Below are 71,315 nucleotides of genomic sequence, written 5' to 3'. Positions count from 1 at the left end.
AGTGATATGGCAGCATCGGCTTGTTGCTACGCGGCTGGTAGGCCCAGCATATGTGATGAGCGTGAAAGGTGAAGTTAATATCTAAAAATCTAATGGAGTTATTGATGGGCAATTCGCATGTTAAAACAAGCGGTTTAAAATGTTCTTTCATGAAAGTTATAATGCTATGAGCCTTTGGCTTAAGTGAGCCGTTGTCACACTTAACAAGAATAAAAAAATCATCCACAAATCTAAAGACCTTGATTACGTCCAAGCTGTCTAAGTGGCTGGAAACAGCCTTGTCAAGTTTGGATAAAAACAGATTACTCAGAATCGGCGCTATGCACGACCCGATGCATATCCCTTCTTTCTGAAGGTGGGGTTTTCCTTCCCAGTTAATGAACGTTGACTGCAAGTAAATAGCTAAAATTTCTAAAAAACTGCTCGCCGACACACCCGCCGCGTTCTGGAAAGCGACACACCCGAACTCATCTATGCACTCCTCCACACAGCACAGCACCTTGTCGTTCGGCAGCGAGTAATATAGATCCTTAACATCCACAGAAAATGCAACAATGCTGTCATCAGAGCGCGACCGAACGAAGTCTAAAATTTCGTCAGATTTCTTAACCATAAAAGGGTCGTCGAGAGGTAAAAGGTTAAGTTTGCTTTGTAAGTACATTGAAACTGTTTTTTGCCATGTGCCAGTTTCAGAAATGATCACCCTGAATGGTATTTCCGGTTTATGGGTTTTTGCACTGAAAAACACGTCTAAAAATCTTTTCGTGCACCGCCTATTTCTTTAGCCAGCTTGGTAAGGTTTAACTTGTTGCATAGCTTCTTCGCTTTAGCTTTTACTTTAGACATCATTACTTCGTTGCGGCAGTTAAATACAGAAGACACGGCTTCGTCAGCCTTGGATTTGTAAAGTTCACAGGATAGAATAGCAAAACCACCTTCTTTATCAGCAGGCAGCACGACCAGGTCCTGTTCCTTGATGAAGGACTCGACGCGCTTCAGGGGTAGCTTGGAAGATCCTGGCTTTGAGCATTGCAAAACGTCGACTCCTTCTGAAATGCAGCGGTCGTGATCTACCGAATACCACCATCTTCGTGAATACCACCGTATAACTGCTCAAGCTACCGAATGCTTGTGGGCTCAACATCTGCCACAACTACGGGCCGACCTTGCGAGCAGGACGAAGACAGCCCGGAGCACTGTCCACACCCTGGAGGCCCTGGATATACCGGATGACGTGTCAAGGGTTCTATCGTTAGGACCGAAGTTTGCTGTGGAGCCCAAGCCGTCAGCTGCACAACTACTTGCGATGGTACGCCAAGTGTCGCAGCGTGCAACGCAACTAGATCACGACCGCTGCATTTCAGAAGGAGTCGACGTTTTGCAATGCTCAAAGCCAGGATCTTCCAAGCTACACCTGAAGCGCGTCGAGTCCTTCATCAAAGAACAGGACCTGGTCGTGCTGCCTGCTGATAAAGAAGGTGGTTTTGCTATTCTATCCTGTGAACTTTACAAATCCAAGGCTGACGAAGCCGTGTCTTCTGTATTTAACTGCCGCAACGAAGTAATGATGTCTAAAGTAAAAGCTAAAGCGAAGAAGCTATGCAACAAGTTAAACCTTACCAAGCTGGCTAAAGAAATAGGCGATGCACGAAAGATTTTTAGACGTGTTTTTCAGTGCAAAAACCCATAAACCGGAAATACCATTCAGGGTGATCATTTCTGAAACTGGCACATGGCAAAAAACAGTTTCAATGTACTTACAAAGCAAACTTAACCTTTTACCTCTCGACGACCCTTTTATGGTTAAGAAATCTGACGAAATTTTAGACTTCGTTCGGTCGCGCTCTGATGACAGCATTGTTGCATTTTCTGTGGATGTTAAGGATCTATATTACTCGCTGCCGAACGACAAGGTGCTGTGCTGTGTGGAGGAGTGCATAGATGAGTTCGGGTGTGTCGCTTTCCAGAACGCGGCGGGTGTGTCGGCGAGCAGTTTTTTAGAAATTTTAGCTATTTACTTGCAGTCAACGTTCATTAACTGGGAAGGAAAACCCTACCTTCAGAAAGAAGGGATATGCATCGGGTCGTGCATAGCGCCGATTCTGAGTAATCTGTTTTTATCCAAACTTGACAAGGCTGTTTACAGCCACTTAGACAGCTTGGACGTAATCAAGGTCTTTAGATTTGTTGATGATTTTTTTATTCTTGTTAAGTGTCACAACGGCTCACTTAAGCCAAGGCTCATAGCATTTTAACTTTCATGAAAGAACATTTTAAACCGCTTGTTTTAACATGCGAATTGCCCATCAATAACTACATTAGATTTTTAGATATTAACTTCACCTTTCACGCTCATCACATATGCTGGGCCTACCAGCCGCGTAGCAACAAGCCGATGCTGCCATATCACTCCGCTCATTCAAAACTGGTAAAAAGAGGTATTGTCAATTTATGTTTTCAAAATGCTCTCCAGAAATCATGTCCGCACATGATGACCGATAGTTTTCAAGAGCAGTCCAAGAGGCTGACTAATGCCGGGTACCCCTCCCATGTTCAAGTATCTGTTGCCGAAAAACTTGTTAAGAAAATGAAACTAGAAAATCACTGTCACCCAAACGCGGTTCCTCGTGAACGAAAAAACCTTGTTGTATTGCCTTATCTTCACAAGATTTCCCACAATTTGAAAAGAATTGGTCAACGAGCGAATGCGACCGTCGTGTTCTCGGCGCCGAAAAAACTTGCAACGTTGTGCAAACTGGGAAAACCCAACACAAACAAAGCGCGCGGATGCACAACTAGGCACCAGAAGCCATACGTCACGTGCGATGAAGGTGTTGTGTATAAGATACCCTTGTCATGCGGGAAACACTATATCGGCCAGACGGGGAGATGTCTGAACGAGCGCCTAATGGAACACGCTCGCAACGTCAGAAACGGGCAAGGCGGATCGCTCGTTGACCACATTCTCGCATGCAACTCAAAAACCTGTAAGCCTTTCTTTGATAAATGTCGGGTAATAGGAAAAAGCAAAGAAAGGGTAACGCGCGAAATCATTGAAGCAGAAAAGATAAATAGGTCAGGATGCGCGTGTGTAAGCACACCTTCCATTCTCCTCTCAGATAAAGAGCTCGGGTTTCTAAGGAATTGATACTGTTCGCACATGTGATTACTGTTTTCTGGCGTATAAATGTGATGCTTCAGGAGAATAAAATTTGTTGGAAGTTAGCGCTCGTGCTGTTCGTTTCTCGTCTCTTGTGGCCTCGTCTTTTGCTGCGCTACAGTATATTGAAAGGAAGAGGGAAGGGAAATAAGGGGAAGCGTGTGGACGGCGCCAACGACGACGCACGATTTAAACATATACAGCTTTCGCTGTAAAAGATTGCCTCAAAACTTTGTAATGTTTGTGTGTTCAAGGTTAAAGCCTGCCTGCCCGCCGCGGTGGCTCAGTGGTTATGGTGCACGGCTGCTGACCCGAAAGACGTGGGTTCGATCCCGGCCACGGCAGCTGAATTTCGATGAAGACGAAATTCTAGAGGCCCGTGTACTGTGCGATGTCAGTGCACGTTAAAGAACCCCAGGTGGTCGAAATTTCCGGAGCCCTTCACTACGGCGTCCCTCATAGCCTAAGTTGCTTCGGGACGGTAAACCCCAATAAACTAATAAACCAATAAAGCCATCCGAAGACGTCTTCGCCACTTTGCTTCTGACGAGAGAGGCTTCCATACGCATCTTGAATGTCTGTAGCCGCGCTGATCTGATTTTACGTTATTTGAGGTTGCCGTTGGGCGTTCCTGCGCCTTATCTCGAAACATCTTAGGCAGCTTTAAATTTAACGCGTCCTAGGAAGGCGGCGATCCTGTTCTTCGACGGCCGCCGAGCACATTCGTCACTATCGCCTTCGCCAGTTGTTCATTTCTTTGAGGCCGAAAGGTAGCCCCCCAGTAAACAGTTTGTTTTCGATATCTTCCACTGACGTTTTTACTGCTGCACTGCCGTGACCACCACATGACAACATATACGAACAAGCCTCTCAAAAGCTTTCTTTGCTTTGAAACGCTGTTGGCTTCGTTCATATACATACTCTGAAGAGCCCCTTGTCTTCCATATTCTTCTCTGCAGATGTAAACTTGCACAAAAAAATCTCCAAAGCATGCCCGAGTCTGGTGCGTTCTATTTTAGCCTCAACCCCGTAGAAGATAACTGCTGCATTGGCACTATTCGAGTAAGTACTTCTGGCCAGTCCTGGAAAGTTGAAGTTGCGACCCGCGCGACCTGCAGTTCTGGGTAATACGATTATCCAAACTTTCATCTTAATGTAACGCAATTTTGGTTCCATCGCATGATAAAGAGGTCTTGTAAAGTAGACAGCAAGAACTATTAATACTCCTCGTGGGAACAAAGTCATCGAAAGGCACGCTTGGATCAACGTGCGACCTCCATTTATATACTGTGCCCGCTGCGGCGCACGTCTCAGCTGGAGCGACGGGCTTGGTCTTTCGACTCGCCAGCTGAATTGCTGCGACAGCCATCGTCGAATTCCTCCTCTTGAAAACGCGTTGCAGCCAGTTGCAGCAGAGAGAGATGGTGATAAAACTTTATTTTGTGTCCCAGCCCGGCTGCGGGCCACTGTTTCAAGTAGGTGAGTTGGTGTCGCAATGTTTCTGTAGCCCTTCAGCACCAGGGAGTCAATCTTTGAAGGAATATCCCTTTAAACAGGAAATCCCACCACGAGAGACGCCCTGCTACATAGGAAATGGACGTAGGCAGGCTGTGTTTCTCGAAGTGAAGATAATAAGTGGTTTCTTAGAGTAATGGAGTAGGCCTCAGCGATGGTAAACGTAGTGGCGGTTGGCAGGAAGTCAGGTGGCGGATGAGATCAGGAAGTTTTCAAGGGTACGGTGGCCGCCACTGGCACAAGACATGGTCATTGGAGGTCAACGGTAAAGACCTTTACCTGAAGACAGTCGTAGTTACACTGATTTTGATAGTGCTTTGCTTTACTTTGCTTATGGTGCTTAACTCCCCAAAGCGGCTCAAGATTATGAGGGAAGCCATATTGGCCGGCTTCGAGTAATTTCAAAAAGCCGGGGTTTTTTAACGTGCACTGACAACGCACAGTACACGGGCCTCTAGCGTTTCGGCTTCGTCAAAATGCGACCGCCATTGCCGGAATCGAACCCGCGTGTTTCGGGTCAGCAGCCGAAGAACATAACTGAGCCATCATCACGACCGATGGTAATACTCAGTATCATTACTGACAGCCTACAGCTCGCTATTAGCCTATATTACAACCTGCCCCCCCCCCCCCCCCCCCATTCTTCACAAAACCCTCTCACGGTGTCAGTCTTTTTACAGTCCTCGCTCTGTTCCTGGTGCAGTGCGAGTTAATAAGGTACCATGGCTACCCATGCGAGGTCACCTACGTCACCACAGAGGACGGCTACGGGCTGCAGGTGAACAGGGTTCCACAGGGAATCGCCAGCAACGGATCAGCAACTTGGGATCAAACAAACGTGCCATCTCGTCGCCACCCCGTACTGCTCCTGTCCGCCGCGATGACCGCCTCGGACATTCACTTTCTCAATTTCCCCTGGCAAAGCTCTGGTGAGTACAGTTCGCGTTTTGACTAGAGACGTTGCAAATTTTAAGGCGAAAGCTGCCGTCCGTTAGCCGAGGGTGTCACACCTTTGGCAGCGTTTAACTCGTGTTAACTCGGGAACTAAAAAAGGTAGGAGGAACCGAATGGTTGCTTCAGATAGAGGAGGAAAAAATGAACCTAGAAGTCAAGCTTAATGAGGGCAGATTAATTGGTTAATTAATTATAGGCAAAAATGTTGAAATTGCGTCGAAATAGCGCGAAAGTCGTTATAGCTGCGGGAACAGTGTGACGTCACCTCCTCGGGAAGTCGTCACGGCATGGTGAAAATTGTCACAAAATGGTCGAAAAAATGGGCCAAATTAGATGGAAAAATGTGTAATAAAGCGTAATTAACACTTCAGGTCCCCGACAGATGTATAATTGGGGTACCGATATAGCAACGGGAACGATCTGACGTCACTTCCACCGGAAGTCGTCAAGGCATAGTGTTCTCGGCTTTTGCCTGTCAATACTTTAGTTGCCAAAGGGTCCTCGCAATTTTGATTTTACTTTGTGTGATTCTGGTACTTGAGACTTTGCAGTTTCAATGGTTCGGAGCTGTTATAGTTGGTGTTGTATAACTGCGCGCAAAGCAAAGTGAAGACGGAAGTTGAAGACAGAGGGTGGGGAAAAATGGCGACGACCCTGAGAATCGTTTATTCTCCTCCCGTGGGGTATACGCCCCACGCACCATCTATAGAGGCTCCAATGAACACCTAGTGGTGGCTTCTGAAAGTATTCTCGGGGCGGCTGCTGCCGCAGTCCATTCGTCGCCGCTGGGATGACCGATGTCTGCGGCTGTGGCCACGCGTTTTACTTCAGCTCTCGCTAATTCGAAACGCTGCAGCATGGAGTAGAGGATGTGGGGCAAGGACAAAAGCAGATACGCTCATTATGTTGCAGCGAAGCCATCCGGGAAAACTCGGTTCATTAACGCGCCCCAGCTGCCCTGACCCGCATACGAGCACGAAATAGGCAGCTACGCTGCGGCGCCTAGCTCGACTGGGCTGTCTTTTTGACTGATTAAAGCAGACTAATTAGTTGTTCTTTTGGTCTTTTTTTTGTACATCCTTGCCTCCGCATTGCAATTACCTTTGATGTGCACATGACATCATGCCCCGACTGAAATGCGAATCGATCTCTCGCATACCGCTTAATCCGCTTAATCGGTCGAATTCACTCCGCTTTACATTTGGAATGCTTAGCTCTGTCGGAAAATCGCCATGGCATCCGCATTTTCGGCATGCGACACTATGCACTCGATCGACAACACATATAGCTCAGCGCGCAAGGTCGTAAAGGGATTAAACTTCTAGGCGTGTCCGTGGTTCATAACTGCTCAACACTGCAGAAACAGGACGGGACAAGAGTGAACACAGAGAAATGCGAGCTCTGCTTTCAACTGTTCCAAACGTTGAAACGCAGGATGATTTTAACAGTTGTAAAGCTCAATTCTGGGTTTATAAGCATACAAAAAATATGCGCTGTTTTCGCATACCCGCTGTCTATGGGACGGGTGATTAGGTAACTTAAATATAGATGAGCGATAATACGGGCTAGTTGGTAGCATTTGACGGAAAAGAAGTAACCGTGCTTTTGGTAGACGAAGCAGAGAACGAGAACGAGACGGGCAGGTGTCTATCTCGTTCTCTGTCTCGTCTTCAAAAAGCGCTGTTACTTCATTTCCTTAAATATAGACACGCATCGCCTGGGCTGTGTAGCCATTAACGAAAGTGCACGCTGAGCTGGCTCCGAGTGTCCCGATTAGCACTGTAAGCAAAATAGTATGCAAAATAAAAAGCAGTCTCATCACAAGACGCGAATAGTTTCTTCTGGCCAAGTTTACATAATTTTATCTTGAATTGCACTGGAGTTTACCTCTTTGTTGTGAATCAATAGTTTTATTGTCACTCAAAAGGAAACTTAAACGCCGACTAGACTCTAATTTCTTTTTTTTTCGAATTTCCATTTTTCCCGATTCCTAATTCACAATTGGATGGAACGCGAAGATATGAGCGCTTGGTGCCCGGTAAACTCTTCGTTTGATTTAGCCTACATACGCTTGAGGAGTGCGCAAAACATTAGGCTGAATTCAAACACTCTGAACAAACACCCCGCAGCATTATATGCATATGCTGCTCGAGCACCATATTTTATTCGTATACGTAGACAAATGTTAGGTGCAACGTTAAGAGACCGGAAGAGGGCAGAGGCGTCAGGGATCAAACGAGTGTTAATTACATCCTGGTCTAGATCAAGAGGAAGAAATGGGCTTGGGCAGTGCATCTAATGCAAAGGCAAGGCACCCGATGGTCCTTAGGGGTAACAGAGTGGATTCCAAGGGAAGGTAAGTGTAGCAGCGGGTGGCAGAAATTAGGTGGGCCGGATGAGATTAAGAAGTTTGCGGGTATACGGCGGCTGCAGTTGGCACAGGACACGGTTAATTGAAGGAATATGGGAAAGGTCTTTGCCCTGAAGTGGGCGTAGTCAGGCCCTTATTAGGACCTTATCGAGATTAAAAACTAGCCTAAATTACAATACGATATCAAGCTATACAAACAAAGCAGACCTTCCTTGACTGATTGATTAACTGTCTGACGGAGTGACTGACAGACTGACTGACAGACTGAATGACAGACTGACTGACAGACTGACTGACAGACTAACTGACAGACTAACTGACAGACTAACTGACAGACTAACTGACAGACTAATACCTAAGCGTGCTTCTAGCAACCATTTGTGTTTGCAGGCTTCCTCCTCGCCGACAGTGGTTTCGACGTGTGGGCTATGAACTCAAGGGAAGCGAAGCAATATTCAAGCCATATCACGTTACCGCAAAACGACAGCCAATACTGGCAGTGGAGGTAAGGATTACAATATTTAGTTTCGTTGCCCTAAATATAGGCTTATCCTACAGCTTCTCGGGATAATATTTTATTTGTTTCCAAACTGGAAGCTATCTCCGGTGCTGTAACATCTGCCGCCATAGAACCGTGGCTTCTTGGTATACAAGGTCATGTTAATGATATAATCTGCTGCTGGGCATGACCTTACTTTTGAAGCTGTTGTTTGGAGTCGAATTGCAAAAGCTTGTTAATAATTACGGGGTGTCTGAGAAACAACGTGTGATTTAAATTTGCTTTTAATGATAGGGAAGTGCATTTCGCCAATGTGAGTACAGCCTGAAAACTGCATGTCTGTGTCCACTGGACAATTTTCTCGCAGTTTTCTCGGACATTTAAGAGTACGATGTGCAAAATCTTAGGTTCCCAGTTTCTGGATAGTCGGATTCATTTTAGGTCCATCCGTTGAGGTTCGCATAACATTCCCGACTATGCAGACCTTCGAAAGGTAACTCTTCGCCCTGAGCTCACCAAAGCTTTTTAATACTAAAATTTCTGCCACAATTCAGTTACATGCTCCACTAGGGAATCCGATTGGTCTATAACTTAAAAAAAAACGCGGTACAGTTTATTGCATGTGCTTTTTAAGCTACTGCGTTCCCGCGAAAACAGCTTACCATGGAACCAGCTGTTTCTGAAAACGTTGATAACTTTGCATAATTAAAATCATCTTTGTGGTAACCACGTTCCGGTGTTGTTAAACATTTACGCGCAAGTAACAGGCCTGCGAATCACTATGTCGATCATTTCCCTCGTTTCATCACTTGAAACTCTTCTTTATGCTGGGCATATCGCGACCACTGTTTTCCTTGACATCAAGACCACTCTTCACTGTTTTTCACTCTGCCGGTCAAGTCCAGATTCCTTGGACATCACTTTTAATTGTGAGGCTACTATGAAATATTGTAAGAGGCTGTTACGAATATACTGATTGGAATGATCTAACATTCAAATGGCCAGCAAAACCTTGCTTTTAAACTCTGCCCTGCGCTGACATTGAGTAGTTAAGACTGCCACAGAAAACGAATGGGGCTCGTTTTTGAGTGTAAATAGCCGAAAGCTACTAGCGCACCTACAGAAGAACTGCGGATGAATTGATTGCTACTGCGCAATCTGGCGATGTGCGAAAAAATTGCGTTGATAAGCAACTGTTGCTCGATAAAACGCGCTTGTCCAGAATTTCTGAATATGCTCGCAGCCTTGAGCAGTCTTGGCCGCGGAGGGAACCAATACAATAGTATTGAAGGCTATTTAAAAGAGAGGCAGATTTCTTTGCGTACTCCAAGTGGTCCATCATCTTTTCACTCGGACGTACCTCAGGGAGCTGTGCTCAGCCGCCTCCTCTTCGATATCACCTTGATACACATAAGTAGGAGCCTACCACGAGGAGTACACATCACTATTTGTGCAGATGAGATCTGCGTCTAGAGCGCATCAAGTGCGCTCTACATCACCCAGCAGCTTCTTCAGAGGCCGTTACCGAACAACTGCATATATTCGGCTACCCGAGATCTTCGCCTCTCGCAAGAAAAGAGTGTTGCCGTAACTCTTAAAAAAAAAGCAAAGATCGCATATCAGCTCCTAGGTATACGGGCGCCCCCTTACGTATGATCCCAGCGATTTCTTGGAATTGCCATGGACGGAAACCTTTCATGGACAGGTCAGATTAATAAACTCCATAAAAGTACTGCCAAAGCATAAAAAATTTCAAATGTCTGAGGGAACACGATGGGGCTCAAGTACCACTGAACTGTTGTGCTTCAAAAAGCGTATCTTGAAAAAATAGTACAATATTGATTACCGGTACCCCACACACCATCTTCAACAAGGAAGAAGTAATAAGAAGATCAATGAATTGTGACGTCTCATTTTGTGCTTTTGGTTATGGGCCGTTGCATCATTTCGCTCAAAACTAAGGAAGAAAATCGAGGAATCAGCGCGGAACAACTGCCTTCGGATCTGTCTTCGCCTTCCAAAGGGCTCCTATGCCTCGGGAAAAGTAGCGGAAGCAGGATGTCTCCACTAGATGTCAAAGCCTATCAGGAAACTGTGCGTACTCATCCCTGGCATGCACTCTAAGGGAAGAACTTCCTACGCCATGTCCACATAGGCTACGGTAACTCTGGCTTCGGCCAAGCTGTGACTCTCCTGCACCGCCCTGTTATTTACACAGCCGCATAAATTACGGGCTCCGGCTTCTCCTGCCTGGACAGTCTCGCCTCTAAAGGTGAAGCAGTTTGCACCAGCTGCGAATATCAAGAGGCGCATGTCAGAGGTGCGCTACTACAATGTGCTCTGACTAACTCGCCCGAGAAATATTCTCAGGATAACCACATCCTCACCTTTGATTCAACTTATCAGTCGGCTTCCTCCTGTGTCCTTAATGTCCATTCAAAGAGCCAAATGCTTTCCTAACACCTGCAGCGGAAGAAATAATCCTCAACAGCAGAGCTTCACGCGATTAAGAAGCTGTCTTCCTTATCATGCCCTGAACTACCGACCGATAGGTGTTTTTCACGGATTCCAAAGCAGCACTACAAACCCTGTCAGCCTGTCGAAGAAAACCAATCACCAGGTCTCGACACTGGTTTATTCCCGCAGGCAATTGTGCAACATTTCACTGGATATGAGCTCGCGGTGGCATTTTTGCCAGCGAAAAAGCAGATGAAACGAACCGCAACGGTCTTCAGCAAGGGAGCTCAAGGAGAACTTTCTTGACGAGATGAGATGGCTCCCATATGACTAAAAGATGCGCGTATGGAGATATAAATCGCTCTGCAGCTTCCCGACACATCATCACATATTACTCTGTCGACCCACGTCTCAGATCCAGACTATCACCAGACGGCCGCGCCATCTGGAAACTTTACCATCGACTTCTTTTAAACGCGGTCTTTACAAACTGCTTATGGTGCTGTTTGGGACGAGTGAACAGTCCGCATTGCGTCAACCGAGGCTCAATCGAAACAATGCAATGTATTCTGTTCGAATGCCGCGTGTATGACGACGAGCGCGCGTACCACATGAACTTCGCGATTTATTATCTTCGATATTTACTCGTTGATGACCTCAGCCAGTATTCAATGGCCGCATTTTTCCCTTTAGTTTACCATTTGCCACACCCCTCTCCTTCCGTCTTTCTCTTCTTCCCTACGCAGTGTAGCATCTCAGCGATTTTTAAACCTGGGCTAAATCCTCTGATTTTCAATAAACAGTTTCCCTCACCTCTCTCTTAGTTAGCAGTGTTCTGATTTCATTGCAGTTTCGACGAGATCGGCCGCTACGACGTAGCAGCAACCGTCGACCACGTCCTTAACGCCACCGGCTCTCCCAAGCTCACACTCTTGGCGTTTTCACAGGGAGTGGCCGCATCACTCGTGCTGCTGTCAGTAAGGCCAGAGTACAATGACAAGGTGAGGTGTTTGACACCCCTAGGGAACGTGCTCATGGCAAATATATCAAAATATATTCTTTATTTATTCATTTAAAAACCTTTTGTCTGAAAAACGTAGTCTACTTGTAATTCAGTCTTCATCATGCATGAGTCCATGGTATATAGAGATTCGTCCGATATTTCATGATGACCGCTAAGTGCACAAAAGAGGGAAAACCTCAAGGTGCTTGCCAACGTTTCAGCAAAAGAACTTGCCTTCGTCTGGGCCCAGACGATGGCAAGTCCTCTTGTCGAAACGTTAGAAAGCACCGTGACGTTTTCCCTAACTTGTTCACTTCCTGATCAGCATGAATGAGTTTTTTAGAGTCACATGTATCATCGCTCGCTGCAGAAAAGTTGTGCAGCATCCGCAACTTCGCGTGCTTAAAAAAGATTACTACAAAAATTTGCCACACTTGGAATATGACCTCATAGCTTTGTAACTAAGACACTATGCACGTCCACCTAAGGTACCCACAGTGCAATCGTTGATTGGCAAAATCTCATCTGTCAGGGTGCTACGTTTATGCCTTTTTGCCGGGATTCTTGCTTCTTTCCGGTGTGTAGGTAGGCTTAGACACAAAAATGTGACAGTTACTATAATTCAGATGATTTTTCTTTGCACATCTTAACAATAGCGCCAACCTTCTCAACACTGTAGAACCGGTTTGCAAATTTTTAGCGGCCCACGCCGCACTGCACAGGTTTGACATTGCAACTCATTCAGGTCAACTGTACAAGGGTAGATGTTCGGGCGAGTGGGTTGTTTGTGTAAACGTTGGCCACAGCGTGAAAAACACACCAGAAAACACCAGCAGCAGACGCAAACAGCGGTGAGTATCAACTCGGGCTTCGTCAAAACCTTCATCTTCATCTGTCGCCCCAATCACTAGGGCCGCATGTCGCGCATTAACCAAGGGGTTTCGCATTCAGAAAAGTCTATTGCCGCCAAACGTCCATTTAACCTTCGGCTGGCTTCCGCTGGCCAGGGCATCAAGGTTTGCAAGATTCTTCGAGCAGAGTAGCAGCTACGTAACTGCTTATACAGGAGTTCTCTGTGGCTGATCCCTTAGGAGAAACATGGAACAACAGGCGCCCACTACACCTAAGGCGCCAGTTCTCAAGACTGGCTGACTGCCCCACCGAGTTCCTCTGGATACGCCCACTGCATCAATTCTGCATTCTTCTCCCTAAACAACCTTCTATATAGGCCTCCAGCAGGCGACAACCCCGTCCACATGGCAGAGGGCGTTCAACTCTCAGACTACACAAAGCATGTTCTCAGTTTAGGACCGAAGTTCTTCGTTCATCCGCGCATGAAGGCCGCTTAACTGCGCTACCTGGTGAGGCAGGTGGCCGAGCTAGCACCTAAAAATGAGCCTAGAATTGCATCTGAAGGCGTGAACATTCTGAAGAGGTACAAAACTGCCTCCGGCAGTTGGCTCGATGAGGCGTACTGTGTCGTATTAAAGGAGCAAGGTCTTGCCTTTTTAAACGCCTTCTTTGTTTTGTAGCCATGACAAACGCTGAACATGGTTCAAAGGCTTGTGAAAGCGATAAATAAGAGTTTTGGCACTCGAAATGGTGTGTCACACAGCAGAAAAACTGTACGCTCACATCGGGTTATTGTATCAGAAAAAGACAGTTTATGCTTTATGGTTATGTAAGTTTATGTTCTATTTTCCGCTTTTAAGAAACTAATAAAATGGTTGGGTTTGTGAACACACCCCGTGCTCCAGAGGCTCCTGGGAACGCATGTCTCATCAGTCTCCGAAACCAGCTTTTCCCATGCGCCAATCAAGTCATTTGTTACTTGTCACTCACATGTGGCGGCTATTATATCAGGTAGACAGACGGGCAGATGTGGTAACGTTCGTCTGTGAGGCCACGAAAATAAAGTGGAAAATACAGCGTATTAAACAATCTGGCTGTTCACTGAGCAAAGGAAAATGCCAGCCGATCTGAAGATTTTGTCAGATTATGGCTAAGGGCAAATCCCAGTTAAACACAAGGGAGGTAATAGAGGTCTATTACATTACAAAGTAATGAGTCAGTGACCCGTGATGAGTCAGCGACCCGTCCACGAGTCTGTGACTCGCCAGTTTCTTTAGCAAGAACAGAAACCGATTGCTTGCACATAGGTTATAAATCCGTTGCTTTCATGTCACATGGCAATAACCCTGTACGCTTCGTGGTTATGTTATGGTTTGGTCGTGCACTTACCTTTCAATATATACTGAAAATTTCCTGCATGAACTCAGGAATTGATAATCTGCGCTGTATGTGTCCGGTTCTCGTGTTCATATGCTGTCCTTTTCGAGCTGTGACTAAGCTTCAACTGCATAAGGCCTGCTCCGACACGGACTTTTGCGCAAGCGGCATGAATCGCTGGCACAGATACGTTTGCGCCTGATTTATGTGTCTTCCTTCCACACTCGTTTAGTTAATGATGGCTTAGTCGTGTGGCCCCATAATTCATTACTATTGTTTGCGCAGGTGAACCTCCTCGTGGCCTACGGCCCTGTTGCAAACATCACTTACATGGAGCCGCCATTTCCGCTCCTGATGCGAATGCTGACTCACTTCACGGCAAGTTGTTTTCATTTCAAATAACACGAAGAGATACATACGTGGTCATAGAGATCAGTCGACCTTTCAATGGTCATGAGTACACGGCAACAAATGTAGATGGGTTCTTCGGAGCTAACACGTTGTGTCCGCCAAAAATTGACTGCAAGTAACTATGTTTCTTAGTAGGTGGCTTACAGCAACAAAAGTAAGCGACCTTGATAGTCTCTTTTAAATTTTATCCCCCTTTATCCAGAAAAACATATGCAATGTCCCATCGCAAGCAACTGCATTGTTTAGTTATTAGCTAATTGAGCTGCCTAGGCTTCAGTGAGATCAAAAGAAGTGGTCTCTTACAGGAGTTCAAGAGTGTCAAATTGAAATCAGTGTAGGAATGTACAATTCTAGTGATGTACACAACGGGTGGTAAGCTATCCTAAACGACATCATCACAGGTGGGCATGTACTTACGCTTTTTTGAATTTCTCTCAGGAAGTAACCACGCCTATTACAGCTAGGTTTCAGAAAAACGTTTTACCAACGAGTGATGGCTAAAATTTCTAAAAGTCTGGCAGGTTGACATTACGACTATTCTCTTATACAGCATTGGTGCTGTAAATATGGCCCTATTAATATGCTGTGTGCAATGACTGTTAACCACGTTTCATTCTTAGATAAGGAAACATCGCTTTGAGGCAGTTGTACTGCAGCGCAGGCGCCTCAAAGCTTGTTTTTTTTGTAACATAACACGTTGCTGACACTGGCCGCGTTTAAAGCAAAAAGCAAAATCCCCTTTTATATAGCCCTTTCCAGATGCCCCTCAGTATAACTCATCTCAACTCACCTGCCAGTACTCGCCTAGAGTTAGTGCATTTATGACTTAACTTGAGCACAGAAAAGGTTCATGTCCATAAAAACTAGCCAGCTCTATAGACTTGATGCTATTGCGCAGCTAGCTCTTGACAATTTTACTTATCATCGTCATCAACATCGCCCTGACTACGCCTACTGCAGGGCAAAGGCCTCTCCCATGTCTCTCTAATTAACCCTTCCCTTCGCCAGTTGCACTCATCGTATGCCCACAAACTTCTTAATCTTATCCGCTCTCTTAACTTTCTGCCACCCCCCTACTAAGCTTGCCTTATCTTGTAATCCACTCCGTTGCCCTTAAGGACCAGCGGTTGTCTTGCCTAAGCATTACATGCCCTGCCCAAGCCCATTTCTTCCTCTTGATTTCGACTAGGATGTCATTACACCGCGTTTGTTCCCCCACCGACTCTGACACTTCCGGACAATTTAACTGATGCTACTTTTTTTTTTCTGTGCCCCCCCCCCCCCCCCCCCCCATGACATGCGACGTTTACAGTCGTCAGCCAAAGAAGTCTCAGGTGGCGAAGGTAGGTTTGCAACCCTCTTTGCGACCGCGATGACCAGCCCACATCAATATAATGAGGTAAGGGAAGCGGAACCTGAAAGGGGATTGCCGTTTAGTTAGATGGGTCTAACTTCCTATGAAATACTTTATGAACAGCGTCGCCAAGAACATTCTTCGTCGTAAATAAAAAAAAAGTGGAACATTCGCGGATCCCAGGTGGCACGATTGCCAATTGTATCAGGCACAGGCAGCGAAATTAGAAAAGATATGGGCCGAGTTCCTCGTGGTTGGCTTGAAATGAGTTTTGATCGAGACGGAACTGAATGCGATTTATGTATGGTCACCTCTCCCGAAGGTAGGATCCCCAGCAAGCCGTTAATCATGTCCTTTAAGCTTGGATTGGTGGGCGGAGTAGTGGTTCTAGAGAAAAATGTCGCTGATAAAGAAGACGCCTACAGCAAATTAACGTTCCAGCATCAGCTTAATTTATGTAAACTGTTTGGCGAGGTTTGCATTCACTAGTTAGACACGTAGTTTCTCAGCATTGCTCTAGGTCTGAAATATAACAAAGGAGTTATAATACAACCCTTTATTGCTTTCATAAATGCTCAAGTTATGTCGTGCACAACGGGGAGAAGTGTGTGAAATCAATGAGCCACTCTAGACGACTATTAGCCGCTGATTGTCGTCTGGCGCGCCTAATCTATTTTTCGCACCGTGGAATGCTCGATCCTTTACGTATACTTATTAATGCGGGATCATTATATGGCAGCCGTGTGAGCAAAAAGTGTCCGCAAATTTTGTCCGCACGATTACATCATTCTCTTAAGATAAATGTGTGAAAGTGTGATTGTGGTAGATAGTGTAATAAAATATTGCCGTGAGGAGAATTTGGCTGATGAGGTGTAATCAGTTAAATAATTAAATGCGAAAAAGCCAAAAAATACAGTTAGACGTCAAAATAGCCATGGACGTCGGTATAGTACATGCGCGTCAGTACAGCCACGGACGTCGATATAGTATGTGGACATTTTGCTTTCGCATTGCTGCAACGTGGGTCGCCGCAGTGATCTCCAAGTTTTTCGCCCTCAATGTAATCTCAGTGGTCGCAAATGTCCCCCCTTCCAGACGCGGGAGCCAGTCTACGTGGGTCACCTCCCTGTCAGCACAAGTATACAAAACTTGCACCATTACGAGCAGGTACGTGGCTTGTTGCACTTAACGGCTGAATGAGTGAGCTTGGAGTTGATTTGTATAAATGTTCAGTCTTGCAACGCTCTAACAAATTACTCAGCCGTATTTTTTCAAAGCACAAGAAGGGTGGGGAGACTGCATTTTTTGCGGCATGATTGTCTGTATGGCTGATACTACGTTCGAAAGATGCCTTTTCTTGCCGCACTTCCTCCGCGCATCCCTTATATTGAGATGGACGCAGCAAGCCCGAACATGGACCAAGTTTAACAAGAAGTCCTTCATGCTGTCCAACATTTAGGAAGTCAATTATTACATATCTGTAACTTGCTTACGCGAAAAAGAAAAGACGTACAGGGTCTGGTGATTTCTACTCGTTATAAGGAATATGCCTACCCGCCGCCAGCTAAAACAAAGCTTACAGTGACAACTGCTTGCTTTTCTATACGAAAAAATACTCCCGAACTCCGCATTCAGATACCTCCCCCCACTCAGCCCCCAATTGTCCGGGTACGACAACCGTGAGTGCCACGCTTATATGCAATGCCGTACGAAAAGCCACGAAAACCCCCGTGCTCCTGAGTCTTGCCGCGTGTTACTATACTCAGTTTCACACATAGGTGCAACACTATCAAAGCTAGCGCTCTTGTTTGACCTGCCTGCATCCGCGACCAAAAATAGTGCGTTCTTTGGGGTGAGCGAATCATACTAAATGCTTTGTCTGCAGGCTTACTACGTGACACATTTTTCAAGAGCTTGGTTAAATGCACTGGTATTGCTGACGAGACGCTGCCGTTTTATTATAGTTTTATCGGGCCTTAGGCCACTCGTTCACAGAACAAGCGCGGAGTTGCATGCCTCTTTATTTTCCCGTGCGGACTATTTCCATACCTTTCACAGAGTTGCATCTGATATGTGAAACAGAGTATACTGCTCTGGATTGTGCCGAAAACGATTAAAAGGAGGCTGAGAGCAAAAGACACCGACTTTTTCACGTGGAACAGGTCTAGTCATAAAACAGTACTCTCACTGCAAACACAGCTTCTATAAATTACGAAGAAAAAAATTCTAAGGAAGATTGCAATTCTCCTTAATGCGAAATTTGAGCGCCGCTCTATTGCTGTCCCAGGCTCTGAAAGCTCCTTGTTTTTCTTTGCTGTGACGTTGGCACGTCTGGCGGAGATGTTAGTCGGATAGTAGCATGAGTTGAAGAAGACAACCATGTGCAGTGCACAGCGCGAGTGTGTGTTGCAGATCATCATCATCATCATCACGAGGCGTGATTGGCTACGGCGATGGCCTAATGCTCTTCGTGCAGTGGCCAGCGAATCTGACCTGTTCGCGGCACGGGAGCTTAAGAGTTGCGCTCTAAAAGTAAAGTGTCCCCATCACGGGCCGATCTAGAAATAAAATGCCGGCGTTGCGACTGATTTTCTGACGCGGATCTCAGAGCCTACGCTACGCCGGCATTCACTTCATAACGGTGGCAGCCCGTCCTTCTCTGTAAAGACTTCAGGAGCTTCAGTCGCCTGGCGTGATATTTTTAAACATAATTTTCCCGCCAGTAAATACGTCTTTGCTATAATAAAACGCTAACATAGCTATCATCATCAACATCATCATCTGCTTGACTACGCCCACTGCAGGAAAAGGCGTCTCCCATGACTCTCCAATTAACCCTGTCCTTTGCCAGTTGCGGCCACCGTATCCCGCAACTGGCAAAGGATAGTTGCGGGAGAGATAGCTATAAACGACTATAAACATAGGTTGGTTTATTGGTTTATTGGGGTTTAACGTCCCAAAGGAACTAAGTGTATGAGGGACACCGCAGTGAAGGGCTCCGGAAATTTTGACCACTTGGGGTTCTTTAACGTGGACTGACATCGCACAGCACACGGGCCTCTAGAATTTCGCCTTCATCGAAATTCAGCCGCCGCGGCCGGAATCGAACTCGCGTCTTTCGGGTCAGCAGCCGAGCGCCGTAACCACTGAGCCACCGCGGCGGGTTATAAACATAGAACATAGCTATAAATAGCGATAATGAATTGTTAGCGACAACAAATATAGGAGGAAGTCGCGCTCAATGTCTCTATAAAACCGGTTTGAACAACACATGCTTTTTCGAATACGTTTATTGGCACGCCGTCGAATTTGACTGCTGTTGCGCGAGGTTTAAGCGCAATATCGATTACTGCTGACAAATGATTGTTTCTTGCAGGTCTACGAAACAAAAAACTTTGCGATGTATGACCATGGTGCATCGGAAAATGAGCGGCGATATGGCCAGGTAAACGCGCACTGAATAACTATGATTTTATAGTCTTGCTAGGACAACTTATTATACTACCGACAACTTTCTCGACTTTCAACACCAAACAATTTCATGCAGTTTGGTACTCCTATAAATGGTCTGAAGCACAAATGCCAGTATCCATAGCAATCGTATCGCTGTGTGTTGGTTGGTTCACTTTGTGCTATGACTGAAATCTTAAACTTATAAAGTACCGGACGCTCGAGTGACTTTGTAAAGTGACAATAAAGTCATTGCCTTCTTGTTAAGTTCCGGAATCAGGCCCGCATGTTGCAGGACCATTTTTTCTTGCGACTGTTTTTATGAAAGCCATTTATGGAACATACCGGTCCATGCACCATTTTTTAATGAGTACCCATTTTATTGAAAAGCCCTTCTAAATGCTGTCGCCGGGCTAAAAGGTATGCCGAACTAATATGCTTAAAGGTACACTAAGAAAAATAGAAGTTGGCCCTCAATGGGCACCGCGTTCTAATCACAAAGAGACCACCGTCACTGAAAAAGGAGCTCCTACAACCTAGAGAAAACACCAAAAAGGAATACTCGTGGTGCCAATAGCGGCCGATTTTGCAAATAAAATGTATGCGTCCGCACCGAATTTTGCGCATATCCCGGATGCCGCGCTGCACCGTGATTCACATTGAAGCTGTAGCAACCTTTGCTTTAGATCATGTCTCCCCAAGTTTCAATCGACAGACGGGAAGATGTTTAAATACAATTTTCTCTAATATAAGCACTTCTTTTGCTGCCTGATAAACGTCAAAATAGCCGGAGAGAGCCGAGAATGAAATTTTACCGGGAACAATATTTGTATGGAGCTTTCCGCAGTGCCTCTTTACATAATTTTTTTTGCATACACTGAAACATTTGCACCTCCCGACCTGCACCTGTCATGTTTTGTCTTTAAAAAAGCTTTACTTGACTAACTGTAACTTGCTTGTAATATCGGCCTTTTCTTGAACCTCCCAGCTGAAACTGATGTTAGTCGGCAGTATGTGGCAATAATTTAGCTAAAAGCACTTAAAAGAGGTGTATGCATCTTGTCCATTCTATCAAGCGCTTGGATCTGAAGAGACAATCCTCAATTTTATAACTTTTTGTCCTCATATTGTGCAGGGTACCCCTCCGCTCTACCCGCTGGAACGCATTCGATTGCCTGTGGCCCTATTTTCATCGCCGGCTGACACTATGGCTGACGAGCGCGACGTACAAGACATGGTTGCCAGACTCGGTTCCAACGTAGTCCTTCACCACGTCGTTCCTGAGCGTACTTTTCGCCACGGAGATTTTGCCATCGGATACAGGGCGAATGAAATCTTGCATAACATCGCCATCGAAACAATACGAAAGTACGCCACCAAAGGCCCATGACATAAAGGAGCTGCTGACACTGGAAATAACGTCATAGGGACGGTCTGTGTCATAGGTGGGGCCACCTTGATGACAAAGCAGTAAAGTCTGGCCCGCACGGAACGTTTCTTGTACGCGAAAACGGGACGCGTGTGAAACGCACGCGGCCGGGCCGCCTAAGTTGCAACACGGGCTCAAGAAGCGGGCCCGATAAATGTCCGTGATCGGATGAAGGTATCGCCAATGCCTTACTGTGATATCCTCTATAAACACCCGTCCCGATTAACACGTGAGATTATGGAAGCATATCACATGAGGAAAAAAACAAGGTTATGCGTCAGTAAGCCATCTATTTCATTATATGACAGTGAGGTTGCATACCTCGATGCCACGTAGAAACATGGGTTGTGTTTACTAGCTGATAAGTTGGCCACTTTTTCTAAAAAATGTACTACTTTCCTTGAATAAAATTTCAGTTGTGAGTCAGCGCTTGTCCCGTGTTTTCTTCTACTTTGTCTGCGTCGTTGCGCTGTTGGCCTTCAATCAAGCGAAAAGAATTATTGTGTGTCTGGGCTAATGAATGAATTACATCTTATTTATTAAGCGGTAAATGCTGTTACAGAGTCTTCGAGCCTTGAGAAAAAAAAAATTGTAGGGAACAACTGAAGCTGCGCCTTGAGGTTATGACGTGATAGTGTAATGAGTTAGTTCCCATTTGTGCAGAAGGTAATTCTCTACTTTACATTCGTATATCCCTGGGAGTCCTCATACCACTCCTGGAGCAGTGGTGCAGCGGTTAAGCGATGCACCACTGCCCTGCAGAGATGGCAGGTGCTCCCAGTGGTGCGCTTCGTGCGACCCACGTTGTTTCTCCCGAGCGAGCAATCATTAACTGCCACCTGCCACGGTGGGCAGTTTGCTCATTATGCAGTGGGCAGGTTTTGATGACGCCGTAAGGTCACATGACCTAGGTGCCCACCTGCGTCCTAGGTTGCTCTCTGGGCACCACCCGCCACACTCAGAGCCCGAAAACACATATATTGGAGTAAAAGAGGTGTAAGCTGACCCTATCGCACTCCTTTTTTTTTTGGATGGGGAAGTATAAACTCCTTAACGTGTAACTATGTGGCAGACTGGGAGCTTCAGCAGTGCCGCCGTTGGGGGAGAACAGTGATCGACGACACGCCACTGATCTCCACTATATAGGTGGCTGGATGCCGCATTCCCGCTTTCCGAGACGAGCGCGAGTGAAGCCACCGGAAGTTGGACCGCTTGTCCCGGAAGTCGGGTGTCTGCTGTGTATTTCAATGCAAAAAGTCGCGTCTTTTGCCCTTTCGTTTTCAGTTTTTTGCTCTGTTCTCGTATAATATCTGCTGTTATATGAAAGGAACAAGCAAGCTGAACGCGAGAAATGTGAGCATTGTGTGCAGAACCTTGTAATTTCTGTGAAACCAAAGAAAACAGGCATGCACCCTGCCGCGGGAAAGGAGTACGTGTATTAAACTCTATGTTCTTGTCTGGTTCTTGTCTTCCGAGCGTAAATGAGAAGTACTGAAATGACGATGTGGCTAGTTCATCTTAAAACCGAATTTTGGTGTAGCAAAAAAAGGCAAACGATGGCGAGGACAACCTTATACTCGAAGAGCTACTCGTTATAGAGCTGCCGCAGTTTCAGTTTCGATTTGGTGGCGGACGATGACTCTTCTCATCGATGGCAGGTAATGTTTATCGCTTCATGGTGTCATTTACCTTAAATACGTGCTTTTAACCCTGCTCCAAAGCACAGCCACGTTTCAGCTGCACAGCACGAGAGAAACGACTGACGAGAAAGACGAATGCTGCAGCGCGCGTGAGAAGCGCTGTTAGAAGTCAACTGCGCCAAGCACCACGAATAAAATCCCACTCAGGCATAACTAGCTACAGTAGGAAACAGTACATGACACACTCCGTCGAAACAGCAGTACCATACATTTTTAAAGGCGTTAATGTGAACGAACCGAACACCGCCGGCAACTCACACCAGATAGTAGCCTCGCCCTCGCTCCAGTTCAACCTAAATATAATTTGGTAAAATGGTCACTGCAAAGTCGGCTGCCTGGTTAAGGTTTCCACCTATTCTTATCACCCATCGATGGAATAACTTGAGCTTGAGCGCGGGAACAAGCATCACAGTAAAGAGCAGAGTTGGCTACGCTAGCGCAGCGGAACGATACAAAGCTGAGCAGACGAGGCTCTATACTTGGTGTGTGTAGCGACCTCCTGTCGCCTGCTAGTGTCGTACCATTGCGATGCAATGGACCCTTATTTTTTATATGTCTTTTCCGAAGGCTTTGCTGGTCTCCTCGCTCAGTGGACGGCGCAACAGGTAGGCATTGTCGTGGAAAAAGACGAGAACGGCGAAAATACAGAATGGAAAATGGAAAGCCAAAACTGAAACTAAAAAACCGTGCTGAGGACCGATTTCGTGCACTGCCAAAGGCTGACTTCCGGGACAAGGCTGCTTACTTCCGGTGGCTTCACTTTCGGGAGCCCGATGCGCCATCCAGCCCCGTAGTGGAGATCACTGGACGACGCAGATGCTAAGCTTCAAAATTGTTTTTCTCTCCTGAAAAGAAAATTGCTCCGATTAAAGTCGCTGAGTTAATGCCCAGTTGTGCTGGCTCTAAAACAGGCAGCTTTCCGTATTCTTATTTGTAACTCCTTAAGGAAAAATTTACTGCCGAATACGTGACAAGACGCACTTCTTTTGCAACTTCATACTTTTTTACATTCATGCAGCCTCTTACGTTGTAGTGTAACTATATTTGAGACGTTCCAACTGTCCCAAGCAGCCGACAAATTTTCGCTACAATCTAGAACTAATAAGTAATAAAAAAATTACGCACTGAGTTTTTCTTCTAAGCTGATATAAAAGGCCCGTGTATAAGCATTGTTGAGAAAAGGTACGAAGCGTGAACAGAAAAATGTGCTCTTTTCTTCGCGAATGCGAGTATGACCTAGTTTCCGACTCGTCGGAGAAATGCCAACTGCTGTCACATGAGCCGAAAAAAGTTTTTTTTTTCCAGAAATCTTCTGGCAGAACAGCCTTGACGGCGCAATAAAAAGTCAGAAATATTCTGATATTTTGGTGGGGGGCGAAGCTTGATTTGGTTGGTTGGTTTATGGGGTTTAACGTCCCAAAGCGACTAAGGCTATGAGAGACGCCGTAGTGGAGGGCTCCGGAAATTTCGACCACCTGGGGTTCTTTAACGTGCACTGACATCGCACAGTACACGGGCCTCGAATTTCTCCTCCAAAGAAATTCAACCGCCGCGGCCGGGATCGAACCCGCGTCTTTCGGGACAGCAGCCGAGCACCATAGCCACTGAGCCACCGCGGCGGCCTCGAAGCTTGATTTTAACGTTCCTGACGAACCGATGACGTCGTATGCATCGAAGGAAAAACTCTTAGGCTCGTCAAGCAGCCAAAGAGGCGACTGCGTGGTATACATTTCCCTTCATGAAACACATGTAACGACTGAATGCTAGTACAACAAACGCGGTTTTTCGAATCGGTATACGGTGTCCACGTGCCGATGCTGTTTTTGACGTCAGACACACAGTGCTTCAGTAGGAATTGCCTTAATTTTAGTGACGAAGATTTAAAACTAAAACCAATTTTCTAGAACACTCGCACGACAGCGTATTTTTGCGAAAATTATCCGGACAGAGAAAACTACCCGCAGGAAAATTTTCGTTTAGATGCGTGAAATTTGGAATGCAACCGTAGTTAACATGTGTGATAAAAACAAAAAAAAATGGGAAACGGTAAGAATCGACCATTTCTTTATTCAGTAACTCTAGATGTTTCTGGCTCATAGCGATTATTAATCAGAATGGTGCCTTTGGTCCTGACATGCAAAATCGCTTCACTTGTTGGAGAAATAAGCATTTATAGAACTCTTAATTTTAAGCAGCACTCTTCAAAGGATCCCTAACTATTTGCCGACTGCATCCAACTGAAATTTGTCAAACTGTCTAGAACATCTAGGTCAAATTTTTGTCCTGTTTTTGGTGCTGATGGAGTATATCTCTCAACCTGCAATAATTGGCAATTATTTAATTAAGAGGTCACTGCTACGGACGCTGCAGACCCAGTTACTTCGTTCTAACCTTTCAATGCGTCTCTTATCTTCAAACTTTAGATCAGTTCATACTGGAAGCACTGTATAAGTGGATACTTCTATTGGCCGGTTCAATGCGGTACCCCTTTGCTTAATACTTAGTTAACGTTGTTTACTTAAAACACTCAGCTCTCCGGGAAGTAAAAGTACCACGAATACTCTTTCAACACTGAGCAAACTGTTAAATCTACCTACTGTTCTAATCGCCTTTAAGCTAACATATTTTTAAGCATGAAATGCTTTTAGCTCCCGTTGTCGGCAGTGTGGTGACGTCACGCCGAGACCGAGAGCCATCATCCGGGCACTGAATTCCACTCATCCGGGCTCTGAAACGAGAACATCCGGGCACCGTACGAGACTTAACGAGGTTCAACGAGACTCTCTAAGCCCTCCTACGGGACCAGCATACAAGCGCCGGTTGCTCTCCAAACGAGTCACAAGAAATAACTGCTGCCGGTGTCTTCTCAATGTTTATCAAGATATCAGTCGAGCTGTGCATTTGATAATGCACGGAATTATAATTTCCAATTTCTAATAACGCGTGCAAAAAGCACATACATGCCACAACACACTTAGTTGTCATACGTGATCCGTTAGGTGCTTTGAGAGAAGGCCGCTTAGAGAAAGAGGGCAGCTCCAGGGCGAGAAGGGCTTTCGGCTGAAAAACTGCTTTCGCGCGCTCCCCAAGGATGGCGCTGCGGTCCTACACTCACGCATGTAAAAGACCGACCGCAGGGCCTTCATGCCCTTTCCCCCTCTGGCAGGCAGATGTATAATCGCTCGCGGAGTATTCGAACGCGCTGGATACACATTCCTGTCAGGCCTGCGTCCCGTCGTGTCCGCGCACGCTTCTGCATCGTCCTGGATTTCAATGCCGCCACCGTCACAGCTGCTTAAGCCGAGCAATGGAGCCTGTGTTAAGCCCGTAAACATTTCATGCTTACTCTACTCTCGGTTACGGGAGAGGCGCAATTTTTTTTTCATCTTGGATTTCTTTTCCACATGAACCATTGTATTTATCAGCATGATGCGTTCATTTTTAATGTCTGTAATCGCACCGTACGCTAAGGATCTACGTGAGACAGCATTTTCACCACCTCCATTCATGGGATTTGTGACAAAGGCATCGTATTAGTTAAAATATCAATAGTTTTATTATGAATGCTCACAGTAATTGTGATCGGCAGGTCTACACCGAGCACTGACCACATTATCAAACAATGCCTTTTCGTCATTATTACCGTGCGCATACGTTTTGAGCAAGATTCATCGACAATGTCAAGAAGTCACCGAGAGCCAAGCTGCACTTTAGCATTCATTTTGTTCCAAAGTATCTTCTGGACGTCATCGAGGCGAGGGAATTCCGCAACACAGGTTGTACACTGACACCAACCGATTGTAACAGCGGGCATATAATGCTGGAAAAAAAGCCGGAGGTCGTAGCTGTCGGTTGCTGCATACCGAAGTGATGGCAGGGCACCCACAAGGCAGTGAAGGTCATCTCCACTGAGTTCTAGTCCCGGCAGTTGTTTATCCGTTGCCAGCGTAAGGCGCTGGAGGCTCGGCAAGGGCTCCGTGTTGCAGCGAACCAGAAATAACGCGCACAGCACGGCGCGATCAAGACGCAAAGTTGTCAGCTGCGTCGTCGCATTCAAAAGCATGTTCACTGCGCGCCTTTCAACTTCGGAACCGTTTCCCAATAGGCACAAACGAAGACTGACCAGTTTCTTTAACGAGCCCCTTCGAATTTCTCGCTGCTTATTCGCGACGGAGCACTCGAAAAGGGACAGGCTCTCGAGGTCTGGCCAGTTCCTCGCGACGGTCCAGAGGCGGATGTCCGAGATGTACTTGAGTGACAGGTGCTTGAGCCGCAGCTCCATAAGCGCGTCTTCGTACAGGCGCCAGAAAGGGATGAAACTTCCCCCAACTTTTCTTAACGTGAGATCCGTGACGTCCGTAAATCGGCGAATCAGCGGAACTGAGTCGTAGCCCCACGTGGAGACCTGTGCAACGAAATGAGAATAGTTGGTGTGCTCTGCTCTCCTATCTGAACACTTTCTTAGTGGCGCCCTGTTATAACAGTGCTTTCAGGTCCAGTTTTATTCAATTGCTGCAGCTCGACAAGTTTGCTACTTTTTCCCTGCAACGTGTGATGTAATAGGCATTCCGAGTGCATTTGCACTAAAATGACTAAAATTCCCTGCCTTATGAATGCTATTAAACCACTGCGGACGTACGAAAATGCCTAAAATTTCCTGCCTTATGTACGTCATTAAATCACTATGGACGTATTTTCTACGCAAGAAGGTTCTTCATGTCTTGGTGTACAGTTCTCTCCGCTATGACACTGTGTTTTTATTTCTGTAGTAGCTCTTTGAAGAAAAAAAGATCATGTCGTTTTAAACAATCTCTAGACTTGCGTAAGCTGCGGTTTTTCTCCTGTCCCGTCTTTCTGACTTGTAAACGTTATTATGTTGCGCTGGTTTTTTTACACAAGAAAATAAAGCACCAACCAGCCCTGCAAAAGTTTTACTCCACTACCAATGTAATCCTGTATGCATGTCTGAAAATGCCCAACTTCGAAATTATATTCAATCGAACTGCTGTATTCAGATCCATATGGCGCAAAGAATACTGTATATTAAGACCCCTGCACACAAGTTCATTGAGGGTCAATTGTCGCAGGTCCTCGGAGGAGATATTTGTGCGATTTACATCCAGTGATGCACCGCGCAGCGATATTGTTCAAGACAGCAGATTTTCCTGCATTTTATGCTGCCAGGTGTCGATGTCTTATTTCATTAACAAACTGAGATATTTAGATGTTAGATGCTTACGTTCTACCAACTGAAAGCTTCCAAAGCCCATCCAAATAACACGCATTTCGGCCTTCACGTTGCAGAGTTGAGTGTTTTTTTTTCTGTGCGAACACTGTATATGTAGCAAGGCTCACAACCTGGAGCTTGGATTACCTCAAGACGTCTTACGTCCCGAAAGTTTTCTATCGCCCTCATAGCGAGGACTGGTGCGACGCCGTCGGCTCGAGGTGAGAACGTCCTTCCATCCAAACGTTCCATGCACATGCCAAGAATCAGGCTGGGTGACCTGAGTAAAGGAGCCTTTAGCAACAGCATTCCGTTTAGCACCGCACTCATTGGGTCCAGGACCTCATGCATGGACGTCTGCACCTCGTACAGCTGCAGAGAGAGAGAAAAATACGATGAACCAGATAAAGGGCCGTAGTTCTCGATACTCCGTCCGCAAACAGTGGCGCAGTAAAATAATGCCTTGGTCCAAGTCACTGCACAGGTTAACGTTAAGACACGAAAATAAAATTTATGTCCTGTTCTTTACCTGCTCAGAATATAAACGGAAACAATCTTTCACTTATGGCATTGCATATTGTGTAAAGGTAATTCATTTTCTTTTTTCCGAGTGAGAATTTAGCAAACCTTTTTGTATCCTGCGTCTTCGCATAGTCACTCGCCGAGCGCCGTTCCGATGGCTGACACACACGAGGCAAACATGGGAGTGAAGAGAACGCTTACCGCTGTGTTTCGATGCTGCGTTTAAAGGCAACAAAGACTACAGTGAATGGTGCAGATTAAAGATGAGTTAAAGATTAAAGATTAAAGATTAAAGATGAGTATACGTGCGGCCTGGCTGGGCCGCGAAATGTTCAACCACCCGTACGATAACGTGCCAGCAGTTGAGGCATGTGAGGAGAATTCCATAAGTTATTACCGACATTATGATTAGGCAGTCTGGCCACACGCGTTTTTGTAACTACGTGATTACAAACATGCAGCGGGAACGCTGACACTACTGCGCTTTCGCATCGCTGTCAGCAAACCTGTTACAGCTAGTCACTTGCTGGCGTATAGACGCCATTCACTACTTTGCTTTGCAAATATCTCCATTGCAAATATCTCTCATGTATTGCCCAAGGAACACGACAGCAAGAGCGGATAAGCGACGCAGACGAAGTGCTGTGCGTGTGCCCGAAACAGGACGTATGCGACTTGCATATTCTGGTGCTGGGCCGCTCGCCCCTGTGTTGTTCGGCTCATCGGCCCGCTCCCAATATATATCTTTGTTCATATTCCACACATATATTTCTACAAGTTCTGTTCTAAATATCAGAGCCAATTTTACAGCCTTTATTATTAATGTAGAAACCGGCCGAAACTTTCGTTGCAGAATTACTTCCTGAGTTACGCCTGGGGTATTTTTTTAAAAGAAACGGTATTTCCATCTGGGGTTACATGCCTAAAATGATCAAAGGTTGTCAGTTCCAGTCACTCTACTAGGCATTGCCATGATACCCCTGTGCGGTTACAATCTGCAGCTAATATATCAACATGCCACTTGAGGTAATCGAATGAATGGTCTGCACTTGATAAATGGTTTGGGTCGAATGACAAATGGTTTGTTTCGGGGGTTCTAACGTCGCAAAGCGGTTCAGGCTATGGGGACGCCGTAGTGGAGGGCTTCGGTTAATTTCGACCACTTGAGGTTGATTAATGTGCACTGACATGGCCCAGTACACGGGCCTCTAGCATTTCGCCAGCATCGAAATGCGTCCGCCGCGGCAGGGGTTGAACCCGCGTCTTAGGTCAGTAGCTCAGCACAATCGGTAAAGTGCGTTTTTACTGCTCCATCCCTCTAATTTCATTCCTCTCAGTTGAAGTCCCGGCTATATTGTCCTTATGTTATATTTCTTCAAAGAGATCCCCGAATGCTTCTATGCCTTCGGGTGCTTGCGCACAGCCGTATTTAAATATCCTAAAGCCTGACAGTTAGGGTTATTGTCCTGTTTTTCTCTCGCCTGCGTGACGGAAGATGAAGAATCAGGCATCTCAAGCAAGAAGCTTATATAGACCGCACTGGTCTCTAGCTCATAATAGTGTTCTTGCAACGTCATGGCCAACGTTCTCGCAGTCCAAGTCTCATGCTTTTCCTCTTTCGAAGGCTAGGCCTTATGGTCACCTTCGTAGTGGCGCTTAAAGCGGCCGTGACAGAGAAATATCTTCTTGCCAAAGCATTGATACAAAACTGAGGCTTCCTAGCTGAGCCCTGCGAGTTGTGCGTCAAGAAGGCTATGCCAGCTAGCAATCAAAGAAACAACTGAGAAGACTACAGCGTATGTAATGAATAATGAAAGTAAATGAAGAGTGGTGCTCACTTGGGGACAACCACAGACCAGCGCCCATACGGTCGCTGGTAACATGTACAAGCTGTCCAAACCCAAGCCAGGAGTACTTCCGATGAGTCTCTTCAACCGCGGCTGCTCTGGGCTCTGAGGAACCCTCCAACCTTCAGGCAAATCTTGCCGCTTGAGGTCGTGATGGAGGACGAGAACTTCTGTCGAACGGAACCAGTCCACGAGATGCACGACGTAGTCGCGGTTGTGGACGATCACCAGCGTCCGAGTTTCGGCGAGCACCTTTCGAGCGGCGGCGCCTAGTGGTGCGCAAGAGCGAAGTTCAGCGCAGCCGGCAAAGAGAGCCGCCGCAACGCGGCGCTGGCAAAGGATTCCGCAGTTGGCGACGAAACTCTCCGTGGTGGCCGTGATCCGCCTTCCGCCATCTTCGAGGTGCAGGCCTGTGGGCAATTCTGCAGACCCTCTCTTTCTAGAAGGTTGCCAAGGATCGTCAAACTTCAGTACAATGTGGTCTTCAAGGCCGCACAGCTTGTCCGGGTCGCCCAGTTCGCGTATGACGTCTATGGCGGTCATCTTGAAGTCTAGAGTGAATGAGACAAAGAGAAAGGGTACCATATACATGAGCATTGCACTCGAGGCCACAGGTTTCGTCGAGTACCCATGCACAAATCATAAGTATTCTAACACAGTCAAAAAGCATGGACGATAGGCGTGCACTAATGTGACGTCGAAATACGTCGCTTCAGTGGTAGTTGCACTGCTCTAGCAGTTACAACAACCGGTTATGTGATACGTAGGGCAGCGCGCACACTAAAAGATAGCACAAAACTCACGGTATCCGTAACCGAAGCCAGACTCCTATAGTAGTTTGGAGCTCAGCACGAATCCCGCTGCATCCTGACTCGTCTACAAAAGATGTGCACCCATGAGGAGGAAATAAATGCCGCGAATGCGAAGTATTTTATCTGCAGTGAGGCATATCATTCACATTCGGTAGGCGTTGAACGTAATCGCATGCGATAGCGAATGCGGCATGAAAGCTATTGTTATTCCTTCTATGATGAAGGTTATCTTTCTGCTCTGCTTATTGCGAATACGGTGAGCCGTTGCCCACAAATTAATGTTATCGGTCAAATAGAGGAGCGATATAAAGAGCCCTTGCAAATCCTTATCTCGCGCATGACTTTGCTAAAATGCCTTGATAAAATGAATGGACGGGAGAGTCGATGGCGCATAATTTCCGCTTATTGCCAGAAATAGCTGTAGCTGAGGAAAGGCTCAACATATTAAAGAAGCAAAGGTAGGAAATCAAGTCTCGATTTAGAGGTTAGAATTGCCATAGAAGCACTGTGGATGCCCTAGACGTCGCAACTCTCTAGGGTATATGCTGCTGAAAAACGTCGCAGAAAAGATTGTTGTAGAAAATAGGAGACGGCCTTGAGGGGAAGCAAAGGCAGACGGACGAGGCGGTCTAAACGGGCTTCCCAAGCTGTAGAGCCGGAAGCTAAAACATGACAGCCTGCGTAGGAGACGTTGAGAGAGCCGGGTCTAGTTTAGAGTTTTCCTGTATTCCGCAATCTCTTATAAATTCCAAACTCCTCTAGACGCACTTTCTTTCCTAATGCTAGAACATTCTTGTCCTAGCGTTAGAGTGAAACATTGACGCTTAGGAGAACAAAAATTTGCGGATATTTAAGGTTGTCATGCGGATAAATGAGCCGGATCCACTTTGAAGGCACTTTGAAGAATGGAATGTTTGTACGCCCTTCCGCCTGCAATATTTTGAATATTTGAGACCGGGAGCAGTAGTCGAGGTAAAATAGTTCCTGTGCTAAAAGCCAATAAAAGCATTTCAAATGTTTTTTTTTTTTTGAAAGAAAACAGTGACATCAAAGCTCCAAACTTCTTCACAGGTGCAACTTCGTTGCCTATTTTGGTCTTTAAATACACTGAGGGGTTGATCTGCCTGCAAGGTTCTCGAAAGGGCATGCACTTTGGCACGACGTAGACAAAATATGTTGGGTCACAACACCCAGGGAAACTGCGCTTTAGAACTTCTAGAAACTGATACGCATATTACTTATGATGGGCTGCAAGCTGCTCAGTAAACAATGAGATTAACACTAATAGCTAAAAAGTTAACTATTCAATATCAATTAACCAACCTACTGTGAAACCCTAAAGAGGACATGTTTTAGTTACGGCAGGTGATTTGAATCATTACAAGTTGGATGCTAAATGTCATCAAAACCTTTCACTCAGGGCATGAAATACTTAAAGTAACTAATGAATAGTTTTCATTAATTATCTTTACTTGTATTATTTCGCATATATATCATAATATTCCTCTTCCGCTGATAGGCTGGCGTATAACTTGCGTAGCCAACTTGTGGCAAAGCATGCTGGATACTTACCGCACAGTGTTCAGGTACAGTGACGTCATAAGACGCATTCTACTGCGACGGGTCGCTTCTGCCCACGTGATCCCGAGGACACAGATGGGGGAAGAAAATTGGTTTTCGAAGAAAGTAGGCGGCGCAGTACCTGCCTTGTATCGCGGTGCACACCCGAACCGCGCCGCAGGTGGAAGGGCGAGCGGATGAACGCAAATTTCTCGGAGTATAAAGCGGAAAAGGGGAAAAGTTACAGCATCCGTTTATTAAACTTTGTAGTGACAAAATGTACTTGCCTCGCCAACCAACAAGTTGCTGCGTTCAAAAGACACTTTAAAAATTCTAAAGTGTGCTTGGCGAAAGCCTTGTGGTCAACCCACTGCCGCTTCCCCGAACCGCCTGACGCGGAATAACTGGGCGGCTTCGGTGCCATGCGTCTCGCTCAATCGACTGCAACGAGACGTCTGGCGAAGGAGCGGCGGTGTAGCTGCCACCGCCGACGCGCGCGCGCTCGTTCTACCGCTACTCGGTGACGTCACGGTGGATGGATGGATGGATGGATAGGAGCGCCCCCTTTGAAGCGGGGTGGTGTAAAATGCGACCATGCTCAGCTTTTCTTCTTTATTTTTTTTGTTTACTGTGTTGGCAATTCTCATTAAGAATCGCCACCATCGTTACCTACGGTTTCCTACAATTCTAACCTTATGCCACATCTCTGCTTTTCAGCCACCAATCCTCCAATCGCTTTTTGCTGACTTCCACTGCAGATTTATTTACATGACCATTGTTATCTTTAAACCCTAGGGCCTCAGGAAGAGTGACTGCGCCTGCATCGACATCCGGATGGATACCGTCACATTTGATTATGAGGTGTTCAATTGTTTCCACAGATCTACCACACACTGCACATGTGTCATCTTCTTCGTTAAATTTCTTTTTGTAGCTGCGCGTTCTAAGACACCCTGACCTAGCTTCAAAAAGTAGGGCACTGCCTCTTGAGTTATCATAGAAAAATTCTTTCCTGATCTGCCTTTTCCAGCATCGATATAGTTCTACACTATGTTTCCTTTCCATTGAATTCATCCAATTTTTAACTTCCGCGTTTTTAACCTGTCGTTTAATGCTCTTTCTTTCTCCGTCCTCATGACCTGCATACTTACTGGTTAGTTTTCTAGTTCTTTTCCGCCACTGTGAGTCAACGCTCTTTCTGTATAAATATTTAAATACCTTAGCTGCCCACCTGCTATCGTCCAATTTCCTCAGGCGTTCTTCATATAGTATTTTACTCTTAGTTTCCCGTGCTTCGAACGATGCCCAGCCCATATCCCCTTGTACTGCCTCGTTTGTTGTTTTGCCGTGGGCACCTAGTGCTAATCTTCCAACAGCTCTCTGATTTACGTCTAATCTCGACTGAACTTCTGCCCTTAAGCACAGAACCGCATTGCCGAAAGTAAGTCCCGGCACCATTATTCCTTTCCAAATACCTCTTAATACTTCATATTTGTTGTACCACCATAATGCCCTATGTTTCATTATCCCGGCGTCTCTTCGTCCTTTTGCCCTAAGAGCCTGTTCGTGCTTTTCCGTGTATATCTGTCCTTCATTTAGCCATATCCCGAGGTATTTGTATGCGGCCACTTTGGGTATTTCGTGGCCTTGTATTGTAAGCACCTGGTCAGTTGTATCGTTAAAAACCATCACACCTGATTTAGTTGCGCTAAAACTGAATCCTAGAACGCCTCCTTCGTCTCCACAGCCATTAACCAAAGTTTGTAAATCTTCCTGGCTATCTGCTAACAGTACTATATCGTCCGCATACATTAAACCCGGGAGTCGCTGCTATGCACAGTTGCTATGCAGCTGCTATGCGCAGCTGCGTGCACAGTTGTGCACGGTTGCTATGCACAGCTGCGCCCCCCACCGGCGCGGCGGTCGCTAAGGAGGGGAGGAGGTTGCGCCACTGCGCGGAGGAGGGGCCACAGTTGGCACAATTCCAGCACACGGACGGACACCGCGAGCATGGAGGGACGCCGCGAGCATGAGCCATTAAAGACTTTCGCCTTAATAATTGAGTATGGTCTGATTCGGCGAGTGCTTTGCATTCTGTAGGTGACCAACAATATTACGCGGCGTAGACTCAAAATGAGGATCGACAGGAGAGGTTTGGCTGCGCTGCGGGCTTAGTCCAAAGATGAGCAGAGCTACGATTAAAGTCTCTGTCGGTAAATTTCTTGTGTTGTTTCAAAGCGTATATTGAAGTCATTGTTTCGAAGCTGTGTGCGTCTTTTTCCAATATCGCCCCTGCGCCTCGTCAAGGAGGGGAAACTCTGCCATGCAGGTTGTACACTGACACCAATGAAGGTTCACACGAGGTAGATAACACTGACAGAACAGTCTGAGGTCAAAGCTGTCTGTTGCTACATGTCGCAGGGAAGGCAGTGCAACCGGAAGGATGCGCAGTTCATCGCCCGTGAGTCGTAGCACCGGCAGAGGATTCTCCGTCCCGAGAGTCAGGTGCTCAAGCCGTCGCAACGAAATGTAGCGACACGAGCATATAAACAACGCGCAAAGCAGATCGCCGTCGATGCGCAGCGTTACCACCTGCGCTGCTGCATCAAGTAAAGACTTCATCGCGCTCATAAGAGCTGCTTCTGTGACTGCAATGAAGCACATACGCAGTGTAGTTAAAGCCCGCAAGGCGCCAGCCGGGAGTTGTTCCTCGTCTACCGCAAGCGAGCATTCGGTAATCAAGAGGGTCTCAAGATTTGGCCAATGCTTCGCAATAGCAGCCAGGCTGACGCCTTCGATCAACCTAAGCGAGAGGTATTTCAGCCGTAGTTGTTTCAGAGACGTTTCCAAGGCACCACAGAAATGGAAAGAATTGCACCCATCTCCTAACACTAACGAGAGTTCGGTGAGTTTTGTGAACCGGCCAATCTCGACGACGGTGTCCATGCGTGAAGCGTACACCTGCAAAGTAAGCAGAAATGCAGCTTACTTGACCGCTCTCCACAAACGGAACTCAGCAGAATAGACCCTTCAATATGAAACGGCGCTTATATATATTCAATATATACTGACCAGATATGCTTCCAGATATGGCCAGATATGCCAGATATGATGAGCCGCATCGGTCGCTTAGTGGGTTTGGCTTTCAGCTGCCGATCCCGAGGTTTAAGAACCAAACCATGAATTGCGATGAAAGCGCAATGCAAATACGTCTGGGTGCAAAGCAATGTTTGGCTTTGGTTAAATAACTTTGGATGGTATAGATTAACCCGGCGCCGTCCACAACGATGTCCCTCATAGTCGATATCTAGATTCAGAAGTTTACATGTGCATTTATCTCAACATCCATGTGACTTTCAATATGGCTCATAAACCTAACATATATCAATGCGAGAGGATTCACAACTATGATAGAGCCGCCGCGGTGGCTCAGTGGTTATGGGGCTCGGCTACTTATCCGAAAAAACGCGGGTTAGGTCTCGGCCGCGGCGGTCAAATTTCGATGGAGGCGAAATTCTAGAGGTCCCTGCACTGTGCGATGTCAGTGCACGTTAAAGAACCCCAGGTGGTCGAAATTTCCGGAGCCCTTCACTGCGCAGTCCCTCATAGCCTTAGTGGCTTTGGGACGTTAAACAGCCACAAAAAAAAAACTACCATGACAGCACAGCAGTAAAGTGTGCGATACCACTGAAGCACCGATGGGTCTTGCGTAGATGTTCTCAGACGGCAAGGTAAAACGAAGCACACACAACGAGACGATGTAGGGGCACCATACCCTGCTAACGATGTCGTGAGCTCGAAAACATCTGACGCCATGGTTTTCAACGCCTGCAGCTTTGCGCCTGCTCTGCTGCCTCTGTGTAAGAGCAATTCACCAGGAGCTTCAAATTTCTACCATACTCCGAAGGCGTCCAATGGGCTTTGCATTTCTGAATAGATCATAATACAGAAAAACGGCAGCATGCGCCGTTTCTGTCAAGCTGATCTTCAGGCTGATGCGTCCCAGTGTCGCTGGCCGCCGCGTGATTTGTAAATGATATTAGTTAGAAATGATTGGAGGCTTCAACTTACCCGCGATACCAAAATGAGTGCATGAGCACAAACCTAACTTTGCCTGAATCCAAGGATAACCACTTTTTAAACACTATGAGGTTACCTTGATTGAACGCGGAGCATTCATAAGCGAGCGAAGTGCGAGAGAAGGGAAATAGCTGTAGCCAACCCATGCCGTTTCCACGAGAGGAGATGTTTGATCTCACCATCGGCGAAACTGTCCGCAGAAGCCGTGCATTAAAATCTGGCCGTGTGCTTTGGACAGCATTCGGAGGACAGCAGACTGTCCCGCCTCTTGCGGCATTTACTAAAACACTGCTGCGCCGCCCAAAAGTAGAATAGAGCGGAGATATAGAAATGAACTGGCCTGGCGTCAGCGATGGCTGACTTCCCAGCTCAGTATTCTAACCCCTGAGAAGTGGCCTCATGTAATAGCTTAGTTTAGCTCCTGAATAATGAATGCACTCGTGTTCCAAGAAAAAAACTTCGGTAACGTCTCGAATGCTTTTACATAGATCAACTGGGTCGCATCAGCATGAAGGATACACTGAGGACAAGTTGAAGTTGAACTGTATCAATAGACTGCTTCATTACAACACTATCAACAACAAAACAACAACAGAGAAGGAGCTTTTATGAGCTATAAAGTTCAGAAAAGGACATGTAGGTGTTGCCATCACCGCACGAATTTCTCACGAATTGCGCGCGCTGGCACCAAATTTTTAGCTCGGAACACAGAGGCTATCTTACAGCGCCATTCCCATCAAGACGTCGGCAACCAGTCCTTGCCGGCATAGACGTCAAAAGTTTGAATCAATTGAAGGGAAAATATTTACATTCATTTCTTCAGCCATAATTACTGCCGGACTTACGTCTATGTAGTCCGCAAGAAGCAGACAATCAATTTCTACTCAGGGCATTAATTCGATCGAATGGTCCTCAGGAAGATATAAAGTAGTGGGTTAATGAGGGAGAAAGAATTTCTGTAGAGAAGTTTTCCAGATTCATTCCGGCCGTCTTCTCCGGAGTCCTTTAACGCGCACTGACTCCACAGGGGAAGGGAGGAGTGCTCTTGAATTTCACATTTATAGAAACGGGACTCAATCTGACAGCGTTGTGCACAACAGTCGAACGCCACTGCTCTTTGAGCCATCGTGGCAGGGAGAGAGACGGAATGAGAAAATTGGAAATTTCTCACAACGCGCCATTGCATCAAGGCGAAGCCTTTAATGGCTCGTACTGTCGTCCGTGAAGAAAGCAGGTCACACGAGTTTAACTCGGGAACTAAAACAGATAAAAGGAAACCACGGGTTGGTTCAGATAGAGGAGGAAAAAAATGAACCTAGAAGCCAAGTTTCATGACTGTAGAGTAATTAGTTAATAAATGTAGGCAAAAATGCCGAAATTGCGTCCAAATAGCATGGACGTCGATATAGCCACGGGAATGGTATGAAGTCGCATCCACCGGAAGTCGTCACGAGAAAGTGAAAAGTTTCACAGAATGGTCGGAAAAAGACCGGATTTGTGTTAGATTGGGTGGAGAAATGTGTAATTAAGCGTAATTAACACTCAAGATCCCCGAAATATGTATAACTTGTGTAACGGGAACGGTGTGACGTCACATCCACCGGAAGTCGTCACGGCATAGTGTCCTCGGCTTTCGCCTCTGAACACTTTAGTTGCCAAAGTGTCGTCGCAATTTTTTAAGACCTGAGGTTACCTCTAGGGTCTCTATATTTCTGCAGAGTCCGTGAGCCAAGGCCATGTGCTCCGGCGTGACGTCCATGTCCGCCGATGTGCATACCATGCCGTCGAGCCTTTCCAAGCCGCAGCCAAGAATGAGGCTTCTAGAAGTGGACAGCGAACGATGCGCTGTCAGCACGAAGCTTGGAAGCGGGTTGGACGGTATGAGGAAGGCTTGCATTGCCGCCTGAACCTCGCACAACTGCGGAAGATAATGGAAAGGAACTGTGACTTTCTTTGGAATTTCAGTAAAACACTCTATGGGGCATGTTGATTCATAGCTGGCAAGAATTAAAGCGCAACAACACTGCACAAAGTAGGAGAAAAAACGACAGGACAGGCGCTCGTGGAAGACACAGTGTCTATTCGAGACCGGTGTCTACGAGACACAGGTCTCGTGGAATATACAGTGGACCGGCAGACAACATGTTTAAAGAAGTAGGCGCGAGAACCCCTCTTCGGAATGGTGTGCAAGGCATTGATGCGCATGGATTCCGACGTAGATATTCGCTATTCCTGCTAAAAACTTTTTAAATGAAGTTTGTCTGTCGGGTTCTTTCTGCTTAGATTTCTGCAGCCGAAGTGTGACTATAACATCAGAGTTTACTTGAGGTCACGTGAAGCTGAAACACCTACTGCTTAATCGCTGTTTATTCGTTTTAAATCACCTACAGCTCTTACGGCAGCCTGCCTCAAGAGCTGGAATGATAACAAACGAAGCAACGACTTTAATAGCGCTGTTTTGTAGGACTATGCGATCTTAACTCTAACTTCAGAGCCACCGTTCAGTAGCTCAAAAAAGAAAGCGAAGCTATAAGGGATAAGAACTTCAATTCTAATTTAATCAACCAATGTAGCTGGATATCATGTGACAACTTGTTTACTATTGGCTCTAGCATTATTGGAAAGAAAGAAACCTCTACCCAATCTTGGTTTCTACCGACTTTCTTGAAAGAGTATATATGCACACTCGGAAAGAAAAACTTTTCCCTGGGAGTGTTAAGCGCCTGCACTGTAGTATAAGTGCACGAGGTGCAGAATACCTTAACGGAGGGGACCGCAGCGAGTGAAAGATGCAGAAAAACCTGTAGATAATTCAAATGCTCAACATAATTCTCATTCATTTATTTTTAATGATAACAACAACGCAGTCTAATGGTCCTAAGTGAGGGAAAAAAATTTTTCTTAGATGCCGCTTCAAAAACGCCACGAATACTGTATGCTTCGCAGCGGCCATGGCGTACGAGGAAGTGTTTGAACTGACAGTGGGTAACAAGTGATCTCGTCAACGTACCCAGGACATTTAGAAAGAATACGCCGACAAATTTGCATCAAACCGCACTTGTGGCAGAAGTTATTCGTTGTTTTGTTTGGTTTGGTTTGTGGGGTTTAGCGTCCCAATGCGACTAAGGTTATGAGAGACGCCGTAGTGGCGGGCTCCGGAAATTTCCACCACATAGGGTTCTTTAACATGCGCTGACATCGCACAGTACACGGGCCTCTAGAATTTCTCCTCCAAAGAAATTCGGCCGCCGCGGCCGGGATCGAACCCGCGTCTTTCGGGTGAGCAGCCGAGCACCATAACCACTGAGCCACCGCGGCGTGACCGGATCAAAACAACAAAAGGACGGATGGATGCAGCAACCTGGCGAAGCCTGCATTAGTTATCAAAACTGAAAGGAAGCCGATGCGATAGGCAAAAGTTCTTGTGTGTCGATGTTTTCTCCTCACGCGATATCCTCAGACGTAGTAAATACAAAAGTGAACTTCGCCGGCTCGGGCGCACTGTGACGTATTGCACACAAGCCAATTTTCTTTCCACTCTCTTGCCGGTCAGTTCCGACGCATGGTGCTGCCTGACGTCCCATTCGAGCTATTGCAGCGTCGGTGACAATCGCCTCCGAAATTGGACGTGAAAAGTTCTCCTGCCCTACCTCGAAAGCAAGCAGCTCCTAAAGTTCTGCGTTCCTTGTTGCTATAATTGCTACCGTCAATAATTTTGTTTCACTAGGCTTTCACGTCAGCCATTGTAAGTTCCCGTCAGGATAGCCTCGTCGTAGGTGCTATAAATCGTGTATTTGAAACTTTGAGATACTGTGTTTTATTCAGTGCGTTGTAATAAAACAAGGGAAAAGGCTTCCTTTTAAGACAAGAAAGAAACAGTTCTACCCTTTTGCAAGCAGCACAGGTAATGGCCCAATATTGGAAATGAATGGTATCACTCAGGCCCTTCGTAGGGCCAACATTTGCCAATACATTTTCAATATTGAGCCGATAAGCTGTGCTGCTGGGTTTGTTACCATTTCAAATTCCGGAAATGTAGCCATTTGAATAAATCGGTAGAGAAAAGTACTCGACACTTTCTGGCTGTTATCATCGCTTCACATATGCGTGAGTCCAAAAAAAAGAAAGAAAGAAAGACTGAGGAGGGTGAGGAACTAAAAAAAAGTTTAGCAGTGCCTGCCGCAGGAGTTTGCGAAAAGTGAAAGGGATAGACTGCTAGAGGAGAAACAAGAAAATACTCGCATGTTCTTTTAAGGTACATTCCTGTAAGGAGCTTCTAAAAGTGTCCACTATCCGTCTAGGTATTCCTCGTAGGCGTTCACCTTGCCCAAGATTAACACTAAATGCACAAAGCAGTGGAGACTCACAAGACCCGCTAAAAATTCCTAACTTTATGTAGCCGTTGTTCTTCTTCAAAACAAATTAGTTCGAAATTGACCTATTTACCAATTAAAAACCAATTCATTCCAATTTACCAATTTATGCAACCAGAGGAACGCCTAAAGAGTTTTGCGTGCCGGTCAGTCATTGCACTCTGAATGGCGAAGAGATCATCATTTCGTATCAACTGAAAGCTGCTCAACATCAACAAAAAATTGATTTGTGGAAGGCGGTAGGTCTTCAAACAAGTATCTCAACCGGACGAGCTCCTTTGCTTGTACCAGTGTTACGGAGTGCGAACGTATAGACGTTGGCAATATGTTTTAACGCGGTCGGGTCAATCACTTGCCTGCCACTATGCAAAAATAGCCTGCTCTTTGTGGATGTCATTCCGGGTTGTAAAACAATCTGTTCTGTGATGTCGGGTCACCAATGCACTTATTTTAGAAGACATTGTTTACATGTCTTTGAAATACGATCGAAATATTCTTGAGGCAGTCGCTGCCATATTGAAGAACACCATCTGCCAGGCTGGTTGGTTGCGATCCATATGTATCAGCAGCGCAAACACAAAAAACAGGAAGGAGGAGAAGATAGTACAAAGCGCTGAACTTCGAACTTTTATGTGAACAAAAATTGAACCCTCACTTGTATACATACACCGAGTAAAAGCCCACCAGGGGGAGTAATCAAGGCACGCGATCGAACTGGGACCCACACGCTTTCCAGGGCATCAACATAACAAGAATCATAAAATACAATCAGTTCCATGAAATGAAGCACGAATGACATGCGCAAAGAAAGGAAATGAGAAAAAAGCAAGGTTGAGTGTGCGCGAATGACAAAAAGATGGAAAAGATAGAAAAACAGGGATGAAGACGCGAATTTTGTTAAATGCATGAGGAGGCGAGAAGACGGTGGAAAGGTTAGCGATACGAAGGATGAGCGCCAACAATTAACACGGCTAGAAAGAAAATGCAACATGTGACAGAAAATGCAACATGTGAAGTGTGCCTCTAAAAACCAGGTAAAATCAGATAAAACCAGAGGGAAAGGTGACTTCTTTTTCAGATAGTGAAATAGATGGGGTGCTTACGCAACCTTCCTTAAGCCCTGAGATGTAGGCGGCTTCAACCATTTCGCCCGTTAGTTGGTTTTTATGCTTTTTCAAGACTGTTGCTTTCTTAAAATGAATACATTTCTTTTTGCTGCCACATACCCGGCAATGAGCGGGCAGGTTCCTCAATGGCGCCCCAGTTAAATCATTCTTATGTTCCATTAACCTTTCATTTTTATTCCCAGAACAAAACGCTATGCGGTTTCTAGAGTTAAAAGTGTTTTTCGGGAAGAACCACGTGTGCTGGTTATTTGAACCAAGAGCCAATAAACCTATCTTGCCCTACGATTCAGCCCACTCAAAACTTGTAAAGAGGAGCATAGTGAAATCAACTTTTAAGAATGCACTCACAAAGTCTTGTGAACACAAGCTGCAAGACAGCTTTTCGAACCAAGTGGTGAGGCTGACGCAATCGGGGTACCCGCAACCCCTCCTTTCGTCTGTAGCAAAAAAAGTCCTGGTAGGTATGAAGCATGAAAGTGAAGCCCCGGATGATACGCGACAGCGGAACAAAAGGGTCGCCGTTCTGCCACACCTGCACCAGATCTCATAATCTGAAGAAAATTGGTAGAAAAGCAGGCGTAGACGTAGTCTTTTCAGCCCCTCTGCGCCTGTCAAGCTTGTGCAACAAAGTTAACAAAAAGATAAAGAACAGTCGCTGCACAGCCAGGCACCGAGACCCTATTGTGCCTTGTGTGGATGGTGTTGTATATTCTATCCCTTTAACTTGCGGTGAGGCTTCCGTAGGCCAAACAGGAAGATGTGTAAATTAAAGGTTAATTGAACATAAGAATGATTTAACTGAAGCGTCATTGAGGAACCTGCCTGCCCATTTCCGGGTATGTGACAGCGAAAAGAAATCTATTCCTCATTTTAAGAAAGCAACCGTCTTGAAAAAGCATAAAAACCAACTAACGCTCGAAATCTTTGAAGCCGCCTACATCTCAGGGCTTAAGGAGGGTTGCGTAAGCACCCCATCTATTTCACTATCTGAAAAAGAAGTCACCTTTCCCTCTGGTTTTATCTGATTTTACCTGGTTTTTAGAGGCACACTTCACATGTTGCATTTTCTTTCACAGGTTGCATTTTCTTTCAAGCCGTGTTAATTGTTGGCGCTCATCCTTCGTATCGCTAACCTTTCCACCGTGTTCTCGCTTCCTCATGCATTTAACAAAAATTGCGCCTTCATCCCTGTATTTCTATTTTTTTCCATCTTTTTGTAATTTGCGCACACTCAACCTGTTTTTTTGTCCCATTTCCTTTTTTGCGCATGTCATTCGTGCTTCATTTTATGGAACTCCTTGTATTTTATGATTCTTATCTTTTTGATGCCCTGGAAAGCATGTGGGTCCCAGTTCGATCGCGTGCCTTGATTACTCGCCCTGGTGGGCTTTTACCCGCTGTATGTATATAAGTGAGGGTTCAGTTTTTGTTCAAATAAAAGTTGGAAGTTCAGCACTCTGTACTATATTCTCCTCCTACCTGTTTTTTGTGTTCGCGCTGCTGACACATGCATTTTGAAGGCACTGACATGAGGCCGGTCGTCGTATAAAGCGTTAGCATGAAAGGTACTATACCACAAAAAAGGGAGGAATTGTCGCGACATTGTCGGGCGGACCGAGTGTAGGCTTCAGTGCGCCCGCCCTCCGCGTTGGGCATCTAAGCGTGAACGTTCCCCCGGCTGATATCTGTTGCTGGCGGAGTAATAAATGCATTCCTGACCAAGATAGCGCCGCTAGACTTACGTGAGGACAGCAGATAAATAGCTCGTAGATTGCTCTCGGAATAAGCATTAAATTGTGCGTCCCGAGCCCTGGAGTACTGCCCAAGATTCTCCTCAGTCGTGGCCGATTGGGACCAGAGAGATTCCACTCTTCATGCATTCTGTGCATCTTGATGTCGTGATGTAGAACGAGAACCTCTACGGAACGGAACCAGTCGACCAGGTTTAGGACGTGGTCCCTGTTGTGAACGATCACAAGCGTCTCGGCCTTCGAGAGGACTGAGCGAGCAGCGGTAGCGAGATGCTCGGACGATTCGAAGGAGGCACAGCCGGCAAAGAGGGCACCGACAACGCCCAGCTCAGTCAAGCGTTCGCAGTTTTCCACGAAGGTCTGAGTGGTAGTTGTGATGCGGCGGCCGTCGTCATCGAGGAGGAGTCCCTTCGGGAGGTCAGAAGACGTCGACGTCGATGAAGAAGGCCATGACTCGTTCATCTTCAGCACAATGCGGTCTTCTTCGCCACATACGTTGTCTGGGTCAGTGAACTCGCGGACGACGTCAGCTGCCTTCATACTGAAGCCTGGAGTTAGGTATAGGAAATAAGAAAACGAACCAAAATACTGCTATAGCTCTCGATATAAAACCTATAAAACCAGGCAGTTTTAGTGAAACCTAATCCGCCATTGTCGATCGCACAGGAATTATTTTTTATTGGCATTAGATCCATGGATGTATATGAGGCCGTAAATTTAGTTTCACAACCACTGCGGCAAACAATACGTATTGTCAGCAGTCTTCCGTTGGATTTCCATTGAACTATTATGAGAGATCATGAAGTGTAAGAGTTATCAAGTTTTTCCCGTTATTTTTTTAGCATTCTGTCAGTTATTCAAAACATAATTTGGCATGTACTCTGGTTTTCTGAAGCTCCAAACGTTCCCCAAAATGTTCCACGCCCCAGATAAGTCAGCTCAACAATATTTTAGCACGAATGAAGATATTCGCATCCTTGTGTGGCATACGGTAATCATAACGAAAGGCGCTAACGTAATAGAAAGCTGGAAGAAACAATATTTATCGAAGTACGCGATCGGAACGATTCAAAGGTTACTAATGAATATATGCCGACTGTAAAGCCACACCAAAAAAAAAAAACGCATCGCAACTATTCAGAAAGCCACGCGTGAGTTAGCTCAGGTCGAATGAGACATCAGTAAAACACAAGACGGCAGCAGATATTCACTTGGAACTGATACAAGTTCAAGGTCTCCCTGTGCTGACTTGTGACCCCTCAAACTCTGCAGCTTGCAAGCGATAAATGCATGTGTTACTAACCGGAACGACATTCACGTCACTACGTAACATGGCTTCGTCAATCGTGCACATTTTCGCTCAAGTTTAGGGTTCCACTGCGCACGCGTGGCACAGAAATCACTCAATGTCTGCAGCGTTAAATGAACAAAAACAAGACATCCACTGTTAGATACAAATCGCTTACTTGCTGTCAGGTTGCTTTCTTCCGGAAACGGTACTGCCTTCTGGAGAAAGGCGCTGAATGAACACCGCTCTTGTCACCTCCCAAATGTCGTGTGAAGCCCAACACTCGCGCTAACGCCTGCCATTCATCAATCCGTACTTCTGAGCTGCAGTTGGGCTCTCTCCGTATCGGCGTTATCTTCGCAGCCTGCTTCTGTTCACAAACGGATATCTGAACAAAACAATTCATATGCGGAGCGTTCGATCAGGGTTGGTGAGAGTTATCGGATTTCAGGTTTCTGTGAGCGCATGTATTGGAAGCCTTTGTTCAGCCTATATCTCACCCTCTGAAACAAAAGCACTGCGATGTGAACACGAAACAGAACACTTGTTAAAATGAACGTTAAATTTCTCTTAAACACCAAGCCGACATCACTATTTCTTTTGAAAATGTGGCCAAGATGGTAATTTCCCACCCGTACCGCCAGCTTTAGGCAAAAAGAAACTCGGTTTGGACGAGACCTTCTCGTTTTAAACCAGGCGCAAGGTGTCAGAAAACACGATTTGCTGGATTCGTCCTGAGCCTGAAATGACAGTCTCCTTCTGATGAGCCTAGCTCAACATAATACTTGGCTCATAAAGAAGAAGCTGCAAAGTGAGTCCCTTCATATTTTTATATTATACAGCAGAAATCAGCACCCACGGTCACCTGACCATGGGCATTTCGCCGAGCTTCTGGATGTCTTTGTGACTACGTGGCCACGTGTTGTGTTCGCGTGACTGAATGTTGTACAGGGTCTGTTCTGAAAGTAGTAGGACTGGTTTTTTCCTGGGCGAACGGGCGGACGAGAGGTGGTCTGCGCGTGCAGGATTGTTGAAGGGGGATATTGGGAATGCTGGGGACAATCGGCAGTCGGCTCTCGGCCGTTGAAGAGAGGAGATCGCTTGTGCTGTGAACCCCTGTCGAAACGTCTCGTCACGAAGAATCGTCGAGCGTTTACTCGATCAGCGATACGCGATCAAATTTTGAGTAAATCTTGGTAAAACGGGCAAAGAGACTCACAACATGATCAAGGAGGCCTGCGGTGACGCTTCCATGGGTAGATCAGGTGTTTTTTGAGTGGCACAAGCTTTTTCGGGAAGGTAAGGAAAGAGTGGAGGAAGACGACCGCTCCAGACGCCCTTCGACCAGCAAGACCAACGAAAATGTGTAGCGAGTGAAACATTTACTTAACAGTGATCGTAGAATGAGTATCAGAATGATTGCTGATGACTTGAGCATTCCTCAAACCAAGTTTTTGAGATCGTGACAGAAAACTTATCCATGTGGAAAGCGTGCGCGAAGTTGGTGCCGGGAGTGTTGTCAGAGGAGGAAGAGGCCAACCGGTAGGATCTTCTTCATAATGCTAATGAGGACCCCGATTTTTTGCCCAGCGCAAGGCGGCGACGTGGCCTCAGCCCCCTACAGCCTCGACTTGGCCCCATCAGACTTTTTTCTATTCCCTAGAATAAAATCGACGCTCGAGGGGAAGCATCACGGATCGGTAGAGGTGGTTCAACAGGCCGTGACGAGGGAGCTAAACAGCATTCCGGTCCAGGGGTTCCTGGAGGCGTACGAAAATTGTAAAACTCATTGGCAGCAGAGTGTAGGTGCGGAAGGGTGCTACCTTGAAAAATTGTAATCGCTTGTACTATTTTCTTGAATAAATTTTGTTTAAAAAAATGAGTCCTACTACTTTCAGAACAGACCATGTATGTCGGTGGCCAAACCATCGGGGAGGTTCTGTATAACACCTTTCACTCTAAAAACTTTTTGACGTGAAAGACTCTAAATAGCTACAAGCTTGAGCTCAGCAGTTGGCACAGTGGTGAGATTTACAAATGTGTCAGGCTGGACATACAGTGAGTACTTTCTTGCAGCCGTGCGAACCCTTAAGGTGTCTGTCTGTATATGTCACCCGCAGATACCGAAGGCCCCCAATGCCTGGCTTCATCGGTTCCTGTCTTTGTCAGTCTTTTTCACTGAGGCCGTTATTAAAAAAATACTTTCTCATGTGGTCGCAGCATGAATACGCATCCACCCTGAAAATTTTATTTGAATGAAGCGAGCGATTCAGGTAAGTTGCGTCTTCTAAGATAAACCGCAGATCGGCACTAGTCGTAAAATTTCTGATTCCTGAGCCATTCACTATTCGGAAAATTCAATTACGGCGTGGGGTTCGCTAATGACTCAGCTGCAGAAAATGATTGAAAACCATATACGGATGCATAAAACAAACCTCGCTGTTCACGCTGCTAAGGTCACCGCCACCAAGTTTGCATCTACACATAAAAGAATGTAACAAAGGGCCAAAAGTCCCACGAGGGGAAAACGAACGTTTCGAGGTGCACTTGGCTACTTCATCGGATTGACGAAATACTGACGTCACACGGCGCCGCGCCCTTTTCTGGAACTAAGGCCGTACACCAGAAGACCGCATAAAACCGCGTCTCTTGTCCTTGAAGACGCCTTTTCGTCTTCTGCATTTTCTAATCTCTCCATTTCCTCTCTAACCTTTATATCCCTTCACCCCTTTCCTCCCGTATATGGTAGCAAACTGTTTTCATCTGCCGGTTAATCTCTCCGCCTTTCCTCCTCATCCTCCTCCTTCTCCGGCCACGGACCGTTGGGTTTCTTCATATGAGACCCTTCGCCGGAGTAATCTGTCTTGTTCGTCTCTCGACTAGACTTATTTTCACCAGAATGTTGACATACAAATTTACGTTTATACTAGGATAAATAACTCACCCACTGATTGCAAAACAACCCGGCCCTGTGCGAACTGTCGCCATTCAGTATCCGAAAATTCCCACTTTCGTCAGCCCATCTCTTTCTTCGCCGACCGCTGCTATGTTTCACATCGTAGAATGAGTTCAGTTTCATAAGTAATTTAGTGAGTCCCTAGCTTCGGTAGCAACGCTAAATATGTCAATAAAGCTCGGCGTTAGTTTTCATAGAACTCTAGACCTGCATTTAACTCTGAGATGTTGACATTGTTGGACAAAAATTTTGAACGTTGTAGAATGTTAAATTACTTTTATGCAAATATTGATGGTAATGGTCTATTCTTCTGACGTTTAGCTAACGCTTTCTTTTAAATTTTTTCCATTGCTCACATCGAGCTGTCAAGCCTGTCTTAGAAAGCCAAAGTAGAACGCTTTTGATGATAGCAAAAAGGTTAAAGCAAAAAAATGAAAGCCTGTCGACGGGAGCTCCACGGATATATTGATTGTTATAGCGAAATGTCATAATATATGGAAAAATTGCTCTCAAACTCTTTCCTACTAAAAAATACTTTCGTCCACAATTCTTGGGTGTACATCCAGGTCACGTTACGCGCCAGGTCACCGGTATATGTCACGTGACTCCGTCTCTTCCAAATGCTTTGCTAAAGCCCACGTTTGAAGTAGAGGTGGTTCAATAGTGAGTGTACACACTGGGTCACTATGGGGTTCTCGGCTTTGTCTTCCCAGCCCTCACGCAGCAATAGACGATATGCGAAATGCGCAGCGCCATCTCTCGGCGCTCCGAGAACTAAGTCCTCCATGTTGGCTCGGTACAGAAAACGAAACTGCTGCCCAGCGTTGGGTTAAAACGGCTGCGCTTCGTTTGAAAAGTAAAATGCCGATGCAGTGTTGCGCTACCCTCTCCACTGTGAAAAGACACTACGATGCGTGCCAGAACTAGGTGCGTTCAAGCTTTTCGCTTTTCTATTTTTTTACTCTGTCCCAACGTTTTAGTAACACAAAACGCCATGCGAGGTATCATGTGTCAGCACGCGGATCAGTGCGTAGCTTTCGCTTTCTGCGCTGATTTTTGACAAAGCTTTCGAGGTGATTTGCGTTTAAATTAAGATAGGGACCACAGCCTTTGTTGTCTCTGATCAAAATTAGAAGCCGATTTTGTGCATTTATCAACTCTCCGGTCGGGCGTGAATATATATAGACGCATACTTGAACAACGTAATACAGAAGGTAATTTTTTTTGAGCGGGCCAATCGCTCGTGCCGTGGCGAAATAAGTTCACTCGAAGAACCATATGCCGATTACTGCTTAGTTTGCTACGTGTTCAGTTAAGTTTTCGCCGTGTTCAATTATTTTTAGAAGGGCGAACAAACTCTCTGGACCATACGCATATGTTATACGCGTTAAGGAGTCTTTGTGAAGCAATACACCCTACGTATAAAAACTGAGGTGCGAATGCTTTATTTCTTGAGGATTCCTATACCTTCGATATCTGCGGCGACGAAAATCTTAAAAAAAAAGAAGCGAATAATATAGCTATTTTATTATAGAGGAGGGACGCATTTCGAAGCTAGAAAGTACGTGCAACAATGTTCTGAAAACGCTTCAGGCCATCAGATTTTATTATCGTTGTGGCAAGCTCCAACAGCTTGCTCCGCAACAAAGCCATTTGTCCAAGTTTGGGAGTAAGCTAATTAAGTTTCGGAAGCAACCGAACATGCTAACTTCGCACCTGCACACACAGCTTGACCAGCGTATCGAGTCCGTGCATATGCACCTACAGCTGTAGCATCTTTCTCTAATCAAGCCGCCGCGGTGGCTCAGTGCTTATCTGAAAAAAAAAAAGCTGCGTCTTTGCTAACAATATTTTCAATTATATGTGCATGCCTACTTTCCTCTTGTTAATGTCGACTGACTGACTGCGTCTTAAGCAGGACGCGGTTTCAACGAATTGTGGCGAAAATCAACCGACGCCGGGCTCTGAAACGGTGACGTTGAAAACCGCGGATGCGCATTGCACATTACAGTAGAGGAATCGAATTACGCAGCTGGTCGAGGGTCTTGTGTTATTATACTGCAATGCACGAAGCTCCTGGCGTCGGCGCGAACGAAAGTTCACACTGTCACAGAAGTTCGCCAACACACGTGCGCACTCAGCGCAAAACAACCGCTCGCTACTCTAGCAGATGAATTCGCGTCCACCTGGGAATAAAATAGCCATGATAATGCGTTATGCTTGAACTGGCGCTTTAATGCGAGCATTACAACGACAACAGCACACGGTCACGGTTCGACTTTCCAACCCACTTTCGAGTGCCGATTATTGCGATCATCAGCGCCAGACTTCAAGCGAAGCTGAGGACGCGGTAGGAGTAAGCTGGCGCCTATTGAAAGCACCTACATTTGGTCAAAGATCAGCTGTGAAAAAAACGCAGCAGCTGAAGCTTGCCTGTTGAAATTCTACTCGCATGAAGAAAGTACGCATAGCATACGATGCACCAGCTCGACGAGCTCGACCGCGCCAAGATGGAAACCGGAAGTTATGGGCGCGGTGTTGCCAGACCGCCAAGCAATTTCGCATATCGTCTATTGCAAAGGCGAAAGGAGGTTTTTGCCATAAACCAATTCCGCGGGCGTAAAACCCGTAGACTCGGGAGCGACGGTTCTCAGAGCGAAAAGCATAGCCGGCAAAGCCAAGTCCCAATTTTTTTTCTGCTCGTGGCACAAGGCCCTGAGGATACGTTTCATGACCGAATGCGTTCTCTCCACGCTATTACCTTGTTGGTGGTTTACCGAACTGTGCAAAATATTAATGCCACACCTTTGAAAAAAGCGCTTGTTAATGGACTCGTAAAAACGCTGCCAAGGTCACATTGAATCTCAGTTGGGAACCCGATCCGAGAGAAAATTGTGAGCAAACTGTCTACCACCTCGACAGAAGTCTGGTCTTTCATGGGCACGGCCTCGGGAAACTTGCTAGAAGGGCAGACCATGGTCAGTAGATACCTATAATCAGTCTTAGTGGTAGGTAGTGGACATGCGACATCTATGACAAGCCTCCTGAATGGTTCAGTAATTATCGGCACCAGGGCAAGGGGCGTTTTTCGTCGCTCATTCGGTCGTCTCGCCCTTGACGCGTGTCACACGAACGAACAAACTCCTCAACGGCCTTGAGACAACCGGCCCCATAATACCCTGGCAGTAGCTTGCACTTCGTTTCCGTAATTCCTAAGTGCACCAACCCTCCTTCCTTATGAGCAAGTTCTAAGAGGTCACGTCGGTGCTTGTATGGAACTACCAGCCGGTCTGCTGCCTTCCCGCCTTTGTCCTTAAAGTGGCGATAAAAAATGCCGTTCTTCACATAAAACGAGATATTCGGTGCTACCATTTTTTCCCAGGCTATCTCGACATTTTCCTAGGGTTGGGTCCGTGGCCTGTTCAGTGGAAAGCGTGGACTTATCAGTAATATGCGTTGTGGGGCCAGTTGGTCCATTCTCAGAATTCTTTTTTGCGCACACAAAGACGACACAATAAGACAAAGCAGACAGGACGGAGCGTTGTGCTGCGTCCCGTCTCCCTTCTCTTATTTTGTGTCATCTTTGTGTGCGCAAAAAAGAATTCTCTGGACTTACCACCAGACCACGGAAGTTGGCGCTTTCCGGCGAAACCAGCGTGGTTACGTCTGCTTCTTCGAGCATATCCTCCGGAATCGCTTCTGCCGTTTCGTTATCTTACTTATCAGCTTCTGCCCTCGTCGGGAGCGTTTGCGGCTCGGAGCCGTTCGCTGTCGTCATGGGGCAGATGACTAGTAGAACGTGATTCATGTCAAGCGAGACGCCCGAGTCACCGAGCTGCCTTGCCGTTCTGTTCGAAAGAATGTACGGACGGCTGGGCAATACCCCGTCGGACACTGCTGCTTCCGTGTCTGCTACACCAAAAGGCCCATCTAGTATTACTCTGGCTACTGGGAAGCTGATCGCACGATCTTCCAGGTCCTGACGAACCCACACGCAGTCCCCTGTGAAATCGTCTTGCTTCACTAGCAAGGAATGAACCAGGTCGTGCGTGGCTCCGGTGTTTCTCAAAGCCCTGCAAGACAAACCATTTACTTCTATATCGTACCATAATGGTCTAAGAAGGTCTTCTGCCTTATCCATGCACAAGTTAACCTGGTACACCCTAGGCACACGACAGCCTGAAGCCACATGACCCAGTTGGTGACAACTGTAGCAAAGAATGGGCTTTATTGCTTCAAACGACTTTGTTTTTAGCTTTTGCTTGCCTGAATCCAACACCTCCTTTGAAAGTGGAGCATACGTCGAACACTCTGCACTTTTAGATAACGGCCGAACCGTTATCTAAAAAAGCTAGGATTTTCGTTATCAAACTTTTTACCATGTCTGGAGCAATACAGATCTGCGTAATCAGCCGCCACGTGTACGGTTTTTACATGTGGCCTGTACTTAATCCAATCCTTCAGGGTTGAAGGAATAGAACAGAAAAACTGCTGATGCGCAACCTGTGCTAGCACCTTTTCGCGGTCCTCATAACAGTCTACACCACGGAGCCAACTCTCAAAAAAGCCCATTAACTTGTCAGCGAACTCTGCATAGCTTTCTTCTGGTTTTTTCCTTGCCTCTCAAAACTTTATTCGAAAAACCTCAGGGGACAGCGTGAACTTCTTCAGTAGGCAGGTTTTTACGGACGAGTAGTGATCCGCCTCTTTGGAATATAACATTGCCAGAACGTCGGCCACTACCGCTGGCAGCAAGCTCAGAATCCTTTGTGGCCAGCTCGACTCCACGAAGCCCCTCTTTCTGCACATCCGCTCAAAATTTACTAAGTAGAGATCTATGTCTCCCCGGCGCAGAAGGGCTGCAACAGGCTTTGCATGTCCAGTTCTGTCGATATATCGACTGCCATGGCTTCCTCCTCTTTCCTAACCCTTTGCTGAAGTATTTCTAGCTCAAGTTATTCTTTATTCCGTTTTCTCTGCACCTCGGTCCAAGACTCTAAAATTTCGTCGGCGCCCGCGCCACACTTTTCAATGGCCGAGATGATCTCGGGCTTTCTCTCGGCTTTCTCTACCTTTACGCCCAACTCTTTGGCCAAGAGCATTAATTCGGGCTTCACAATCGCGCTGAGATCCATCTTGCTACGACCGAAATTTTTACAAGGAAAAATAAATTGCTGATTTGCCCCCACTGCCTCTTCTAGGCAGTGACAGTCTACTTTCTTTTGAGTGACTTGGTGAACAAAAAAGACCTTTCAGACACTCACCGATAACCGCCGCGGAACCCAGCGTCGTCGACCCCACCGCTGTCACCAGCTGTTACGTTTCCGCGCGATTCGACGAACGACGAGCAAGCGGCGACACCGAAGGTTGCCAGGAATGCCTTTGCTCCATCTCGGCAGCCGGACGCAAAAAAGGCTGCGCAGCGTGCAGCCGTGGCGCTTATATCGCCCGCGGTATCAGCGGTTTTCACGAGCGTCATGATGAACAAGAAATCAGCGATACGTTCCGCGCGACTGAGGGTGTTATCACCAGGAGAACGTAACAGCTCATAGTAGCTTGCAACTTGTCCGATGGGAACCAAAGGAGGTTTCTGCTTTATGGTAAGTCAATGCCGATGTCAAAGAGCACCTGATTTGCACAAACATTCGGTGTACTTTGGTGTTTGCATGGACTGCTAACTCCAACAATTTCTAGCACTACTGAGCTCGCATTGCTTCTGAGATCCTCTCACACCTTGTGCCTGGCAGTTCATATTGAGCTCGAGATTATTTGTTCTGCAGTGAAGACACAGTTCGGCAGTACCTACCAGTGAAGCAGGTTTCAGTGAAGCAGGCTGCGGACTTGAAGATTTTTTTCTGGTTTACGCGGGTTTAACGTCCCAAGGCGACTCAGGCTATGAAGGACGCTGTAGTGAAGGGCTCCGGAAATTTTGACCACCTGGGGTTCATTAACGTGTACTTACATCGCACCGTACACGGACCCCTAAATTTCGCTTCCATCGAAATTCCAACGCCGCAGCCGGGGTCGAACCCGCCATGGAGCCGCAAATGCGGCCAGGAAAACAAAAAAAGGTCAGAGAACAAAAACGCACGTAAAAGTTGTCATGTGGAGGAGCCACAGGACCTGGCCAATTCCCAAATACTGTAACGGCCTATATGAGCCGTCGTAGAACATACTACGGCTTTTCTACATGCCTTTCGTGCTTACTCCTCTTCCCGATGGCGACACGCATAGTAAGTTTTGCACTATGTGCAACAGTTCAAGAGCCACAGCACTACCATAAACACAGCACTACCTTATGTCCTGCAGTTCCCGTCCTCGTCGGTCGACTAAATGTCGCTCCACACAACCACAACAACAACAACAAACAACAATAACAACAGCAACAACAGCAACAACAACAGTGCTGTCGATACTACACTGTAATGTGCGCAGCCTACGCAAAAATTCCAATGCATTGATTGGGTATATATCACGCCATAACTCAAGTTTTGATTTAATAACTGTGAGTGGAACATGGCTGAGGGGTAACGAGACTGTCTCATTACCAGGCTATAAATTTTCTTCCCTACCACGCAATTCAAGCGCAAGAGGTGGCGGTGTAGGAATGTATATAAAACAAGAGATTACTTTTCAGGTATTGTCTACAGTTTCAGTTAGTGACCATGCTAAGGAATCACTCTTTATCAAACTGTCAGGTCGCATAATAGTTGGAGTGGTATACCGCCCCCTAAGTCAACCATTAACATCCTTCATAGAGCAGTTTGAAACATCCCTTGCCCTTTTATCACACGAGCAAAACAGCAGTATTCTCATTGTTGGTGACTTTAATATCGATATCACAGTTGATACCCAAAATGACTATACATTGCTGCTGGAATCCTTCAACTTGCACAACTTGATTACTGAAGCTACCCGTGTTACTACCACCACAAATACACTGCTCGATCATGCGCTGTGTAACATTGATGACAGGACTTGTGCTGAAGTGTGCCCTTATCTGTTGCTGACCACTTGCCCATATTTGCTGCTATGCAGATTAAAATGTCCGAGAATGTGAGGCCCACTCGCCCTAAACTCCAGAGAAAAATAAATTATGGCTCACTTCGTAGGCTACTGGAACAAACATACTTTTCCGCCATGTACGACGATAATATTGAAACTGAATGTAATAATTTTGTTGAAGCTCTTCAAATCATTATAACACAGAGTGTTGAGAATACATGTGTCAAAAAGTACAGTAAACCTCTTTGTCCGTGGATGACAAGATCCATCCTTGATGATTTAAAGAAGAAAGAATACTGGCATAAGAAATGGAAGCAGAGCAGAAACAATGATTATTACCTAACTCAATTTAAGCGATTTAGGAATTCCACCGTCTGTCTAATGAGAAAAAGAAAAAAGGAATATTACTCCTCTCTTATCGAGGAAGCTGATGGCAATACCGCAAAAATGTGGAGTGTAGTGAATGATGCTATTGGCCTTCGGTGTAAGCAACACATATTACCTGATGTAATCGACTAGGATGTAGTGGACACGTTCAACAATTACTTTGCAAATATAGGGCCTCTCTTAGCAAAGCAACTAACTTCCGTATCTGATCCCACAAGCCCAATAACCCCTGTTATAAACACTTTCGTAACGAAGGAGCTCGAGCTAAAATAATAAATGTAGTTAATGAACTTCAAATAGGTAAAGCCTCGGGACTCGACACAATCCCTGTAAAAACAATTAAAGATAATATTGATTTATTAGCCATGCACTTATTACACCTGTTTAATCACTGTATTCAGAGCTCAACATATCCTGAAAAGCTAAATGTCGCTAAAGTGGTGCCTATTCATAAAGAGGGTGAGCAGCCAGAACCAAGTAATTACAGGCCAATTTCGGTCCTCAGTATTAATAACACAATTTTTGAAAAATATATGTGTTCACATGTCAGGAAATTCGTAAGCAAATATAGTATAATGAGCGCCAGTCAGCACGGCTTCAAACCGCAGAGATCAACAGGATCTGCTGTCCTGGTCCTAACAGAAATTTTAAATAGAGCCCTTCACGAAAACAACATAGCCATAGTTGTGTATTTAGACATTAAGAAGGCGTTCGATACCGTTAACCATACCATCCTACTTCATAAACTTTGTAATTACGGTTTTAGAGAGAAAATAGCAGATTTATTCACCAGTTATCTCACCAACAGCAAACAGCATGTTGTAATGAATAACTTGATATCTAGACCGCAGGCCGTGCTGGCTGGAGTGCCACAGGGCTCAGTACTGGGTCCGATCTTTTTTTCACTATATGTGAATGACTTTCCGTCAGCCTTAAAGTATGCTCAAGCATTAATGTATGCTGATGACACTGCATTGGTATTTATAGGAGAATCAATAAAAGAACTAAACAACAAAATAAACGAAGAACTTGTCAGGGTCCTAAAGTGGTTTACTACCAACCAGCTCACTGTTAATATTCAGAAAACAAAATACACAGTGTTTAGCTCCAGGGGAAAAAGTTTAAACTACAATGCTATCACCTTGCATGTAAATAATGAGCCCTTACAACATGTAACAAGTTTTAAATACCTAGGTGTGCATTTTGATTATGATATACACTGGAGAAATCACACAAACAAGTTTGTTAAAAACTTGCGTATGGATGCCATATTCTCCTGAAAGCGCGAGAATGTTTTAAATTCCTTGTTCTCCGTATACTATATTTTGCTTTTATACACAGTCAGTTAAGTTACTGCAGAGAATCTTGGGGCAACGTGTACCCTACATATCTGAACCCAGAGTCAGATTAGAAAAGAGAGCTCTAAGAATTATCACATACTCAAACTACACTTGCCCCAGCAGGCCACTATTTCAGTCGGCACATATTTTATCTTTACATTCTATCTACACGTTAAAAACAGCACAGACAATTCATAAAATACTGCAATTTAATGACCCGTTTCATCAAAGTATCTTTATAACAACTAAAAGGGTCTAGAGCTGCAAGTGCAAAGCATTTTAACCTACCAATATGCCGCAATACTTACGGGAAAATGTTGATTGAATTCAACGGTGCACAAATGTGGAATGGCATCCCTAATGATGTTAAAATAAAAATTAATTTTTCACAATCTCTTAAAATATTTTTACTGAATCTGTAAGTTTCCGCCGGTTGAGCTATAAATTCTGTATCCAAATGACTGTAAAATTGTTAATATTTAAGGTTGCTGCGTACAAAGAATGTATGCATGATAACAAGTGTATATATTAGCTATGTATGTTCTGATTTTAAAATTTTGAAATTATTTATGTGAGAAGTGTTCTCTCCACCTACTGCATTTTGCAATTTATCATTGTGTTGGACCCGACACTAGCCTTGGCTATGGGTCCAGTACCACTGTACATAGTTTGCTTGTATTCATTTGTTTTCAAAAAATATAAAAAAACACCAGCAACAACAACAACAGCAGCAGGAGCAGCAACAACAACATCTACAACAACAAAAACAACAACAACAATGACGACGACAAAAATAAGTATTCACGTGTGGGTGTGTCCGCGGAGGTGGGGGGAGAGGGGGGGGGGCTTCTGCGCATACATTGCGCTAGGAAGTGCTAACATGAAGGTTATAATTCATTCGACAACCACCGATCCTTAAGCAAATGGCGGCATTCAACTTACCGTTTCGGGCTCGATCAGGCGTTGTTGAGACAAAATCTTCCCGCGGCGCAGCAAAGCAGTCACAGGCGTTGAGGTGGCCGCCAACGCGTATGCACAGGAGAGTGACAAGATTCCAGAAACGGCAGGATGCTCCGAAACGCACAGCGCGTATGCGTCGAGAAAAAGCGACTGAATAAGTAGTTTTGAGAGCGGGCCTAGGGAGTGGTCAGCAGTGCCAGTATGGCGAGATCCATCTTTCCTAGGAATCCCCAAGGTCGGGGAGCCTTGACGTCCCTTGCCCTTAACGTTGTTATACGTCGAGCTGCGTGAGTCATGTGGGAGAGTGGCAGTTCCGCTCCTCGCCTCGGAGGCCGCATACTTCCTCTTGTTATCGCGCTTTCCTCGTGCAGCCGGGTACATTATCGCCCACTTGTCGGCTTACAGACCGCATATCTCACAGACCGCATATGCGTTTGTGCACCAAGGGCCCGCTTTATGGGTCGCTCTCAATATCTCTTTCAATTATGAGAGCGTGACTTAAAAATGTCGACACCCGAGACCAATTAGCAGCAAGGTTGCGGTGGTTAGTAGCAGGGCTCCAGCCCGGAAGCATTATTTGCATGACAAGGGACCGCAGGCAAACATTTTCCGGTCGGATTTTTAACGCCAACGTTTCGCCACGGGTTGCAATGTCTCAGAGACCGCGTGTCCGCTTGCGCTCCCAGATCTGCAAGCATTGGAATTCGTAGTACGGCGATGGCGAAGAGAGCGCAAGAAGAGCGAAACCTACCGCCCTAAGAGATGCTGAGCCACGGTGACATCGCTCTGCGCGCTGTCGAAGCCAAAATACAGAGCTGCCTCCGCTCGGCACCGCGTGTTTCGTCTACCATCTCATACGACTCAAACACCGCATTACACCGCAAAAATCGCATTACAGAAAAGTGTAATCGGTGGCCAATTTTATGCGAAGCATACTACTTTAGCTACCACTTCAGCCCTTCACCGTGGTTATGCGCCTCCAAATCACGTGATACATGACGTCACACCCCGTGACACGATGACGTCAGGACAATGGAGAAACGGGGGCCCACCTCGCGCCGTCGCTGTGGTTGTGCGCCTCCAAATCACGTGACACGATGATGCCACACCACGTGACACGATGACGTCACGGCAGTGGAGAAACGGGGGCCCACCTCGCGCCGTCGCTGTGGTTGTGCGCCTCCAAATCACGTGATACATGACGTCACACCACGTGACACGATGACGTCACGACAGTGGAGAAACGGTGGCCCACCTCGCGGCGTCGCTGTGATTGTGCGCCTCCAAATCACGTGATACATGACGTCACACCACGTGACTTGATGACGTCTCGACAGTGGAGAAACGGGGGCCCACCTCGCGCCGTCGCTGTGGTTGTGCGCCTCCAAATTACGCGACACGATGATGCTTCGCATTCTCCAGGCTTAACCAAGTTAAGCCTGAGCCATTTTTTTTTTAATTTGTATCGTCAAGGGTCTTGCAACGAGTTCCAGTTTCGTTTTCCCCGCGCTTCGCCTTCAACGGGCAACACTGGACTCCCCGTCCTTAAGCGCTTTCTCACTACAACAAAAATCAGCCACAGACACTTCCGAAGTGGAAACGCATTGGCAAATGCCGGTCCGACAAAGGTCCCAGAATGAACCCACTCATTTCCAATACCGGGCAGATAACATATGCACAGTTTCGGCTAGTATCCTTAGGTGCATTGCTTACGCGTAATGCTTACACGTGCATTAAAGTTGTTTTCTACTACGTAGTTTATGTGCTCGCGTATTGGCTCGCACCAGACCGCAAACATTGGGACCCTCACGCTGCGCGCCGATGAAGGTTGGCCAAGTTTGTATAGAGACGTAGACTTTTGGCTGTCACCCCCTCCCCTCATGCGCGCGGGCGTATTACATCACCCGGACTCGTCGAAAACAACGCTACTATCTCTGTCCAACCTAATGGAAAATAATCACCTACCAGTTTCTTTAGAGATTAATTAACTGCACCAACAGGCTACTGCCGAAGGCCATTTACATTTCAGTGCATTTCAGCTCAGTGCGGAATCGCAGCCAAAAAAAAAACGGATAAAGCAGCCGCAGAGGTGATCAACACCGTAATTAGAAGCTGATTTTCTTCATTATGTCTGAGGCATTTTGGTGAGTTAAAAAATGCGCTTACTAAAAGCAAAAAAACATCTGTGGAGCTTGCCGACACATCAACAATTGCTGCACTCTATCGGCTCACACCTCTTGTCAAGACGGTCACCCAGACTTCCCCGCCATCATCGACTTCGTCTAAACGCTGCATTTACAAACGCCCTAAAGCCGGGGATACATGGAGCGTTTTTACGGCTGCAAGTCGTCGACTTTCGCCGGACGGCGCGCACACGACGCCCAGCGCTAAAAAATACCTCCGTCGCCGTCTATCTCGACCAGACAGACTTTTGACGCGCGGCGTCCCACGGCCGCCGGAAGCAGCCAGCAGGAACAGCCAATCGGCGCTCAGGCTGGCTGACGCTTCCGGCTTCCTCGCACGCGTCGCACGCGCGATCTCCTGTGTTGTTGAGCTTCGCGCGCGACTGCTAGCTGATCGAGATGGCTATGTCCTCCAAGGCAGCTCGCCTCGAGTACAACGACCGCTTGATAAGCGCTGTGCGGAGGCGTCCCATATTGTGGGACACTTCGGGATCTGACTACAAGGACCCGAGAAAAAAAGCACTGGCGTGGGCCCAAGTCGTCAACGATGTTGGAGGCGATCCAACAGGTATGTTTACATTGCTATGAATGTTCGCTAGAAACGAATTTCGTGCTTGATGTGGTCAGAAATCTAGCTCGCCGCCGAGCACAAAGCATGCGGGGCGGTGCCCGCGGAAGCACGTGGTAGAGGTCTCTAGAACGTTGTAGAGGTCTCTAGAACGCTTGTAGATGTCCCTAGAACGTTGTAGAGGTCTCGGGAACGGTTCAATGAATCTCAACAGCGACATGCTGGCGCGCGACGGTACTGTGACACTTATTCGCCTGAGAATTTTTTTACATATATACATAGGTGACCCCACTTGTTCAGAGTGCTGAAGTGGCCGTCGCTAAGCTAACGAATGAAATCTAAGGCACTGCGTTTCAGACACAATGCTTGCATTCGATCGAAGCCGCAAATGCGTGCGAGAATCGCGGCCCAAACACACACGCAAATTGTGCCCGAGAATCGTGCACCGAGGAAAGCAGCTGAAAAAAGAGTTCACTTATTTCATGGCGCATTGCGCGCCATCTGAACAAGCCAGCTCATTAGTGATGCAAAACTATCGAAAAATTGACTGTCGATAGTATCGATAGTTTTTTTGAAACTATCGATAGTGTAAAAGAACTATCGATAGTGTTACTATCGATAGACTATCAATAGTATTATCGATAGTTTACTATCGGTAGTAATACTATCGATTCTACTATCGACAGTATTGCTATCGATAGTGTTGCTATCGACAGTACTGCTAGCGATAGCACCGCTATCGATAGCAAGACTATCGATAGTGAAACTGTCGATGGTAAGGCTATTGATATTAATAATATTGTTAGTCTGCATTTGTTGACCAGCGATATAACCAAAATATTTGCGATAGCATGATTGGTTTGACGGTCTCGTAAAACCTTAATGTCCCAAAGACAATCAAGCTATGAGAGATGCTGTAGAGGAGTTCTGTGGATAAATTTCAACCAGCTGTGACGTGCACTGGGACAGTTCCGGAAAATACCTGGAACTGCATCCGATGAAAGAGCAAGAACTGGGACAGTTCGAAAAAATACCTGGAACGGCATTCGATGAAAGAACAAACAGCACACGTTGTTTTGGCTTGCTGACGTAACCGCTGCAGAAATGCTTTTCGCACACATGCTTCGCAACTGGGACATTCGCACGCTTACATTTTATCCAGAAACTTTACGTAGGGAACGTCTGCAGAGCTCGGTGACGCGTAGGCCGCGAAAACGGGCGAGTCTTGTCAGTTACTCCTACCATCACCTCCATACCGCACACTCAGGAAAGCAAGTTTAAGATGCAGTGGGTACGCGTCATTGATTTTATAGAATCGATAGTACTACATATAACAAGTAGTATTGATACGGCTATCGAAAGTACTAACAATAGAACTATCGATAGCCCTATCTATATTACTATCGATACTACTATCGATAGTACTATTCATAGTCTTTTCTGCCATCGATAGTTCGATAGTGTCTCAACTATCGATAGTATCGATAGTACTATCGATAGTTTTGCTTCACTACAGCTCATACCTGCGCAGCGAAGCTGGCGGTACGTAGTTGTTTACGCGCAAACGTTTAGGCATTATGTTTGGTTCACAAGCTTCGCCACTATATGGATTATATTTCGGACTGTAACCATGCCATTGCGACGTGAAGGTCAGCTGGCGACATGTTAATGAGACAGCTGTTGTTGAAAGCGAGAAATATTCACGATTGCTATTGCACTTTCGATGGCATTGTGGTGATGACCTGTAGTGATGAAACTTGTGTATAAATTGCTCTTCTCTCATGTAACGTACCGTCACCTTGTATGGAACTCCATGATGTAAGCAACCTAGAAAGAATTCATACGCTGTAATGATAGCTATACAGAGTATTCTTTTGCTTCTCCGCGACCAGGATGAGGATTTTTTTGTCCATAGTTTTCAACACAAACAGCTCTTTCAAAGCACTCAATACTTTGAAACGTTAACTTATCGAACATCGAACGGAACACTGATGTCACACATCATCCACCGAGGCATATTACAACTGCTAGCGACAATTACGGCCAAACAAGTGGTTGCTTATCGGCTGCGCAAATACTCACACATGTTATACAAAAATAATGTTAATGTATTCACTGCGCCGATTCACGAGCTTTTCGATTATTTTCAGCATTTACGCGAGGAGCTCCGCTGCGTTTTATTTTCCCGAAATGCGTGTATCACTCACTTTTTACTTGTGTTCTATCAGTGTGATGTCGCCTTATTATATATGTAACAGATTCTCGCCTGTTGTCTGTATACATCGGTCAACGGCTGGTCGAGCCCTTGAGGTTTTTGTTGCGAAAGCAACACTACGTGAGTCGCCGAGCCATTTCGCGTAGCTGACGAAAGGCCATACTGCGCATGCGCTAGGAGCAGTGACGTCACACGGCGCACAGCTGGCGCGCCGCCGCCGTCGCCGCGCGGGTGACTCAGAGGTGCCGCCGCCGCAGTCGCCAATTGCGCATGCGCAGTAGCGGCGCATAGCTAGCGTGCCGGGGCCGCCGCCGCTGCCACGAGCTCTCCATTGCCTCTCTCCCTCTCTATCCTCGTTGCTTTCGCAGTACTCCAGGTTTAACCAGAGCTAAACCACTGCCAATTTTTTCCCTCAGCCCTCTTTATTGTTTGAGGTGAATAAATGCGGCATTATTAAACTCTACTTGTAGGCTCCGATGTCCAGGGGCGGTGGAAGAGTCTCAGGGACACGTTCACGAAAAAACACCGCGCCCTGAAGGAAGGCGCTCCGAGTAGCTCCGGAGCAGATGCCGTGAAGCGGTGGCCATATTTTCACCAGCTGATGTTCCTGAAGGACCAGGCGGATGTCGGAAGGTATGTCTTCATTGCATGATGCTCACGTTTCAAAACCATTCATTTCTCCATCGAGACCTATAGAAGTGTGTTGCATAACAACAACCGGATGATGTAAAAGGAGTTAAAAAAATGCAAAATTACAGTAGTTGTAGTAATAGGTACTGGACAGTACTGGAGCTGCTGCGCTTCCAAATTTTCATGAAGGAATGTTCGCGAAGCCGAGGTATGCAAAGTTGCGTGCGCTGATTAGCTGCACGCAACATACGTTTTTTTTTCAGCACCTGCTCCAAAAGCCAGCAGTCGGAGGAAGCAACCTGTGGAGAAACTGCTGAGGCAGTGCTGAATGGCATCTATAGTGACTGTGACGGTAAGAATGTGCAATAAAGTTCCTTACTGCCTATTTGCAAAGGTATGACATCCAACGGTCCACACATACAATAGAACCAGGCAGTATTGAAACCATACAGAGACGTAAAATGCACTTGAGCTTTTCGCAAGGACCACCCAGAAACCCCAAGTGTGTCTTAAGAAGTGAAAACTGCCAGTGCATATCACTGCAGTCAGCATGGCCGAACTTTATCTTTGCCCATGTGGGCTCTTGCCTGGAATGCTTGTTTATTACGGAGAAACTTAGCAGAGCAAGCTCTTGGAGAGTCATTTGGTCTCCTGCACTCTGTTTTGTGGCATAATAGAAAAGGCTTTGCAGAGATTAAATTCTACAATTCTATCTTTTTTTATTCATAGAACCGACACAGGAGAGTTGTGGCCTCGGCAGAAACAGCCCGGAGCCGAGCACATCCAACGTCTGCTCACAGATTGCCCAAGAAACCCCTCGACTAGGGCAATGGACCGCAAAAAAGAAGCGCCGCGATGACAGGGCAAGGCTAGACGATGACATACAGAGGTTAGACGATGATATACACAGGGTGGACCAGCTTCTAAAAGATGGCAGGGACCAGGCCTCTCTGTACGGGCAAATTGTTGCGCACAAGCTGCGCGAATGTCCAAGGCATCGCAAACACAAAATGGAAATGGAGCTTCTGCAGTTTATTGCGAAGTATACATTTCAAGACGCAGAATGAAGTTCAATAAATAACACATTTCAAGACGCAGAATGAAGTTCAATAAATAACACATTTTCAGTATCGCGTAGAAACATCAGCACACAGCCCTTTCAAAACACGAAGGCAGAACAAGCCCTGAACTTCAACTTCAATTCGGTGAATTGCCAAAACATTGCATACACACCCGTTGAAAAAAACAAAATACTCAAAGGGGTTGCAAGAAAAATTTTGTAACTATGGTGGGGTTTTCTTTTTTTCTGCGAGTATATATGCAGTGTTTTGGCAATTCTCCGAATTGATGTTGAAGTTCAGGGCTTGTTCTGCCTTCGTGTTTTGAAAGTGCTTAGTGCTCATGCTGCTACGTGCTGCTGAAAATGATGCAACACGAACTACCCAGTAAGCTTGTCTTGTTCCGTAAGTTTTGTCGTACCGGATACAATGTGTCAGAGCGGGCAGAATAGCAGGCAGCAAAGAGCGACTGCGATTTATCGTGTTGTGGTTCAGTTTGATATGCAACACCACCTACTTGATGGTCTCTGGGGCAGCAGGTGTATTTCGTACTTGTATTTAATAGAAAGTGGGTACATACCATGGACAAGAATGATTACGTACCGTGAACTTTGTAATATTGTTTTCCCAGAGCCCATGTACAGGGCCTTGAACAGTGGGGTTCCTGGAAGAGATGTTTTAAAAATGGTGAAGAAGATGCAGGTGTAACCAGAAGTTAAGAAGTGCTTGGGACTGGGCTAGTTGGAACATCTTCTCATAAATGCTGCGCTGCTTAGTTGTACACGGACAAAGAAACTCAGCGTTTGTCCAGTTTCTTTGTCCGAGTACAACTAAGCAGCGGAGAATTTATGAGAAAACCAGAAGTAAAGGCTATTTTTCCAAATTTCTCACCGGGACAATACCAGTTAAAAAATTTTAGAGGGAAAGGATTTCTTTTTACCGTGGGGAACGAACTGCTGAATTTGTAAACAGCCCGAAAGAATAGACCATGTTTTTTTTTCATTGCTGGGATGCATTTTTGCATTTTTGCATTTTTTGCATTTTTGGATTTTTTCATTTTTTGCATTGTTTTTTTGGATGTGCTACAAAGGACAATAAAGAAAGAGCTACCACTTGTTACGTGTTATGTGCCAAAACCAGACGATAAACAGAAAAAATGGCTGCTTGGTGACGACACCCTATTTTTCTTGTCATCGCTGTGATTTTCTGTACCATGTGCGAGTGCTCACGCGCGCTCAGAGTGCTCAGATATATACAAATGCCAAAATTGAATGACATCCCTTTAAGGGAGTTTGATGAAGTCGTTTTTTAGAATAAAGGCGTGCACAGTTGTTCCAATGACTGCATAAAAGAGATTAAATTGTGGGATATATACATAACTCGGTCTTATCGACCTAAGAGAAAACGCAATAGAAATGAAAAATGCTTCAAGAATTTTCATGAGGCAGTTAACCGATGGGAAATGCTCAAAACCGCAACAATCTTTCACTTCTTTTTCCCACCAATATAGACCACATGAATCTGTACACCAGCCTTCGCAAGACAGTCAGAGCGCTATGGAGGCCTTTTAGCTGAAGATAAAAACATGCTTAATGCTTTGTTTCATAGTTTAGTAATGGAGGCGAGTGCTACGTTATCAAACGCTTTCCTAACGGCAAGGCGGATAACAGACCACGTGGCTGGGATGGGGCCTGGGTCGATTATATCGTGTTGTATTTGCCACATGATGCCTTGAGTGGAGAGTCCCGCTCTGAGCCCGATTATAATGGGCGGGAGGAGGTCTTCTTTGTCTGTGTGGGACTGAAGTCTGTTGAGGGTGACGTGCTCCATGACCTTAGCAAGGCGACATATAAGGGAGGTGGGTCGGAGATTTCCCAGCTCGTTTTTTGCCCGGTTTAGATATAAATATCACTGTGGCATATTTTCAGTTATCCAGAAGGCGACCATCATGCCAGCGTCTATTGAAAAGTTCCGTGAGTGCCTCGATGGACTGGTCTTGGAGGTTACGTAGCATTTTGTTGGTTATGTAATCGTCACCGGAGGTTGCGGTGGTCTTGATGTGATTTAGGGGAGCACGGCCTTCGGATGTTGTGATATCGTGTCCATGTAGGGGTTTTAAATATCCGTGTAGGCCACGGCTATGTGGATTTCGGTCGAGGTGTTAATGTGCTCATCTGTCAGAGTGCCGAGCAGTTCCTCGTTTGGGCCCTGAAAGGCGTGTGCTACTCGGGTGGGATTCTTGTGGGATGTGGCTTTGTGGGATGTGCGGTTGGGATCGAGGATATGTTTAAGTAGAAAACAGGAGTTTTTACAGCCTAGCTGCCCGTTGAGGTCCTCGCTTCTTTTATGGCATTGTTCGCGGCTAAGCTCTGTTGCGCAGATTCTATTTCTCGCTCAAGGCGAGCGAGGCAAGTCTTGAGAGGGTTGTTGCGTTTGCGTCGGAGTCAGCGCACTGCATATGCAACGTAATTTTTCTCTGAATAAGCTAAATAAATATGCCGCGTGCCTAGCACCGCGCTACCTTCGCGCTTAGTCGAAACGACGACGACGTTATGAAGTTGAAGCACACAACCAGACGAGGATGGTGAAAGAGACGAGAGATAAACGATGGACTAAAAAAGAACGGGCAAAAGTTAAATGTCCGAGTGGGTTTTTCTGCTTCGGACAAGCTTCAAAAACTGTGCACAATGACTAACCTAGGCGACTCTCACAACCTCAAGAAGCGCCACAGGGACAAGTTCGTCAAATGTGCGGAGCCGGTCCTGCATAGCCTACCGACTTCATGTGGCAAGACATATGTAGGACAAAGTGGGAGGTGTGTCAACGATCACCTCCATGAATATTGTAGAAATTGTAAGGAAAAAGTGCGGAGGGTTCTTGGATGCGCACTGTAGAAAGCGTGAATCAAGTGATGACCCAAGTGAAGCATCCAGTTCCGGCCAGAGTGCAGAACCCTGTGCGAAATCTAGCTGCACATCCGTCCAGCGCACATTCCAAGTCACACAATCCATTCACCAATTTTGCACAAAATACCCCTGTCCTGTGCGAATACACTGGATTCGCGGCCATGCCCAGGATCCCCATAATATTCATGTGGATGAAATGACACACCTTGACACATCAGACATCTCGCCACCTTCCCCTCTTCCCCCAGATCCGTTCCTGTTGCATGTTTCCGAGAAACAGGCTTTGCGTCAGCGAACACGCGCTCTAATTCCTCCGTGTTCGTACCCTCTCCCCCGGAGTCTCACTCGGGAGGAGGAGGTATCTGTGAGCCGGATTCGGGCAGGAGCGGCTCTGACTCCTTCTTTGCGTCATCGGCGGCGTGACAAACGTTTCGAAGTGACTGATAAGTGTCCTCATTGTGGTGCTGCGCTAGAACAGTGTGACGAAAAACACTTGCTGTGGACTTACCCGGCTACAGCTTCCGCGAGACGACGCTTCCTAAAGAAAGTAGGCCTGCGATGGAACGTTGCAGGCGACTATCGCAAGTGGACTCATGATAATCGCTTTATCGTGAACTTTTGCCACTTTTAAGCGAGGCTTGTTTGCACTCCTTCTTATAACTTTCTCTCCCTTTTACATTATGCCTAATAGCAAACATCTCGAATAAAAAAAATCTAGCTGCGTGACTTTATACAAAGAAAGAACTGTTGTCACCAGAGGTACCTGCCAACTAACGCGTGAGATTATCGAGGCAGAGATAATAGATAGTTTAGGGGAAAAATGCGTGTCCAAGCTGTCCATTGCTTTATCCCGCAAAGAATTACAGTACTTGCGCCGTCATTGAATGGTTGCGGGCTGCGCATGTGTGATACCGGCGACGATTAGCCTTTATATGCTGCTTTGTTATTCACAATAAACTGTTAAAAGTTAGCGCTCGTTTGTCCCTCGTCTCTTTCACCGTCCTCGTCTGGTTATGCGCTTCAACTGTATATCACGTTTCATCAACACGCCCAAGCAACCACTTTGCTGGAAGACGAAGAGGAGGTTATCTCGTGAGGCGAGCTCGGGCTACACCTGGCTATGGGATTTAAAAAGATTTGATTTAATTTATTGGGGTTTAACGTCCCAAAGGGACTCAGGCTATGAGGGACGCCGTAGGGAAGAGCTCCGGAAATTTCGACCACCTGGGGCCCTTTAACGTGCACTGACATCGCACAGTACACGGGCCTCTAGAATTTCGCCTCCATCGAAATTCAGCCGCCGCGGCCGGGATCGAACCCGCGTCTTTCGGGCCAGCAGCCGAGCGCCGTAACCTCTGAGACATCGCGGCGGGTTCTAAAAAGACTGACCTCGTTCTTGGGTTCTCCCCTACGCCTACCTGCACGCCTCTCCTCGGGGCGTGACCATATAATGTTGAAGCATTAAAAGTTTTACAGGACATGAACGTCCTTTAAAAGCCATATTTTACAAGGCACTCAGCGTGCAGTGCTTTCAGTGACTAAGTTGTTCCTGTGGAAGAAAGTAGAGCGAAAGAACACGTAATTATATCTTCGCGGAAAAATACATCCCCATAACGCGTACCCGCGTTCGCAGGAATAGATGGTCTTCTTGATTTTCCGGCGAATCAAATGCTTCACTGAGATATTGGCCTGAGAACAAACACCGGAAAGACTGATAACCGAATCGGGTGCAGGGTCGACACAGTTGCAGATCGAGCGCACGGATTGATGGGCGGTTGTCTTAAAAGCGAGCTTCAGTGCTCACGCAGCGTCTGGCAGTGACAGGAGCCCCGTCGCCTTAATTTCCTCTCTCCAGCAGCCACTACTGCGACAGCAAGAGCAGCCGGATAGCCAAAGCACCGCCGTGCGGGACACAACAAATCTGTGCTTTTAAGACTTCCCCGTGCAGCCAACGAAATTGTTCTTCATGCACGCTTGCTTAGCGTGGAACCATGGATGACTGAACTGGCCCAAATACAAGACGCTTCCCAAGCCTCATGAGCGTCTTTCTTGCTCATAAGTTTTGCACCAGCATCTTTCACAGTCGCGGGTTTCAAGAGACTGCCAATGCCAGCTTAAAGAAACCTTCCACTTGTGCCTGCGCTCAGTAAGTACCGAATCTCACTTTTCCTCAACTCATTTCATGTATCGCATTTAAAAATGTTTCGACGAATTTAATGTCGCTTTATTTTACGCGGCCCGATCTACTCGCCTGTCTCTGAGTAGTCATTAGTCCTAACGGCAAGGCGGATAACAGACCATGTGGCTCGGATGGGGCCTGGGTCGTGTATATCGTGTTGTATTTGCCACATGATGCCTTGAGTGGAGAGTCCCGCTCTGAGCCCGGTCATAATGGGCGGGAGGGGGTCTTTGTCTGTGTGAAGCCATTAGTCACTGCCTCATCATCATCTTCGTAATCATCATCAGCCTGGCTGCATTCACTGCAGTCACTCTTTCCAGCCGCACTGACAATATTTGCGGAAATCCTGCATCGTCCCTACAAATTTGCACATCCACGTTACTCTTGTTGAGGATTTGCGGGGTCGCAGCGGAGCACCAGACAGAGACGACCAGCGTGGCAGGCTTCTAGTTCCGGACTGCGCGTGCCGGGCGTGCGCCACGAGCACGCGCTGTCCGTCTTTATTTTCCTCTAGCGCGCGCTGTAACGCCGATCTCAGCGCCAGCGCTTTATAGCGTCGCCGGGCGCTACACTCTCTCCCTCCCGCTTCTACCCTTGCCTGGCCTCAGAATCTATGAAGGTAAACTTAAGGCACCGTGGCCTGTCTTCTCTTTGCATTACAGCACTTGCCCCGACCGCTCCATTCTTGATTTCCGCTCGCATGTCATTGACCCGCGGTGTTTCTTCCCCCCTTCGGCTCTCTTCCGGTCTCTCAATGTCACAGATACCATTTTTCTTTCCACAGCTTGTTCCGGTGCTGCAAATTCAAGGTCACGCTCTCCCGTCAGCCTCTTAGTTTCTGCCCCGAAGGTGACTACTGAAGAGATACAACTGCTGTATACTTTCCTTTTGAAGAACACTACGGTAGGCGGTGATGCATCAGCCGAGGATTACCAGCCGAATGAATTCCACTCCGTTTCTGTACTCGTGTCATTTCACTCTCTTCGTCCCGATCTGAGGCTAGTATCTGCCGTGGGTAAATGTATTTTCTTTCCACTTCCAGTTTATCACTGCCAATATAAATTGCTGCTCCCTACGGAGACACATGCAAGCGCTTTATTTTCTTCGTTTGAATTTGTCTTACCGTTCCGCTTTTCCTGTGTAGGTCAAGGACAGCCATGCTTTGCGTTTCGTCCCCTGAGGTTTTCCCAAATCGCGCGAAACTACATCCTATTTCCAAAAGATTGCCGGTGAAGCGATCCTTCCAGTGCACAGAACTTTTTGAAATAGCCAAAATTCGTTGGGCCACAGCGCCAAGGGTAACTGCGTTTTCGAAATTCTAAACGCTGATGTAGGTATTACTTGACGTGACCTACACGCCTCTCAGTGAATACGGAGACTAACTGAATTAGTTAAAAGTTACCTATTCCGTATTAATTAACCATTTACTGGTCAGAAAGTCTTAACTACATTCGGATGCACATCCCTGCTGACAATGCTATGCCGAAGAAAGCGCTATTCTAAATCAAAATTAAAAAGCCAGTTTTTTTTTTAACTTTCGGATCCTACGTGACACACGCGGTGTAATGACTGCTCGGCCGGTTAGGTGTTACTGTTTTTGCGAATAAAATGCACATCGTGTCCACAGCGCTGAGAGCCCTTTTGGGTTTAAGTTGATTAAGTGTTATTAATTGGTTGTGTATGTATCACGCGAACATTAATGCAATAGTTTTTAAGAATACATATTAATCTCACGGCACTGTGTAGGTTTTTGCTTGGAAAATTCCTTGGGAATTTTGTGTTAGGCAACGTGTCATGCAACGTTCTTTG

General features: G+C 46.2%; 3 protein-coding genes across 12 annotated transcripts in view; 2 read left to right on the top strand and 1 right to left on the bottom strand.

Annotated features, from left to right (window-relative positions):
- LOC149330613 (lipase member N-like) overlaps positions 1-20,793 on the top strand; it is a 23,829-nt gene extending 3,036 nt beyond the window's left edge. The window contains exons 2-9 of the mRNA XM_089559461.1: positions 5,379-5,604; positions 8,391-8,505; positions 11,807-11,957; positions 14,474-14,566; positions 15,912-15,998; positions 17,049-17,120; positions 19,330-19,398; positions 20,539-20,793. Of these exons, the coding sequence (XP_089415587.1) occupies positions 5,379-5,604; positions 8,391-8,505; positions 11,807-11,957; positions 14,474-14,566; positions 15,912-15,998; positions 17,049-17,120; positions 19,330-19,398; positions 20,539-20,793 (1,068 nt within the window). The remainder of the gene's footprint in view (positions 1-5,378; positions 5,605-8,390; positions 8,506-11,806; positions 11,958-14,473; positions 14,567-15,911; positions 15,999-17,048; positions 17,121-19,329; positions 19,399-20,538) is intronic.
- A 5,272-nt stretch (positions 20,794-26,065) lies between these two features.
- On the bottom strand, positions 26,066-53,448 carry LOC149330612 (uncharacterized). Of its 10 annotated transcripts, none has more exons than XM_089561233.1 (5): positions 45,298-48,667; positions 38,274-38,498; positions 30,120-30,679; positions 27,907-28,131; positions 26,066-26,937 (listed from the first exon to the last, which is right to left on the bottom strand). In XM_089561233.1, exons 2-5 carry the CDS (start codon positions 38,353-38,355, stop codon positions 26,221-26,223), a joined length of 1,584 nt encoding a protein of 527 aa, XP_089417359.1. In that variant the 5' UTR covers positions 38,356-38,498; positions 45,298-48,667; the 3' UTR covers positions 26,066-26,220. The 10 variants fall into 10 exon arrangements, with proteins under 10 accessions (XP_089417359.1, XP_089417361.1, XP_089417362.1 ...); XM_089561235.1 differs by lacking the exon at positions 45,298-48,667 and adding an exon at positions 35,397-35,461 and having other exon boundaries at positions 38,274-38,290; XM_089561243.1 differs by lacking the exon at positions 45,298-48,667 and adding an exon at positions 28,387-28,439 and having other exon boundaries at positions 26,859-26,937; positions 28,040-28,131; positions 38,274-39,971.
- A 6,843-nt stretch (positions 53,449-60,291) lies between these two features.
- LOC149330611 (uncharacterized) lies at positions 60,292-64,430 on the top strand. The gene is made up of 4 exons (XM_089559460.1): positions 60,292-60,518; positions 63,204-63,366; positions 63,627-63,715; positions 64,093-64,430. Exons 1-4 carry the CDS (start codon positions 60,350-60,352, stop codon positions 64,428-64,430), a joined length of 759 nt encoding a protein of 252 aa, XP_089415586.1. The 5' UTR covers positions 60,292-60,349.
- Positions 64,431-71,315: the final 6,885 nt, after the last annotated feature.

Source organism: Amblyomma mixtum, chromosome 9, assembly GCF_055824585.1.
Source record: "Amblyomma mixtum isolate Tamu chromosome 9, ASM5582458v1, whole genome shotgun sequence".
Lineage (NCBI taxonomy): Eukaryota > Metazoa > Arthropoda > Arachnida > Ixodida > Ixodidae > Amblyomma > Amblyomma mixtum.
Note: the sequence above shows the minus strand (reverse complement) of the source record. Positions and strands in the feature narration are given on the sequence as shown.

Excerpts from the sequence above, each read along its gene's own strand:
- LOC149330612 (XM_089561233.1), bottom strand. The coding sequence starts at position 38,355 with ATGCACATCGGCGGACATGGACGTCACGCCGGAGCACATGGCCTTGGC. Across the intron at positions 30,680-38,273 it reads GAAATATAGAGACCCTAGAG|ACTTCAAGATGACCGCCATA; the intron begins GTAACCTCAGGT and ends CATTCACTCTAG. Across the intron at positions 28,132-30,119 it reads TGGTCTGTGGTTGTCCCCAA|CTGTACGAGGTGCAGACGTC; the intron begins GTGAGCACCACT and ends CTCTCTCTGCAG.
- LOC149330611 (XM_089559460.1), top strand. The coding sequence starts at position 60,350 with ATGGCTATGTCCTCCAAGGCAGCTCGCCTCGAGTACAACGACCGCTTG. Across the intron at positions 60,519-63,203 it reads TGTTGGAGGCGATCCAACAG|GCTCCGATGTCCAGGGGCGG; the intron begins GTATGTTTACAT and ends CTCTACTTGTAG. Across the intron at positions 63,367-63,626 it reads GACCAGGCGGATGTCGGAAG|CACCTGCTCCAAAAGCCAGC; the intron begins GTATGTCTTCAT and ends TTTTTTTTTCAG.